The sequence below is a fragment of the Lepisma saccharinum genome, chromosome 2, assembly GCF_977018435.1.
Source record: "Lepisma saccharinum chromosome 2, izLepSacc3.1, whole genome shotgun sequence".
In the NCBI taxonomy this organism is placed as follows: domain Eukaryota; kingdom Metazoa; phylum Arthropoda; class Insecta; order Zygentoma; family Lepismatidae; genus Lepisma; species Lepisma saccharinum.
In genome coordinates, this window is record NC_139230.1 from 193,487,328 (window position 1) to 193,559,416 (window position 72,089).

Below are 72,089 nucleotides of genomic sequence, written 5' to 3' on the forward strand. Positions count from 1 at the left end.
GTGTTGAACTACAGTTGCAGGAGTGGCACGCTCTTCAGGAATTGTTTCCAGTAATCGACAATTACATCGCTATTCCAGGTGAGCAGCCTCGTGTTTCCTACCCACTAAGTGAGCAACATGAATTGCTGATAACCACGCTGTACAATCGTCGTCAGATCATTATAAGGAAAAAACCAGCTTACGGTTCCCTGGAGATAGTGTTCATCGCAGAAAGTTCGTGGCGGAACTTTATGAAGATATTTGTGTGCATCGAGCATGCGAAAGTTATGTGTGAAACAGTGTCGCCGTATCTGAAATCATATTTTGGAAACTGTGTGGAATCTTGCATTCTCGACCTTCGCGAACAATGTTTCGGTTGCACAGATATTTCCCCTGTCCATGCATGTAATAAGGAGAAGTTTGTGCTTTCCCATCTACATGGATGTACAAAACCTGAGCCTTTGTCTATACAAAACATCGACGGAAAAAGACTTTCCAAAGAAGTGTTTCTTTTTTGCGAGAACATGCTTGTGGAAAAAATAGTCAAACATTTTAATTCAGTGGTTGCAGCAGAAAATGGATATGATAGTGACACAATTCCTTATGTGGGTGAGTGAACAAACTTGAAGAATAAAAACTTGTTAAATAACATGCTGATAAACTGGTGACACAATATAAACATTTTACGTATGTATGTGTGTGTGTGCGGCTCTTTTGAATTTTGTAAATATTGGTAATAAACAGGGATAAAATATATGTCTTGGCTTTTTTTTTCACTTATCACCCCTTTAAAAATCCTCATGGTTTATATTTTTACTGGTAACAATCGTTAATAACAACATTAATAATTAACTATATAATGAAAAAATGTGTATTGTGGACTTGTCGAAGATAAAGCATAAGAGCTTTTCTTCACACTGGTAAAAATCGGTGTTAATAACAACATTAATAATTAACTATATAATGAAAAAGTGTGTATTGTGGACTTGTCGGAGATAAAGCATGAGAGCTTTTTTTCACACTGGTAAGAATCTGTGTTAATAACAACATTAATAATTAACTATACAATAAAAAAAATGTGTATTGTGGACTTGTCGGAGATAAAGCATGAGAGCTTTTCTGCACAGCGCTGGACACGCAAAGGCAGTATCTTTATTTTCATTCTATTTCTGACAGTGATTCGCTATTTTTTCTTGTCACTATAAAAAAACTAATTCAATTTTTCTTTTATCACATCTGTCGCCATTTTGTTTGTTTTTGTTTAATTCCTCTTTATGCATTGAGGTTAATCGAAACATAACTTTAGACTTTTACATGGAATTGAAACATAGAATGTTGCCTCCTTTGATTGAATCGAACCTGTGACTCCTCTCTGATCACAAAACAATAGTGACGGTCATCTTGCTTATTTTACCTACTCTTTATGCATTTAACCTAATCGTTACTGGGGGCCCCACACGGCAAAACAACAGATTCTAATTTATTCACACTTCTTTTTTTTTTTATTTTAAAAACAACATCATTATCAGCCAATTTGACATTGTGAATCGAACCCGGGACCTTTTCATTACAGCATAAACATCCTATTTCCAATTAGTTCATTTTCTCTTTGTGCACAAAAAAGCTAATCGGAACTTTTAAACAAATACAATTGAATATCCAATTTTCACCAACATTGGGAATCGAACCCTCAACCATTTGGTTAAAACATCTCGCTTAATAAAAAACACCCCCCGCGCCGCGCCGCCCCCGCGCCGCCGCTAAACACAAAACGCGGCCGCCATTTTGATTTTATTCAAATACTATTTATGCACAGATGGACTAATCGGGACCTATAATGGCGGGACAAAACAATTGGCCTCATTTAACTACCTAGAAAATTGAACCCGCGACCTCTTCATTACCAGGCGACAACAATAACCACTACCCCAAGGCCGCCATATTGATTTTATTCAAACACTATTTATGCACAGATGGACTAATCGGGGACCTATAATGGCGGGACTAAACAATTGGCCTAATTTAACTACCTAGAGAATCGAACCCGCGACCTCTTCATTGCCAGGTGACAACATTAACCACTAACCCAACTCGATTTTCGAACTCAACCATTTTGTTGCCTTTATTTACACACAGGCTAATCGAGACCATTCAATATTGACATCGTCGCCTTGTAATCAAAGGGTCCCAGGTTCGATACTCGGTGGAGGCACATAGTGGTCCGAATCACCACTTTTCAATTGTAGGTCCAATCCTGATTAGTTTTACGGTGCATAAAACGGACTTAAAAAAACTAACTCAATCTATCAATCAATCAATATTGACTCTACCAGGAATCGAACCCTCGACGCCTCTTGTTTTACTGAGCAATAACCTTAGCCGCTAAACTTTCGGGGGTACAGCACCTTCGGCGCCATCTTTAAATCATTTCTTCATGTCTTTCCATCATACGCAATGGTTGCGCGCGCATTTCCTCCACACACACACACACACACAAACATATGCACGTGTTAGGTTAGCATACATCAAGAAACAACGTAACAAATCCATTGACCCCCTCCCACCACCGCTTCCGATGTCTTCAATGTGATCAGACACGTTCTGCTGACTCAACAATAAAACCGCTCGTGGCCCGCTACGACCGGATGTAACATAACACCAGCCGCATCAAATTTTTGCTGACGCGTAGGAATGAAGTGCTGTCATTCTACTGGTTCATATTTAAAATTTTAGCCTAACTTATGTTACAATATGCAAATAGTGCATAATGTTATTACAATAGGTAAAATAATATTAGTTTTAACAATAATTAATAACAATAACTGATGGTCGACGTCCGTGGCGGAGTGGTTAGCACAGCACTCTACGACGCCAGGGACAATGTAATTGTGTTTGTCCTGAATGAGAAACTAGTAAAACTGAACAAAGATAGAGAATGGCAGAGAAACTACAGCTTAGAAGTTTTCCTTTGTAGTAATAACGCCGTCGCTTTTTTTATCACAATGTGTCGGGTTCGATACCTAGTGGAGGTAGAGAGTTTTTCGGTTGCCACTCTAGAATCTAGGTCAAGATCACATTAACCTTCTCGTGTATAAAGTAAACTAATAAAAATAAACAAAAATCGAAACATGCAAAACGAATGACAAAAATTAGAGTTTCCTCGTGACCACGTTATATAGGAAACAATGCTATTTTAAGCCGCGAGAAAGATGTTCGGTCTGCAATATGGCTATCGCGAGTAATATGACGTCATTCATCCTCAAGGGGGACTAGCGCAAGTAGGCGTGTTTCGTTCTACAGAGTCACTGTAGAGACTAAATCTTGCAGCTTCTGTTACGATTCCTTGCGCAATTAATACTTCACTTGTATGTAGAAATTTCAGTTTTCACCCTCTGAAGTGAATTTACTAAATGTATGATGACATACTTGTAACAGTTTTTAAACTAGCCTATCTAGTAAATAAGAAGTAGTAAATATTAAATAAAGGCATGAGAGCTCTGTCATGAGAAGATTTTAATTCATGCTTCTCTCTTACGGGAATTTGTGTAACATGCTGACGACATTGCGAAAGATACAATCATCGTGTTCTTACCAGCGCGGTCTCCCGATAGCGTAGTGGTAAGGTCGTCGCATTGTATCCGAGGGTACCGGGTTCGATATCCTGTTAAGTCATATAGTGGCTCTGCTTCCACTTTAAACTGTAGGTCCAGTCGCGATTTGCTTGGAAGTTAATCCACTATTTCTAAAGGACGGTATTTCAATGTGCGGATAAGTTCGGTTTCTGTTGGAACTAAACCCAGCTTAGCAGAACTATTTATTCATGAGAATTGGCTTCTTTATGACTTTATAACTCCCCAACTACGACGCCAAAGGTGTCGCATTCGAATTCTGGCCTTAGCATGGATGTGTGTGTGTGTTCATTCATCAATTTCATCATATCATCACTCATCCCCATCTTCGCAAATTAGTCAAAAGTGTCACAAAAGGCGAAGAAAAATCAACCAATCTTTTCCCTCCCAGTGCAGAACTTGCGTCTATGCTCAACGTGGATTAATGACGTCATGCCGCCATCTCATAGGAACTTAGTGCTCCATTCTAGAACAGGCAATATAACGATAAATAAGCCTCAAAGTGCGTGCAAGAGACTTGGATCGCTTTCCAAATGAACTGTAGCTTATACATTTCTTTTCTCCACTTTGTCACACACAAAAATGGAACCAAAAAAGTTATTAGCGGAAGTGCAAACCCAGCGTACTTCCGGTGAAAATCTCGTATAGTTGGTCGGATTCGTCACAGACAGAGAAATCCATTCTGCAAGTGGCAATATATCAATAAACAAGCTTCTTTTCACCCTTTCCTTGAAAGAAAAAAAAACGGGAAAGGAGAGAAAATCAAAGTGGGTTCAAATGGCTTTGATCGCTTTTCAAGTGAACTGTATCGTTCACAGAACTCGTCTCCGCTCTCTCGCACACAAAACACCTAAATGGGAGACAATAAGGTGATTAGCGGAAGTGCAAACCTAGCGAACTTCCGGTGTAGATGTCATAATTATCGTTGGTCGGATTCGTCATCGACGGTACTGCCATCTATCGCCGCTCCGTGATTTCTTTCTTTCATTCTTCTTCTTGCAGCCGAAATATGAAGATATGACTTTGTTCCAGTCAACTACCAGTGCATTAATTGTATCTATGCTCAACGTGGTGTAATGACGTCATCCCGTCATCTCATAGGAACTTAGTGCTCTATTCTAGAACAGGCAATATAACGATAAATAAGCCTCAAAGTGAGTGTAAGATACTTTGATCGTCTTCCAAATGAACTGCATCGTTCACATTTCTCATCTCGGCTCTCTCGCACACCAAACACCTAAACTACAGCACAAAGAGTGATTAACGGAGGTGCAACCAACCATAGAGAACTTCTGGTGCTGCACACACTCGTTACAACAGCTCGCATGAGCATGCCTCCGAAGCGCAGCAGCGTGCATCTGGCCGGAGGCCCTGCAGTGTTTATTTGTTTATTAATGCTTCGCCTCCTGGTCCTGCAGCGAGGGTTATAAAGTAATTTGTCATCTGGCGCATGGATATTTCTAGTACTTCTCACGGCATCGTGCACTTCGTTGACGGTTTGTGAAACCTGTTCATCGGGGAAAATGAAGCCAAAGAAGAGCGAAAAGAAGAACGACAAGCAATCAGATAGTGCTGAAAAGCATAGAGATCAACCGGGACAAGAATGCCTGGAACAAACAACTCCTCCTCCGCTCGACGAGGCATCGAAAGCTGCTGCATCGACGGAAGTCGAGATGAGGGATGCACCGCCGGCGTCGCTGAAGAGAGCCATGGAAGTCGTGAGTAGCGATTTTACCTCAGACACCGACGATGACATTATCCCTCCCACTGACGGATTTCAAATACCTAAGAAATTCTCTAGACGTAAGAAATTACCTCCCCCTACTAACTGGGCAGACGACAACGACTTCTGTCACATTGACACTGACGACAACGACATGTCTCGTAGTCAGAATTACAATGCAGGTAGTGTAGCTATCCAACCAAACCCACCACATGTAGCAGATAGTGCAAAACCCACCTGTACCCGCCCTACAAAAAATAACCCGCCGCGCCCACCAAGTGCTGCGAGCAGTGGAAGGTACCCGCCGCGCCCGCCAAGTGATCCGCCGCGCCCACCAGGAACCATCAGGCCGGCGGTAGCTTTTCTGTACGACGTACAAAACAAGTACGCCACGATTGCCAACCTTGTTCAACATCTAAAGGAGAAGCCGATCGTGAAGCACACTGCCTCCTGCATAAAGATACAGTGTAGAAGCCAGCAAGATCTTGAAGTAGTGAAGTCCTTCTGCGAGGAACAACACATTGACATGGCCTTCGGACTGACCAGGCAAGAACGTCCCATCAAGGCAGTTATCAGGGGTCTGTCTACATGCACACCCATCCCAGATCTACAAGCAGAGCTCACAAACATGGGCTTTGCGATTAAAATAATTAATATCCTCACGAAACGAGGGAGAGGGCAAAACAAAGGGAAGAGAATTCCTATCCCTTTGTTTCTAGTAGTGCTCGCTAAAGAAGGAAGGTGGAAGGAGTTCTCCACGTTAGAATACATAGGATACTACAGTATCTCGATTGAACTGTACAGAACCAGAGTGCTCCTCCAGTGCTACAGATGCCAGAGGCTGGGGCATTCTTCAGAGACTTGTAGAGCCACACCGCGCTGCGTCAAGTGTGCAGAGAAACACCTGTAAACGGACTGTCAAAAGAAAGGAACTGATCACCCTGCAGTATGTGCGCTTTGTGAAGGGGAACATCCAGCCAGCTACCAAGGATGTCCAGTGATTAAAGCCATGAAGGCTGCAAGGAACAACAACTCAAATGCACAGCCAGGAAATAGGCCAAAACCCGCACCAAACAACACTGCCCGTCCCTTCTCCCAGAGAGCCCGGATACCTTTCAACGCGACAAAGATGCCTCAGCTTCCGCAGAGGGAACATGCCATGTTACAAGGATGCTCAAGGAAGGAGCAGGGGAATGCGGACGCCACGCCTGCAGGACAAACTCCATCTGGCTCTTCACCAGCTAGGAACAAACGGCAGTTCTCGTCTGTGGTGCAAGAACATAGACAACCTCCAGGCTTTCAAACAGCTAGAAGCCCCGCTCAAAGGGAAGAGATGGTGCACAGGCGAAAAGAGGGCACTTCTGCGAGACCAGTGCAAAAGTCAGCCATGTCGGACGACATCACTTCTCTCATCAACGTCGTCAAGAGCGACTTTATTCAGCAATATGTCCCAATCATCAGGGAAGGCCTCAGGAAGGTGGCTGCAGCACCTGACGGGCCGGGAAAGCTTACTGCCGCTGTGGAGGTATTACTGGAAATGTTGCTTCATGGCCAGAAATGACTCCTCGACGCTACTCAGACGACAAATAACCATGGCAACATGGAACGCGGACGGTCTCTGGGAACAAAGAGTGCTCCTCAGGCTCTTTCTTCAAGAACACCAGATAGATGTAATGTTAATTTGCGAAACTCATTTGACAAACAAACTGCAGACAAACTTTCCGAACACACCCAGTACAGGCAGGACAGGGCAACAGGCGTGAAAGGAGGACTGCTAATCCTTGTGAAATCAGATGTACCTTCCACGTAAATAGCCATAAATAACCTTCAGGCACTGGAAGCAATCTGTGTGGAAATATATGCTCCCGGCTCAAGATTCATTGCGGCAGTCGGATATATTAAACCGCCAGCGAGAATAATAGACGCTGACTTCAGGGAAATTTACCAACTTGGCGATAAAGTTCTTCTAGCCGGTGATCTTAACGCCAAACACGGACACTGGAACTCCCGGCACACCAATGTTGCAGTAACCCAGCTCTTGAGACTTTTGGGAACTTTAAATTTCCGAATTCAAGCACCTACAGAATCGACACATTTCCAGAAGAATGGCGGTCTTCCCGATGTCTTGGACGTCATCCTCACCAAGGGCTTACAGCTCTCGACAGCTCCTTTTGTTGTTAGCGCACTGAACTCGGACCACCAACACAATCTCCAGCAACGCATCCCTCAACCTAGAAGGGAATATGTCTGCAACTGGGACATCTACAGACAGCAATTGAATGCTAGGATAGATCTGCACGATAAGATCGAAACTGTGGCAGACATTGAGAAGGCGGTCCACACCATCACTGTGAACATCTCAGAGGCAAAGAGAGCTGCCACCACCATGAGCACCATCGAGGCACCGGCTGCAAGGGAAGATCTATATCTACGGCTTCTCATCAGAGTAAAGAGATGGGCCCGGCATAAATTCCAAAACACGAGAAACCCGTTCCACAAACACTTATGGAACAAATCCCAGCGACAGATCCGACGGCACCTGCTAAGGGAAACGGTACATAAGTGGGACAGCATCCTGCAGGATATAGAGGAAAGACCCAACAAGTTCTGGGGCCTGGCTAAATCCTTGCAAGGAAAGAAGAAGATTCAAAGAACACCAGTCCTGCACACAGCAGCTGGGCTTTCATTTCACCCAGAACAGCAGGTTGAGGAATTTGCGATATTATACGAACAACAGATGTCCCCCAATGCATGGCCATACGATGACGACATCATTGAGCAAGTCGAAAACTGGGCTGAAGACTTCTTCACGGAGCATCCACCGCTCATAGTTCCCATGCTTATCACACCACGGCATGTGGCGGAGGTATTTTCGAAGATGAAGATACGAAGGGCAGCCGGAATTGACAAGATCAAACCTGAGGATCTGCGACATGGCACAAGGAAACTCTTAGTGTACACGACCAGAATCTTTAACGCCATGATACGTCACAGCTACTTCCCGCAACAATGGAAAGTGGCTGAAGTAGTTCCCATCTTGAAAGCAGGGAAAAGTCCAATCTTCCCGGTTAATCACAGGCCAATCAGCCTTCTCAGTAACTTGGGAAAAGCTTTCAAGCGCCTCTTCCTGCAGAGACTGCAAAACTACACCCAAGAACATCGGTTGCTGCCGGATTTTCAACATGGCTTCAGACCAGGGCACAGTACTGAGACTCAGCTTCTGAGAGTTGTGGACTTATTGACTGTCAATTTCAACCGGAAGGCATCTACCCTAGGAGTCTTTCTCGACATTGAGAAGGCTTTTGACCGGGTTTGGATCGAGGGTTTACTATACAAGCTTCACCGCCTCGGTTTTCCGGACTCCGACATACGGTTACTCCACTCATTCTTCAACAACCGTCAACTGATTGTAAGGTTCAATGGAGCAAAATCCACTGCGAGGCCAATTACAGCAGGTGTGCCCCAGGGCTCTTTGCTATCGCCATTACTATATGCCCTTTATACTCACGATATGACAGCTCCGCCATCAGTGATGGTAGCGGTCCATGCTGATGACACGTCAATCTTCGCGTCAAGTATAAGAGCGCAATATGCTGAAAGATATATGCAGCGCTACCTCCGGCTCTACGAAGAATGGACCACTAAGTGGAGGATCAAGGTAAACCCGGAGAAGAGTTCGGCCGTCCTTTTCACCAAGAAATTCGAGAGATTCCACCCACAATTACGCCTTCACCGGAGAAACATTCCACTACAAAGTTCAGCGAAATATTTAGGTGTTCTTCTGGATAAAGGCCTTACCTTTCGCCAACACATCCTGGACACAGCAAACGGAACGAGTTTACAATACCGGACCACTCTCCAATTTCTATGAAATTTCGCCTACTCACTAATTGTGAACTCCTAATCACGAATCTGCATGTAATAATTGGCGGTCAAGTATGGAAATCGAGAAAAAAAATTGAAATAAACTATGTTTTCTTAACGTAACGTAACCCTACCATAAGAACAATAGCTCCACGGAAGACGCCATTTTCCCAACATGAAGAAATCAAAAGGCAAGATAAGGTATAGTTCTCTTAGCTAAACTATTAATTTTTCTTTGTATTTATGCTAATGGAACCTAACCTAACAGGCCTAACCTAACCTCGTAGGTATTCCTCGTCTGTCGTCAACAAGATTGTTGTGCGTAAAGGAAGACCATTAGCTAATTAATTGCGAAAGAAAGATGGTTCCGAATTGCTGTGTATGGACAATCACCGTCGTAAATCGCAAGGTTATTTTACAAGTTGTACACGTAAATGTACAATTTTAACAAGTGACCGCCAAATATGAACTACAGATACGTCATCAGGACACCGAAATTAGTAAGTAGGGGAAATTTTATAGAAATTGGAGAGTGGTCCGGTATTGTAAACTCATGCCCAGCAAACAAAGGGTCTCAAAGAATAGGTAACCTTTTCAGCCTATTCAGAAGCCAGGTGTTACCATTAGCCACCAGAATTTCCATATACAAAATTGTGATCCGCTCTATGCTGACATACGCGTGTGCAGTTTGGGGCCACGCAGCTGCAAGCAACCTACGCAGACTCTATAGTGTGCAAAATAGAGCTCTAAGAGTAATAGCTGGAGTAGACAGATACACGACGAATGTACAACTCCATGATGACCTGGATATGGAAAGACTGTTCGAGTTCATGCAACGCATGAGAACTAAAGTCTGGGCCTCGCTTCCACACCATTTCAACCCAACCATCCATCTCATAGGCCAGGTTCAACCAGCTAGACGAGTACACAAAATGCCCAGGTTACAATAAAATCCGGAAAGTTGAAAATGCCCTCCGGCATCACCACCATAACATTTGAAAATGCCCTCCGGCATCACCACCAAAATCCTTGACATTCATCACTATCTTGCAAATCACCACCGACTCACCACATTTCATCCCCTTATCGGCAACATGTTCTAATCTACATCTTATTTTCTACCACACCAAAGGAGCTCTACGACAGTTGTAGAGCATGACTTTATGACATTAGACAATTACAATTTAAACAGACATGCAAAAGAAGAGACAAAAAACAAAATGACATATACTGAGGCATAGTCCTACAAGACTGAGACTCAATAAAATACAAAACCGCCAAGATACGACCGACCGACCGACCGACCGGCGCATGCGTCGTGCCTCATTGCGCATTACCATTGAATGTATACAGTGGGATCCATGAGTATTACCATACAAATTGTCCATCACCAAGTTCGTGCACTTAATTTGACCCAATAAGAGCTTCAAGAAAGAATTAAAGGAAAACTCAAAACAAGCTGTTGACAACTTCTGCACCAACATATATAAAAACACATAGGATATAAGAAAAAAAATATATTGAGATAGTCATGGACAATTTGCGAGGTAATACTCATGGATTCTACTGGAATGGCAGAAAAGGCGTGGTCAATTAGAGATTTGTTGCAGAAACCATTTGATTAACGCACTTTCAGTGAGAAACGTGATATTATAAATGTAGAGAGGCCTGAGTCAGCACTTCCAAACTTGATTGTTTTTGCGGAAATAAAACAAAGGAATACTTTTACTATGATAATGATCATCAATATGAAAATACTGATTTTAGCAGATACACACTATTCCATATATCTCTGGAGCAGGTGAATGAAAACAAGTCTCTGCGCAAGTAATGACTCGAGACGGCTCCACCAATGAACACGTGAGAGAAACGGGAATGTGTGGAGGGGGAAAGCGACTGCCCTTTCCAGGCTTTGCAGCAGCGTGTACTTCTTCCCTGTGCCAACCCGTTATCCCCCCCTTTCTCTGCCGCTATGCACGACCTTGCTCCAGGAATACCCGAGACAGGGTATAATAACAAATGACAAGGAATGTAACTAACCTATTGGTTATTTGGAATAATAAACATAGGATAGATCATTTCCTTTTAACAGCACAAAAAATACTTCATTAATCTGCAACCAATCGCAAAATACTGGACCAGTAGATATCGAACGTCTAAAACTTTCGAAACTGTATCTAATTCGCATAGCACAAAATATCCAATGTGCTGTTATTGCTATTGATGCATGGTCCATTATCTGTAGTTACTTTTTGAATTCAGGTGAACGATTGTTGTGATGACTTTAATACTAGGACACCTGGATATGCCTATGGACTTTAATTTCCTTCGTTTACACTTATTTTTATTAGGAACCTCTCCAAGGCTCCTATTCAAAAATTCAACAGAGGCAATCTCCATGAACCCTATGGATTTGTTTTCTCTTTCTCAACTTCTACAGCTTTTATAAAATAACTTGCAATTTGACTTACACCGATCTTGTTAATGCTGGACTCTTTTTACGAGTTGCTTGTTGTTTACGAAATACATATACGTTAATTGAGTAATGCATTTTGTTGTTGATAATTGACAAACATAAGTTGTAGTTTTACCTTACCTAGAATCTATAGTAAGTAAGTCAATATATATATAAAATACACGTTACGAGGCAATTGTAATTTGAAGTCAAAAGTACCATTTTGATAATCGTATACATATACGATAAGGAGGGTGAATAAGATACGGATTTACGAGGACAAACTAACGCAATGAAGAAGGCACGGCGTGTTATTCATTGCTGGACCCTTTGACTTTACATGTACATTTACATATATTTGCGTGTGCATTTTCTTACAGGGCTTGTCTCGCGCTTCTCGTCGATTTTGCCTGTTGACTCCTGCATTGTCGTGCGAGAAGTGCGACACAAATTGTAATTTGCGATATATTCAATTTTATCGTGAAGTTGCGATTGCCGCGCAGCCGCTTCCAGATTAAATATCGCGTGCAATCACAACTTGACACCACTATACCATCACAGTTGGTCAGTGTCAAACAGTGGCGTACTGAAATGGAGTAGATGGAGCTCTGCCTAGAGGCAATTCACAAAATGTTTGCATTTTCGTTAGTCTTTGGCGTGGAATTCAACTTTACTTCCGGTAGAACATGTGATCTGGAACGAATGGTTATTCCCAAACATCCACGTATCATTTGCCGACAGATTCGATACGGAAAAATCAGTGGATTCAGGTAGTAAAACGAAAAGATTCGAAAGCAACACGAGGGATTAGGGCTGCAGTCGGCGCTTCATCACCGCTAAGTAGACCCAATTAAAATATTTTACGAGTCTTAAAATTATAATTGTTTAAATTACAGAACAAGAAAAAATGTAATTACATATGGTGACTATAAATTTCAGATGTAACTGTTTGCCACCATGCATGCCATTAGCCGTGATGGAACGAACACACTTGGTTGTAGCATAGGAATTATACTTAAGGGCTCAAAGCTATAAAATTAAGGTGGTTATATTGGAGGGCACAACATCACAACATCTGGTGTGATCGTAGTATTTCAAAGTTTATAATTAATCTCATATCATGTCAAAATGCAGAATCCTCAAACCACCTGCATCAGTGGAAAATCCTTTTTTTGCCTTTTTCCTGAAATTACAAATCAGCTATCATACATACAAATATACCTTTAGAAATGCAGAAATGCTAACGCCTTGGAACTTGACATCAAGAAAATCTGCCTGAAATATCCATAATTTGAAAATAAAATACAACTTCTCGTACTCGCTCCCAAGTTTTTTATATTAATTAGCATTTTTATCTGATGGAAATCATAAATTACGGACATATTTGCTCTGAAACCTTATGATCCCATGCGTACAATTAATGAGTTCATGGAAATGCAGAGTAGGTAGAAATGGATCTTGTAATGATTGAATCTCATGGTCAGTTCAAGGAGATGCATATATGGTCTGACTTCCAAATAATAGATTATTTTCACAAGACGTATGGCCGCGGTGGCTCAGTCGGTAACGCGTTTGACTACCATGCTAAAGGTCCCGGGTTCGAATACGGGAACTTTTCTAACGTTGGAAGCGACCCTGGCGCTCACCCAGCGTCGAATAACATGGGTACCTGGGGGAAACCCTGGGGGGGGGGGGGTAAAGGCTATGACAATCAGTTTTTGTCACCTACTTTTTTTATCCTAGGTTTTCGTTATTTTATATTTTTCTGTAACTTTGTATCCGCTTGAAGCTTCGGTAGAAAAACACCACGTTTCTGAACCTTTTGTGTTTCTCTGCTTTTGTTGACTTTTCCCCCTTTCGGTCGTAGGAGCTCGGGACCAACGGTGTGCTGTGATAAATCTTTCACTATTTTTGAGCGACTTTTGTGCATTTGGCGACAGGAAAAGTCAACGTGGGAGGCCAATTACTGGAGTAACATGTTACGTACCGGATGAGGGTAGAACTATTCTTTTCACCCCATTTTAAGGCAACACGTGTGCTTGAAGAAGCTGGATCAGGCAAAAAATGGACGCTTGACCACCAACGTCGTAACTTCAGATTCCCGCGCCTAAAAGTCAGTCCGTTGTATTCGAAGTTTCAAGCTGTCTTTATATAGTGGCAGAACGAACAAACACGTACAGTCTACCGCCAGTTTTCGAACCGACAACACCTCTGCGACAGTCGGAGTAAAGATTCGGGACTTTGTCTTTTTTCTACCGCGCCGTGTATTTTATCCTGCGTGAGTGAGTGACAGTGACTAGTTGTACGAATACGCAGTGTTAATTAGTGACCTGTGCACTGGATTCGCGTTATTCGTTTTGTGACGAGGAACATTAATACCACTATGGCGGGCTAATCACGAGAGAAGGAGGGCCATGGGTCTTCCTAGCCTGCACGAAGCCGACAACGCAGCAGATCATCGCTCAGCGTCGCGACGCCACACCACTAAAACGCCGTCACAAACACCACATCGCCACAAATGACGCTCACAGCCCGATTAGAAGCCATGAAATGATACCGCCGAAAGCCGCCAGTCGAAACAGCATTCCTAGAGTACTTCGACGCCGACACCGACGCCCGACGAGAATTCTACGGAGAGAGAGAGAGAGAAATTGGAAGATGAAGCGACACCAGCCCACACTTAGATCTACCGTCTAGAAGAGAAGATTGAGATAATGAAGCGACACCTACTGCGTTTTGAGACGACGCCGACGTCCCGCGTGAGATTAGCAGCGAGAATCCACGAGTATCCCCGGTAAGGAAACTTCGCCCGTTTTTTCGCCGTCCCCCCAGAAAGAGAGAGAGAGACGATGGGAAGCAATTAATCGCTCCATTACGAGGCCGACAAGATGATCGCCGTGATGTTGAAGCGTAAAGGAAGGTGTGTCCCAGAAGATTGCGAAGTGCCGCTACAAAGAAGTAGCGTGGGGAAGTGTTAGTGTCGCAAAGAGGACCGCGCATTGACGTCACGCAGCCGTTTAGAGGACTACGGTAAACGTCGCTGGAACGTCTAGAACGTCGAGATGGTATAGTATCCTACTGTTAATTTTCTATATGTGTGAGTGATCATCTACCCAAGCCTCCAAAGATCGGCCGTCGGACGAAAAGATACCAGTATTTAAAATTAAAAGTCGCGAAGGTATTGATTATAATTATTTCTCGCCAGCATCATCTAAATTTCACGACAATTGCTAATTCGGAAGAGATATTCACAGCATACTGTTGTTTTTCCACGCTCTGCGCCGAACTGTTGAGTAATAATGTTTATTTATGTCACCTTATATGCTTTACTCGGTAAATATTTGATTAAAAACAGCATAAATCGTGTATCTCTTGCAGAGATCACCTCTCAAGTTTGCTAAGTGAGGAAGTAAATTAACTTCGTGCTATTTTTAATATATATTCATACACAAGTGTCTTCATTTTTTTTGTAAACATGTATGCCTGGCAGTTGATATCTATGTTGCACGAGTTGCGTGCCCTGCCTAATGTTACTGAAGTTCCAAGGCGCATTAGTAATAATTTAAACAATAATTATTTAAATGTTTTGGTAAATTGCAAGAATAAAAAGTTTACGTGTCATGCCCGTTGGCAGAATGTAATGAGCACGCGCAGATGAAAGTTTAGTATCTTTAATTCTAAGCAAATTAACGTCTTCGGGCGCAGTTTAATATTCATAAGAAAAAAACTAAATATTGCGTCGTGTCTAAAAATGGCCAATGTACTTATCTTAATGTAATTATTCCCCTGCGGTATGAGAGAGTGTGTGAATGCTTGAATGATAGTGAGGGGTTGTGTAATGTGTCTATTTTTTGTGTGTTATATAATATACATTATTGTTATATATGATTTGACTATGATTTGTGTTTAAACATATAGTATACTTATCCTCATAACTGGTGGTATTTATATTTTAGTTCAACGTTAAGCCAGCAAAGCATTTCTGCTGGCTAACATCAATTATTATTATTATCTACGTAATTATTATTATTATTATTATTATTCAACGTCACTTTATGCACGAGTCGGCTATTCGTCGGGGGTAAAAACCGATCCGGTCACACGTACCCTGGAATCAAAACCGTTAGCTGGGCCCGGCACCTAGGAAGGGGACTTCGGTCTCCGGACTAAGTGCCAAACATAGGTCATGTACTTAAAAGGTCCCTGGGTGAGAATTTGGCATCCCGATCAGGGACCGGTCTATCTTTTACCCTCGTCGAGGGAAGTACATTTTCATTTTTTTAATTGATAGACAGCGTGAGGATTTTTTCATTGCTTTGGTTAAACTTTTATTGGGTATTTTGTGTTTACGTGTATTCTTGTGGCGTTTTTATTATTTTTTTTGTGTCATTTAGTATTTTAAGTTTGCGTTATTCATTCTTGGCGCGTATTTGATTAACGTAAAGGGCAATTAAGTAGGCGAATATCGGCAAGGGCGAATTTTCTAGGAATTATTTCATGCAAATTTAGTGGCGACTTTCTTTTGTGTGTGTGCGCGTAGGCTTTTTTGTAGGTAGCAGAAAAGGGGACCCGTCGTGCCCTCCTCTCTGCATTTTGATAGGTAATTGTTTGTATTGTTTTTTCTGTAGTGCGTTATATATTTTTGAAGTGCACATTTATTTTCTGACGACCTCAGGTCATAGTGAGTGTTTTTAGATATCTGATGCAATTGAGAAGTGAGAAAATTATTTATGGAAAGATGAGCGAAGCACGGAAGTGTGTAGTTTGCGGGATTGAAATCCCATTAAGTGAAATGGACCCATCGAACGAAGCGCAGCCGCGCTGTAGTACTTGTGTTATTTCGTCAAGAACTTCAGGACACGGGGGCTTAGTTGTAAATACTGAATCCACGCCACCTTTTGAAGACCTGAATCAGCTGACCCCTTCCACCCCGGAAGAAGTCGCTCCGATGGGAAAAACAGATGATGCATTGAAGAATGGCGCCGGCACCAACGACAGGATGTTCGAGATGATAAGACAGCTGATCCGGGCGGAGCATGCAGACACACAAAAGCGAATCGAACAACTTGAGACCCGATTCCAGGAAGTGGTGCGTATTTCGGTGGAACAAATAACTGATCGTCTTTCCACGCGCTTGCAAGACAGTGAGGAGAAACTCACCGCGGAAATCGCTCGCTTGGATTCCCGTGTTGATGACCAGGACCAGCAGTTGGCAACGCTGTCGCGACGGACAGATCAGACGGACCAGGATTTGGCAGTATTGAGGAAATCCTCGGCACAGCTTGAGGCTACCTGTCACCAAAACTCCGAATGTTTGAGAGAGCGCGTGGCGAAAACAATAGGCGAGGTTGATGACCATTCCCAAAGGATACAGGCTTTGGAAAAAAGAATGGACAGTTTGGACCTTTCTCACCCTCAGAGACGAGAAACGCCCACGGCTACGAGGACAAACCCAGGTACTTCGGCCACCAGCAATAATGAGGGCCCTTCCTCTGAACTGACGAGTGTCAATGAGCCAGCTGTAAATGAGAGTTTCCCCGGTTTACCCACTCGACCAGCGACCACCAGCTGCGAAGGTCATTATTCGCCACCCACAATTGCGAGGCGATCTATTTTCCCTCTTGAATATAAAACCCATTTCAAAAGATTCAACGGGGCTGATCGAGTTTTACCGTCTGCATTTTTAGAACGGTTCGAAACTACCTCAGAGGAGCTGTCCTTGGGGAATAATGAAAAGATCCTGGTTTTGCGAGGTTTAATGGAAGATCGGGCCAAAAATTGGTTTGAAACGAATGAAGGGCATTTCACATCTTATGAAGCTTTCCGGGAGATGTTCCTAGGACACTTTCAGAAGCCGATCCAAGTAGAACGGATGCTAATGGAACTACGCAACGAAAGGTACAGCCGAAACGCGGGAGTTACGTACGCCCAATATTTCTGGAAAAAATATAATGAATTCAAGGCACTGCAGCCTCAAATGACGGCTCCAGAAATAATCGCGGCGCTGATATATCATTTTCCTCAAAATGTCCGGCGTCACCTTAATGGCAGTTGTGTGTTCGACCCCGACTCGATGTCGCTGACGCTGGAGAACCTGTACCAGTGCTCAGAAGAAGAAGAACGCGACAGGTCAGAGCGCTGGAATAAGCGTCCCAGACGAGAAGATGATCGTCACGGCCGAAACCGACGCCAGCGAGTTCAGATGGTTCAGCGAGGACAGCACCACGATCCACGCGCCAATGATCAGAACTTTCATCCCTTACCACCTTCGCCACAGAGAGAACAGCGGCAGTACCAGAGAGGCAGACGTGGAGGAGGAAATATGCGTCGACCGCCGCACGGCACAGTGCAGGGCAACCGCGACGATAAGTTTCAACTAGGTCAGGTACGTGATGGGTATTACCGACCCCACAGTCGATCAAGGAGCCCGCAGTCAGACCGAGGGACAGTAGAGCGAAATCAGGTGCAAACAAGAGGTGACTCTCCAACACCTGGCGTCTCCGGACTTCAGCGTTCGGGAGACCGCTCTTAGAGATTTGAAGTTTATGTTAATGGACTAGTTATATTTTTATATTTTACTCTTGTGTCATTATTGATTTTTATATGCGTATATTCCAATGTATTATCTTTTTACGTCCTTTAAGGATTGTTTTATTGTGTATTTACTCATAAAAGCATTTTTCAAGTATAGATTCGATTCATATACAGGGTGTTTCGAAAAAAGTATTCATATACAGAGTGTTTTAAAAAAATATGTAACCTTCAAAAATCTCCCCAGCCGAGAGCGATTTTCAAGCCTACAATTTTTTTTGAAGTTAGGGGGGGCGAGATATGACAATCAGTTTTTGTCACCTACTTTTTTTATCCTAGGTTTTCGTTATTTTATATTTTTCTGTAACTTTGTATCCGCTTGAAGCTTCGGTAGAAAAACACCACGTTTCTGAACCTTTTGTGTTTCTCTGCTTTTGTTGACTTTTCCCCCTTTCGGTCGTAGGAGCTCGGGACCAACGGTGTGCTGTGATAAATCTTTCACTATTTTTGAGCGACTTTTGTGCATTTGGCGACAGGAAAAGTCAACGTGGGAGGCCAATTACTGGAGTAACATGTTACGTACCGGATGAGGGTAGAACTATTCTTTTCACCCCATTTTAAGGCAACACGTGTGCTTGAAGAAGCTGGATCAGGCAAAAAATGGACGCTTGACCACCAACGTCGTAACTTCAGATTCCCGCGCCTAAAAGTCAGTCCGTTGTATTCGAAGTTTCAAGCTGTCTTTATATAGTGGCAGAACGAACAAACACGTACAGTCTACCGCCAGTTTTCGAACCGACAACACCTCTGCGACAGTCGGAGTAAAGATTCGGGACTTTGTCTTTTTTCTACCGCGCCGTGTATTTTATCCTGCGTGAGTGAGTGACAGTGACTAGTTGTACGAATACGCAGTGTTAATTAGTGACCTGTGCACTGGATTCGCGTTATTCGTTTTGTGACGAGGAACATTAATACCACTATGGCGGGCTAATCACGAGAGAAGGAGGGCCATGGGTCTTCCTAGCCTGCACGAAGCCGACAACGCAGCAGATCATCGCTCAGCGTCGCGACGCCACACCACTAAAACGCCGTCACAAACACCACATCGCCACAAATGACGCTCACAGCCCGATTAGAAGCCATGAAATGATACCGCCGAAAGCCGCCAGTCGAAACAGCATTCCTAGAGTACTTCGACGCCGACACCGACGCCCGACGAGAATTCTACGGAGAGAGAGAGAGAGAAATTGGAAGATGAAGCGACACCAGCCCACACTTAGATCTACCGTCTAGAAGAGAAGATTGAGATAATGAAGCGACACCTACTGCGTCTTGAGACGACGCCGACGTCCCGCGTGAGATTAGCAGCGAGAATCCACGAGTACCCCCGGTAAGGAAACTTCGCCCGTTTTTTCGCCGTCCCCCCAGAAAGAGAGAGAGAGACGATGCGAAGCAATTAATCGCTCCATTACGAGGCCGACAAGATGATCGCCGTGATGTTGAAGCGTAAAGGAAGGTGTGTCCCAGAAGATTGCGAAGTGCCGCTACAAAGAAGTAGCGTGGGGAAGTGTTAGTGTCGCAAAGAGGACCGCGCATTGACGTCACGCAGCCGTTTAGAGGACTACGGTAAACGTCGCTGGAACGTCTAGAACGTCGAGATGGTATAGTATCCTACTGTTAATTTTCTATATGTGTGAGTGATCATCTACCCAAGCCTCCAAAGATCGGCCGTCGGACGAAAAGATACCAGTATTTAAAATTAAAAGTCGCGAAGGTATTGATTATAATTATTTCTCGCCAGCATTATCTAAATTACACGACAATTGCTAATTCGGAAGAGATATTCACAGCATACTGTTGTTTTTCCACGCTCTGCGCCGAACTGTTGAGTAATAATGTTTATTTATGTCACCTTATATGCTTTACTCGGTAAATATTTGATTAAAAACAGCATAAATCGTGTATCTCTTGCAGAGATCACCTCTCAAGTTTGCTAAGTGAGGAAGTAAATTAACTTCGTGCTATTTTTAATATATATTCATACACAAGTGTCTTCATTTTTTTTGTAAACATGTATGCCTGGCAGTTGATATCTATGTTGCACGAGTTGCGTGCCCTGCCTAATGTTACTGAAGTTCCAAGGCGCATTAGTAATAATTTAAACAATAATTATTTAAATGTTTTGGTAAATTGCAAGAATAAAAAGTTTACGTGTCATGCCCGTTGGCAGAATGTAATGAGCACGCGCAGATGAAAGTTTAGTATCTTTAATTCTAAGCAAATTAACGTCTTCGGGCGCAGTTTAATATTCATAAGAAAAAAACTAAATATTGCGTCGTGTCTAAAAATGGCCAATGTACTTATCTTAATGTAATTATTCCCCTGCGGTATGAGAGAGTGTGTGAATGCTTGAATGATAGTGAGGGGTTGTGTAATGTGTCTATTTTTTGTGTGTTATATAATATACATTATTGTTATATATGATTTGACTATGATTTGTGTTTAAACATATAGTATACTTATCCTCATAACTGGTGGTATTTATATTTTAGTTCAACGTTAAGTCAGCAAAGCATTTCTGCTGGCTAACATCAATTATTATTATTATCTACGTAATTATTATTATTATTATTATTATTCAACGTCACTTTATGCACGAGTCGGCTATTCGTCGGGGGTAAAAACCGATCCGGTCACACGTACCCTGGAATCAAAACCGTTAGCTGGGCCCGGCACCTAGGAAGGGGACTTCGGTCTCCGGACTAAGTGCCAAACATAGGTCATGTACTTAAAAGGTCCCTGGGTGAGAAGGCGGTCAGGGGCGTGATGCTGATCACATCACCCCCACTCACGACCGGATCAAGAAAGTGTGGGGCGTTACCCCCCCACCGCCTATACGCCTTCATGGCGTGGTGCTATGCACAGGAGAACACTTTACTTTTTTTTACGTATGGGAGCACAAGAAGAGTATGAAGATACATGTTGAATCTTGATAATATCACGTAAAATTACCTGATTATAACATTATTCAACCCTGACACCGCTTCTGTTGAACTTCTTGGAGATATAACACCCGAGCCTCGGGGCGAAATCAACAATTGCACTCAATCAGCAATAGAACCTAATGCAAAGAAGTTGGAAGTAAACGAAATAACAACCGGCAATGTGAACTTGGAAGATAATAGATTATGGGCAAGAGAACAACAGAAGGACCCATATTTGTCTTTATTAATTGCGTGCCTTAAGGAAAGGGAAGTTCAATTGGATGAGAAATTGAACATGAAAGTTTTCGATTTTCATCTGAGCACTTCTTACCTGGATGAAGATGGGATTCTCTACAGAAACATAGAAGAAGGGAAGGGCATGTTTCCCGAGTTTGGAGAAGCAGCAAAAGATTTGGACACCGGATTCGTTGAAGCCGGAAGTGCTGCGAATATCCCATGACGAAGTTCACGCCGCTCACCCAGGGGCAGCTAAGACTCTGTTCAAGATTTTGGAACAGTTTACGTGGGAAAATGTTTTCTCTGGTGTTACAGATTACTGCAGATCATGCCTCACCTGTTTGAGATACAATCCAGATTCTTCTAAAAATATAGGATTCATGAGAAGTCGCAATCAATCACGCCCAGGAGTGATATTGTATGAAGATTTGTTTGAAGCATTTCCGACCAGTTCTAGGGGGCGTTATCGCTACGTATTTCTCATTGAAGATACTTTCACAAGACACATATTTTTGGCACCTTTGACTACAGTGACAGGTAGGACCATTTCCAACGTTTTATTGAAATATTGTCACCTTTACGGCTTTCCATCGATGTTTACCAGTGACAATCAAAGTGTGTTTCGTAGGCGTCTTTTTCGTCAAGTACTGAAAACCATTAACTGCAAACCCGTGTACATTACTCCATACCGCCCACAAGCAGATCTCGCAGAAGCATCAAATTAAGACAGTAAAGAGAGCGATAGCCAAGTTTTGCACGGAACACAGTAAGTGGACAGAAAACTTAGATTCGATCGCATTCGCAGTGAACAACAGGGTGAATTCATCAACAGGAATGAAGCCGAGTCGTCTGTTTTTCGGTCGTGAATTGCAAGGACCAATGGATCCCCGGAAGATGTCCTTCAAAGGAAAAGAGGGAGAGAGGGACGCCACGAAAGAAGACAGGACGCAGTATGTAATTGATCTTCATGAGACATTTGAGAAAGCAATTGAATTGGCACAAGATAATCAATTGAAGAATCGTCAAAAATTGGCCAAATATTACAATAGAAAAAGGAAACCAGTTTCATTAAGGGAGGGGGAGCATGTTCTTTTGCGGTCCCACAAACAGTCTGCAGCACCAAACAGACTTTCAGAAGCACTTTTTCCAAAATAGAGTTATCCGTTATTAATTCATAACTTCACAACAGAGACAAACATGATTCTTCTTGACGAGAAAACTGAGCGACAGATTCTTGCAAACGTTGACCAGGTCAAAAGATGACCGAAGCGTGACGTAAGGTTTCAGGTAGAAACGACAGGCGCCGGCAAGAATGGTCAGCTGACCCAGAGACACCCCATGGAGCTTCGGGGAGAACAGCTGGGTAGACCATAACAAACCAGTTAGAAAATAGTTTCTTTAAAGAGACAGTTCTAATTGAAATCTCCATTAGTTAAAAGTTTCTTTTTATTCGGAGACACATATTTACTCGCGAGTGTTTGCACTTTCTGTAGTAATTAAGCAGAGAAGTGCCGTGAATTCACGTGCTGGATATTATTCCTACCCTAGGAGTGGATGGGAAGAGGTTCGATCCCAGTACCTCACAAGAAGGAAGCAGCCTGGAAGACGACGTCCTTGCCATGGATGTCAAACCGCCCACACCTGGAAATTGACTTCACGACGATTAATTAGGATGTCACTTGTTCCAGAGATCACAGGATGCAGTGAGGAACATTCGGACAGACATATTCCGGAAAGTGTCAAGTGAGTGAAGTGAAGTGGACTTTTTAGTGGTTTTTTTTCTTTCAGGTAAACCTCACCAGGACATTGGACACACAGACTTACCTGGGGTAAGCCCTTTTTTTCGTTGAGGGGAGTATAATACTGTTACAAACAGTATTTGTTTTATTGTTTCTTTTTTGTGTTTGTGTATGATTCTGTATGCTTCGGTTTCTTCCATGGTTCTGTGTAGCTTAAAAGAGCCAATAAGATTTGAACTTTCAGCCCTCTCCCATGCGACGAGGGAGGAAGTATAAATATGACCTCTGATACAGGACAGGACAGAGAGTGTTTATAAACTGGATAGCAGAAGGGAGAGCGATCTTCGGTCTCCAGTGGCTTCCCATGAGAAAAAGCATACCGAGGCAGTTCTGCCGATGCTTAGCTTCCACTTAGCAGTTCTACCGTGGGTCTCAAGTTAGAGAAATGTAAATTGTAAATTAGAGAATTATTGGAAGAATCCGACCCTTGTTTTGTTGAATTGTAAATAAATGTATAAAGCCCATTTCTGCGAGTTTTCAGCAATCACCGTGCAACATTAAGTCAGTAAGTTCTTGCCTGTGATTGTTTATTGCGTTCCGAGCGCTCTATCGAGGAACGGGATGGGACCCCAGGACTAACGAGCCTATTTAGTTGTTTATTTGGGTTTTTCCTGCCAGAAGCAGCCCGGTAAGGATGGACTCTACAGCCGCAACAATTAGACGCTGTAGCTCAATAAGAATTTGCAGGTAGAGGTGGGAAGTAAACAGTGTATTTCCACACCACGATAGATAAAAGACGCAGGGGTTTATGTCGGGAGACCTGAGCGACCGCCAGAGATGCACAAGTTCACGGTGCCCACCTCTTCCAATCCAACATCCCGGAACGTAGAAGAACATCCCTTTGGAAGTCGGCACATTGCATTCACCACCGTACGGGATAAAATGTAAATTCTTCCTGGGTTATGAAAACTTTGATTTTTACTTTCTGCGGTGACAAATGGCACATGTTTGTATTTTTTACACGTGTTCAAGATAACCCTGTACTTATCAAGTCGTCTGGTAGCAGTGTCATCTATAAGTACTTTTTGTTTTACATTATAGGAAATAAAGCAGAGTCGGCTAAGTGGTCTACTTTCGATCCAGCAATCCAAGTACCCGGGATCAAATCCCGGCTTGAGCATGGATGTTATCTGTGATTGCCCCTTCATCAATTTCATCTAATCATCACTCATCCTCATCGTCATGATTACTCAAAGGGTGATGAGAAGCAACGCAATACAATACAAATATCTCATCTTGGTAAAGGTAACGGTAGCTATGAGTTACTTTATTTCAAATGAGTAACTGTAACATATGTATTTTGGGGTGAGGTATATTTGACACTTGGTTACTCGTACAGAGAAACTTTCCAAACACTATAATTTCTCTTAACCAACGAAACTACAGACTACATTTAGAAATATAATTTCTATTAAAGTTCATTCTTTCCTGATGAATCGATATAATAATGTGATAACCGGCCGAAAATTGTCATCCTTGGAACACACACACACACATTATTTATATAAACGTGTGTGTGTGTGTGTGTGTGTGTATGCATTGTTTTCATTTGTATTATTATGAAGGGGCCATTTGGTCCCTTTCCCAAAAATATCCAATTGTTCATGATTATTATCCCTGAAAAGGAAATCTTATTAGTAGTCATGCAACATTTCCTGAGCTGTTTGTTATAGCACCCTCTCAATTTTTTTACAGTGAGAAACTTATTTAAGTTTAACTTTTTCATTGTTTTGGAAACTTAATTCATTGGTAATGTGTAAGAGTATTTTTCCTTACTATTTGGAAATAAATGTCACCGAAAATTGTTTGAATTTCAAAACTAGAGATGGAGAAAGTGCATTATATTACAACAATATTCAGCGCCATCTCTCATCAGAATATGTAAACATTCATTTCAATGGTTTTACGAGACCTGTAGCTCTCTGAATTTTGTGTAATGTGTGCAGTGGCGTCACCACAGAGGGGGCATGGGGTTTTGTATTCCCGACCTTCGACGAAAACCAATTCTAGTGGGGGGAAAGGGGGGTAAACATTGAAGGGGCACAAAGGGGCAATTGCACCCCCCATCGATTTCAAATTTTATGCAAGAAAAATACGTTTCATAAAATGTTGTTTCTCGCTTCGTTCGCAATACCTGCTTTTCTTACAGCCTCCAACCAACTAAACGTCACGGCTCGGCAAGTGGTACATGAACAACTGTCCGTGTCGAATGAGGCCAACTACATATACGACCTTTGCGCCGAAGTTCTCTGGGTTCCGTTATCACTTTTTTTGGCTCTAATTTAGGTGTTTTGTGTGTGACGGAACAGAGATGAGAAATGTGAACGATTGAGTTCATTTGGAAAGCGACCAAACACTTTTGCACGCACGTTGAAGCTTCTTCATCGTTATATTGCCTGTTGTAGAATGGAGTGCTACGTTCCTGTGAGAGATGAATGGATGGCGTCATTACTCCACATTGAGCATGGACACAAGTATTGCACTTGGAGTTAACTGGGACAAAGTCATTTGTTCCTATTTCGGCTCCAGGAACAAGAATGCGAAGGCTGTCGAGCCATGGGTTATTATTATTAATAATAATGTAAGTATGAAGAAGGGAAGAGGGGAACCCCCGAAGTAGCCCATCCTTCACCCGCCCATTCAATTCAGGGGTATGCCCTTAGTGTACTGAGCCTTTAAAATAAACCAGGGCGTCATATTCGCGGAATCTTACTGTTCGCCCGTTTTCTCTTTTTTATTATTTCATAATTCAGTATAATACAGTATAATGATACCACAAAACAATACACTTTACTGGATCGGATATTCGAGTAACCAGAACAATATACTGACTATTGTTAGTAGTTGAGTTGATAGTGGATAAGAGAAGTACGAAATGAGGGTATAGCAAATGTCGGATAGTGATCAAGGAGAAAAAGAGGATTAAATAATTCCAGTTAGCTAATGAAAGAAGTAAGAAAGTGTAGTAACTACTGGATTCCAGCAAAACAGAAAAAGAGAAGAAAGAAAATAATAATAAGTAAATTTTAAAAAAATAATAAAATGAAACTAATCCCACTGGGAATAATCATTACTAGGTATACAGGGTGTTTCGTAAGTTTGTTTACAACGCTTGGGAGGTGATTGTACGAGTGAAAATAAGGTGGAAAGTTCATGTAACGAAATTCCGGAAACGGCTTTGTTGCCGAGTTATTGATGTTTAAAAACGTGGGGAAATGATTTTTCGAAGTGAATAATGGCAAAACGGGTGGACAGAGGAGTCGTCGGTGTTGAACGGTCCACTAAGAAATTGGGTACGCTCTTGTCAAAAAATCACGCGGCAATGTTGTGCAATGTCGGCGCAAGGGATTCCCCAAAGGACGCGAACGAAGATGTTGACGGGAGTGGGGTGGGTGTGCGTTCTGCGTGATCTGGTATCGACGAAAATTGTCATGTGTTGAATGGCACAAAAAACCAAAGAACATTTCCTGAGCGAAGGGCACCATGACGTAAAAACGAAAAAAATGAACTGTCATAGGTTGCATACCCTGAAGGGCACGCTGTATGCTTAATGAAGATGTGAAGGGAACCTCATCACAGACTGTTCGGTGAACAATGCATATAATTAGTGTTTTTATCTTGTTTTCCATTTTTGTGTATATATGTGAGTTATTCATGTGAAGTGTGTGGGAGTAAGAAACTGCGGAACCTCCCGCATACTTGATTTCGGGAACTTACACACCCACAAGTAAATTCGGGAACGTCCCGAGAGGTGGTAAAATCGGGAACGTCCCGAGAGGTGAGCCAGGCTCTTTGCTTGGTCGTTGCCACGAGAAAAGAACAGTCGTCATGAGAGAGTCGTCGTGAGAAGAACCGTGTCACACGCGCGCGGTCACAAGTGCACTGTAGAGACATTCTACAGCCAAACAGACAGTCCTTCGTGTATATTGTTTAGTTATTGTATAGTCCTTCGTATATGTGTATTATAGACATTAAATGTATGTATATATCGTCTTTGTGCGTCTGTTACTTAACCAGACCCCGTGCGGGAACCGACGCATTTAGGATAATTCGGGCCAGGGTGGAGTTCAGCCAGTTAGCCAATGTAGTGCGGGGCTTTCTGGAAACTGACACTCAACAAATGGTCCTCCGGGCCGGATGCGTCGCAATTGTAGTATTTGTGCCGTATTCCGGTAGTTTGTCGTCGGGAAATCAACGAGCCAGAAGAAGAGTCAACGTGCCACACCCTCGGTCCGCCATATGCGTTTAGCGTCTCTTGTACGACGAGTCAACATGGAGCAGTTACAGGCGTCAAAGACAGTCCTCAAGCGGGAAGTTACTCGGATTGAAAACAAGTCAGCTTCACCAACGCTGGAAGGTGCGACACTTCAAGTCTACATAGACAAGGTCCTTCAACTAAGTGCAGACTGTAGTGCATTACTTGTGAATCTCGCTAAACAGTGCGAAGAAACATTGTTCTCTGAGTACTACGATGAACTGAGTGCGGTGCAAGACCGATTAGAGTTCTTGTTGGGCTCCCTGTACCAAAAACAGAAGGAAGCCGTTTCTCCCGTTGTCGCGGTCGCGGTGAACAGTGATGCGAAAAGTGACGTTCGGTTACCAAAACTGACATTACCAGAATTCAGTGGTGACATACATCAATGGTTGTCATTTCGGGACTTATTCGTGGCATCGGTTCATGACAACAAACACCTCAGTGGCGCTCAGAAGTTGCAGTACTTGAATTCGGCATTAAAGGGTGAACCGTCATTATTAATCCAGTCCATCGCAATAACGGATGCAAACTACGAGGAGGCGTGGAATCTGCTAGTTTCGCGGTACCAAAACAAAAGAGAGATAGTGAACAGCACGATTAATCGCTTGGTTAATCAACCTTGTGTGCCATCACGCTCGGCTACAGGGTTACGCAAGCTCATTGACGTCACTTCTGAGTGTGTGCGTGTGCTGAAGGTTTTGGACATCCCTGTAGAGGCTTGGGATGCAATTTTAGTCTTTCACACCACCGACAAGTTGGATGCAGAATCTAGGCAACAGTGGGAACTTTCCCTGAAGAATGCAGAAGTGCCCAAGTTCGAGGACCTGACTACGTTCCTGGATGTGCGTGCCAGAGCTCTTGCAGCGTCTACGGTGACCTCCAGCCTCCCAATGTCCAGCAAACCCCCTCCCAGGTCTACTGATCGTCAAGTAAAGAAGAATGTGAATTCGTATCACACAGGTGCTGAAACTGTGTGTCCTAAATGCCGCGGACACCACAGGTTGCATACTTGTCAGAAGTATCAACAAATGTCGGTGATAGAACGGTACTATTTTGTGAAAACCCATGATCGGTGCTACAACTGTTTAAAATCGAATTGTAACGTCGGAAAGTGTACTTCGCGCACGTGTATGGTGTGCTTTAGAAAACACCACACATCCCTTCACTTCTCTCCTAGTGAAAATCCCAGTTCTACGCGGCAAGTAACGTCCCACATCGCCAGCAAGAAGAAAGCCATTCCGTTGCAGGAAGTTCTCTTGTCTACAGCCACCGTGGGCGTGAGGGATAGACATAACAACGTTCGGCATTTTCGTGCACTCTTAGATACGGGCTCCGAGTGTACATTTGTCACGGAAGACTGTAGTCAGCAATTAGGCCTTCGAAAGAAACACATCAGTGTTGCCATATCCGGTATTTCAGCAACCGGTATCGGTACTTCTCGTTCCATGGTGGACCTACAGTTTAGGTCAAAAGCGGGCAACGAAACGTACACCACCAAAGCCATCGTTGTGAAGAAGATTACAAATAATTTGCCCAAGCAGCAATTCACTTTTGATCAACAGTGGACTCACCTACATAACCTTGATCTTGCCGACCCGTCCTTCAACAAACCAGGGAAGATAGACATTTTATTTGGTGCAGATATTGTTCCCTTACTTTTAAGACCTGAGAAAGTCGCAGGTCCAGTAGGTACACCAACGGCCATAAGTACTTCACTTGGGTGGATTCTTATGGGCAGAATTAACGTTCCGCGTAATAAACGCGCAGTGTCATCACATCATGCGTCATGTAGTGATCTGGACGCTACCCTACAGCGCTTCTGGGAAATAGAGACTGTGCCATCGGTAAAACTGTACAACGAAGAAGAAAACTTTTGTGAACAACATTTTCGAAACACACACGCACGTGACATCGACGGTCGTTATGTTGTGAGATTGCCCTTCCGAGAACAAAGCGGTGTTCTGGGAGCCTCACGTCCCCTAGCGGTGCAGCGTCTCAAACAAGTGGACAGACAACTCGTCAAGAATCCACAACGTCAACAAAAGTATGCTGAGTGTATGCAGGAATACATAGACTTGGGTCATATGAGCGTTATTCCGAATTCAGAATTACCTGTGTCCCAAGGAAGCAGTTGCTACCTCCCACACCATAGTGTCATCAAAAAGGACAGTTCCACAACGGCTTTACGGATCGTGTACGACGCCAATGCGAAGACGACGACAGGAGTTTCCCTCAACGATAAGTTGCTTGTAGGACCTAAGATACAAGACGACATAATGCCTTTGTTGCTACTCTTTCGTACGTATCAAATAGCCCTTACTTCGGACGTTGTCAAAATGTTTCGAGAGGTGAAATTACACCCAGATGATGCAGAATATCATCGCATTGTGTGGAGGAAGTCACCGAAAGGAAAGATACGAGACTTCAGATTAGAGAGACTGACGTTTGGTACGGCTAGTGCTCCTTTCTTAGCCACCAGGTGTTTACAACAGCTGGCCCGCGACGAAGAGGCAGACTTTCCTGAAGCAGCGGCGATTACATTGAGAGACTTCTTTGTAGACAATCTAGTGACTGGCAGTGATACAGTAACGCAAGCTATCGCGTTACAAAAACAAATAAGTGAACTTCTACAAAGAGGTGGTTTCGAATTGCGGAAATGGTGCTCGAACAATTCTGAAGTATTGAATGAAATCCCTGTACATTTGCGAGAAACGAACTTTGCATTGGATGTGAGCATAAATGAACATATAAAAGCACTCGGGATCGAATGGCATCCAGCGAGTGACGAATTGGCGATATCAGTGACGCAACCCGCAATTCGTGAGCAATTGACCAAGCGCATTTTGTTATCAGACATCGCGAAAATATTTGACCCCTTAGGGTGGATATCTCCAGTAACTGTCAAAGCAAAGATCTTCATGCAAACACTTTGGCAAGTTAAACTTGATTGGGACGATGTACTTCCACCAGAAATAGAAATTGCATGGCGAAGTTTTCGGGCGGAGTTGCATACGTTGCAGGATGTTAAGGTGCCTAGGCGCATCGTGTCTTCAAAACCGCTAACGTGCAAACTGATAGGCTTTTGTGACAGTTCCGAGCGGGCCTATGCGGCCACTGCCTATTTACGTTCTACATACAGCGACGGCAGTGTTGAAGTGCATCTTGTAGCAAGCAAAACGAGAGTCGGGCCTCTGAAGAAAGTGACTCTCCCGAGACTCGAACTCTGTGCTGCAGTGTTACTCATACGTTTGCTGCAGACAATAAAGGAAGCTCTTCATTTGAACATTAGAGATATCCGTGCATTTACTGACTCTACAATAGTGTTGTGTTGGATAAACTCTTCTCCTTCTAATTGGCGTACATTTATTGCCAACAGAGTTGCTAAAATACACGACGTTCTCCCTGCAGAGAATTGGTTCCACGTGTGCAGTGAAGAGAATCCAGCTGATTTGGCGACAAGAGGAATTTCTCCCTCAACCCTGTTCGAACGTGATATTTGGTTCTTCGGCCCACAGTGGTTACGTAATCAGTCCTTCAATCCTACACGCACGGTCAACGCAGCAGCAACAGCTGAGGTTGAGAGAGAGAGAAAAAAGGGTCTTCTCGTATTACAGTCTTCGGTCGAGGTGGAGGAGTTATTAGTAAACAAGTATTCAAACTTATCAAAGCTCCAACGAGTAGCGGCTTGGTGCTTCAGATTTATGCATAACACCAAGCGAAGTGCTAATGAACGTCAGTTTGGACCCCTATCAGCACGCGAACTTAATCACACGTTGCGTGTGTTAGTGAAACAAGCACAAATTACAGCATTCCCTACAGAAATAAAGCATTTGAAAAAAGGGAATCCTTTGCCTTCGAACAACCCATTACTCAATTTGACTCCTTTCCTGGACCAGGAGGGAATTCTGAGAGTAGGTGGACGTTTACACAATGCACAAATGACAATGATAAGAAACATCCCATTCTGTTACCTCGAGAACATAAACTTACAGAGCTCATCGTGAAACATGAACATTTTAAACATTTGCATGCGGGACCACAATTACTTCTCGCTGTCCTACAGCAAGGTTTTTGGATTATACGAGGGAGGGACTTAATTCGAAAAATTGTGTTTAAGTGCAAAGAATGTTTTAAGGAAAAACAGTTGACAGCAACTCAACTCATGGGTAGTTTGCCAGCCCCTCGCGTCAATCCAGGCCGAGTATTTGCAAATACAGGTGTAGATTACTGCGGCCCATTTTCAATAAAGAGTTGCCAACTCAGGTCTTCAAAAATCACCAAAGGATACGTCGCTCTTTTCGTGTGTCTTGCAACCAAAGCAATTCACTTGGAAGCGGTAAATGATGCATCAACGCCTACATTCATTGCCGCATTTCGTAGGTTTGTGGCCAGGCGTGGTAAACCTAACCAGATCTTCAGCGATTGCGGAACGAACTTCGTAGGGGCAAACAGAGAATTGAAAAAGCTACTTCAATTCATGCGACAAAAAGAGCACGTCCAATCGGTGTCAGATGTTACGGCCTCGCAAGGCATACAATGGAATTTCAATCCACCGGGAGCAGCTCATTGGGGTGGTGTATGGGAAATTTCAGTGAAGGCAGTGAAATATCACTTGAAAAGAGTTATGGGCTCAACATTACTCACTTATGAGCAATTCATCACGTTATTGACACAAATAGAGGCGTGTCTTAACTCGAGCCCATTAACGGAGTTGAGTAGTGATCCAAATGACCTAACGGCACTCACGCCAGGACACTTCTTAACCGGTGATTCGTTACTGGCTGTACCTCAAGCAGACTTTACAACATCCACGTCGAATTGTTTGTCTAAGTGGTATTTGATCCAAAAAATGACGCAACATTTTTGGAAACGGTGGGCAACAGAGTACTTGTCCAGACTCCAGCAGCGGCCCAAGTGGATGGAGAAGAAGGAAAATCTACAGATAGGAGATCTGATGTTGTTGAAAGAATCTACCCCTCCACAGCAATGTAAGCTAGGAAGAGTAGTGAAAGTTCATGCAGGACCAGACAAGTTAGTACGATCAGTGACAGTGCGAACAACTGATGGGCAATACAGACGTCCAATTGTGAAACTTGCTCCTCTCCCCTATTCTAAGGAGACATAAGTGTACTGCATTGAAATTATTGATTGTGGTTGAAATTAATATTTCAACGGGGGGGAGTGTGTTCGGTGAACAATGCATATAATTAGTGTTTTTATCTTGTTTTCCATTTTTGTGTATATATGTGAGTTATTCATGTGAAGTGTGTGGGAGTAAGAAACTGCGGAACCTCCCGCATACTTGATTTCGGGAACTTACACACCCACAAGTAAATTCGGGAACGTCCCGAGAGGTGGTAAAATCGGAAACGTCCCGAGAGGTGAGCCAGGCTCTTTGCTTGGTCGTTGCCACGAGAAAAGAACAGTCGTCATGAGAGAGTCGTCGTGAGAAGAACCGTGTCACACGCGCGCGGTCACAAGTGCGCTGTAGAGAGATTCTACAGCCAAACAGACAGTCCTTCGTGTATATTGTTTAGTTATTGTATAGTCCTTCGTATATGTGTATTATAGACATTAAATGTATGTATATATCGTCTTTGTGCGTCTGTTACTTGTAACGTGTAGCAGTGTTCACGTTACAAGGATTATATAAACTTAATATTTTCCTTTGTTTGGTATTTATAATTTTTGGGTGTTAATGGTTAATTACCAAGAAAAGTGGAACCACCTCGTATATAGACTATACATCCAGATGTTAAATAAAAGTTCAAAGATTTTGTTTCTTTCTGCCAGCAAGCTGAGCTGGGATTTTTTTTTTATCGGTGACAACAATGCGAGAAAACAATCGCTATTGGGTAGAAGCCAGGCAGACTCAACTTTAAGTAAACGTTGAAAACGGGGAAAAGACGAAAGATTAGGCTGTCTTCCCCACGCTATATCTGTCGTGTCCCTTGGCGGACAATAAGTTAACTAATATCATATTAATCCCTGATTCTTTTACTGCAAGACGGTGTAATCAGAATTTAGTTATGTTAAGGTAAACGAAAGTTATGCCCGCGCAAGACAAAACCTGTATTTAAAGAAATTTTGCTTAACACTTTAACGTTGTAAACTTTCTTTCTTTTCTTTGTTGTCTTTTCGCGTGGCCGTTGCAGGGAGAGAGGGGAGTTGGAAGAAGCAATACTCCCTAGTCAAGTTAAATGCTGAGTGTAACAATTAAAATTATCTTGCATATTTAATATTCACAAAAGGCTAAAAATAGTAATTTCTGTATGTAGCTAATTATGTTCCTCTTTGATATTTTATTAATATGTATTTTATTGTAATGTAAAATTGAGGTAAAGATAAAAGTTGGTAAATCCTTCACGGCACCGAGAAATCCTATATAAGCAGCGAAGCTCGGTGGCTAGGTCACCACCGATAGTCAAGCCAATCGACACAACAAACACGTATCAAACGTTCTCAGACCACGATTAAGAGACAATTGAGCGACTGACAGCCAAGTTACCAGCAGTCTACATCTACAACGCAGATAGAAGCCATCAATTTGTCACTTCGGTGACAAAGGTAATAGATGACAAACAAGCCACGATCCGAATTCTACATGATGGAATGAAGATACAAGCCAACACCAGATCAGCATATAACAAGCTCATTAACCACTGCAAAGAGCACTCGCTCAGCTACGCCACCGATAAACCACGCCGAGAGAGGCCTGTCAAAGTAGTACTCCGACATCTGCCAATCGACCTACCAACAAAAGAAATACAGACAGAGCTAGCAGCGCAGCACTACCAAGTAGAACAAGTCCAACAGATGAAGAGAAGAGACCCGAAAACCTTCATCAAAACACCGATGCCACTGTACTTAGTTACATTGAAGAAAGGCGAGACAACAAGAAATATCTACAGCCAAGATCACCTTCTGAACTATGAGATGAAAGTGGAACCATACCGCTCTCCAGGTATACTGCAATGCCATAAATGCCAGAGGATAGGGCATTCCCAGAGCCAATGCATGGCTCAACCAAGATGTGTGAAATGTGCAAACAATCATTTCACAGCAGAATGCCAAAAGAAAGACCGAAAACTCCCTGCAAGATGCTGCAACTGTGGAGGAAACCATCCGGCCAACTACAGGGGCTGTAAAATGTTCCAATCAGTACATCAGATGAAACCAAAACCCAAGCCAGATGATGGGAAGGAACAACAGAAACAACTACCATTCAGCTTACCACAAGAGAAGCCACCAGCGCAGACTACACCACCGACTTCCATGAACTATAGCCAGACACTTCAGGTTCCAACCGAAGAGCAAAAAGAGACAAATGAACTCATCAAATGGATACTGGCAAAACTGCAAGACCAGAAAATAAGAACGCTCATCAGAACGGCGAAAGACAAGATAGAAACGACGAAGAGCGAATCAGATAGAACCGTCGCAGCCCTCCAGGCACTCGTCGAGTTCGTCACAGAAATATTCTAAACAGACAACCAACAATAACTCAGATATAACACGAAATGTCATAGCAAAACGGCCCTTTGAGGACCACTAACTAATGATAGGCCCTTTTGAGGACCAAAATTCTGTCGGCCCTTCTAAGGACCACAACACTCAGTTCGTACCTGAACTGCCATCACAGACCGAACCTCGAGCGACAGTTGCAGAGGTAACAGAAACCAATTCATCGCACTACGCCACTACCACAACTATAAAACAGATGGGAGTCAAGGAAACGATGCTTCTACAGAAAAACTTCAAGAAAATGCAACGGTGCAACGGTGGCCCGTGGCCTTTTGTATTCGAACTCCAGATAAATACGAAACTCGTATTACCGTCTTTTCTTTTCACACCCGTATTTCTGCGCTTACTTCCACGTCGCTACTAGGAATTAGTTTATTCTGGATTATCGTTAGGACAATTACTTAGCTCTTCTGGTCAGAAGGCTTATGTTCTCTCGGTTCTATGCTTCTGGTCAGGAGATATAATTGAGAGGATTGTGATTGTCGTAGGATACACCAGAATTCGGGATCGGTCGATAGACTGTTAGTAGTCAACGTTTGTGTCCCTGGTCAGGGAACACCTTTTCTTATTCTGTGGTCACGGATTAATTTTCAGTTCTCTGGTCAGAGGCTGAAAAGAGAAAAGGAAGTTGGGTGCTTAACTGAATATCGACAGAACCTAGTGGGAAAAAGGATTGTCGATTGCTTATAGAATCTTGGTCAAGATCTATAAGTACATTGAGAACCTTTGACCTAGAATTACGAGGGACCTTACATCGAGGATTGAAGAAGCCGGAATAACCCGAACCTTGAGCCGAGGAGACTCAAGCCCCGAAGCGATACTGAGTGTGAAGCCGAGGCACTATAGACCCATCGAACCAAGTACGATCCAGGGCGGATCCTTACAAGTGGCGCTGCAACGTTTGGGGCTCGAAGTATATATCCGGTGGTTCTTCTGAAATTACCAAACATCGAGATGGCAACAAGAAAGTCTAAACGCAATTCATTGCCGACGATTGTAGAGGAAGACGGAAATTTGCACTTTGATTGTTGCTCCGATCAAGATGAAGATAAGGGGGCATTTCGGTGCATTTCCTGCAGCCAGTGGAAGCATTTCGTTTGTGAATTTGAGGCTGAATCCGTGGAAGGGCAAAATTTAGATGCCGTCCGGTGTAAAGGTTGCCAGGGCGATGACGATGAGAATAAGGAACCTGCTATTGAACTTCCTCCGTGGTTGACAGTTTGGTCCGAAATGGAAGAAAAGAAAAGAAGGAAAGAAAAAGCCGCAGAAGAAAGAAAGCGACGTGAAGAGAAAGCAGAAGAGAAAGCAGAAGAAGAAAGAAAGCGACGTGAAGAGAAAGTCGAAGAAGAAAGGAAACGTCAAATAGAAAAGGCTGCAGAGGTGAAAGCTCGGAAGGCGGAAGAGAAAGCTAAAAAAATCGCTGAAGAGAACAGGTGGCAACAGTTCTGGAGTATATTAAGAGAAGAGAAAGCAGAAGAAGAAAGAAAGCGGCAAGAAGAGAAAGCGAAGAAGAAAGAAAGCGGCAAGAAGAGAAAGCCGAAGAAGAAAGAAAGCGGCAAGAAGAGAAAGCCGAAGAAGAAAGAAAGCGACAAGAAGAGAAAGCAGAAGAAGAAAGAAAGCGACAAGAAGAGAAAGCAGAAGAAGAAAGAAAGCGACAAGAAGAGAAAGCAGTAGAAGAAAGAAAGCGACAAGAAGAGAAAGCAGAAGAAGAAAGAAAGCAACAAGAAGAGAAAGCAGAAGAAGAAAGAAAGCGGCAAGAAGAGAAAGCCGAAGAAGAAAGAAAGCGGCAAGAAGAGAAAGCCGAAGAAGAAAGAAAGCGACAAGAAGAGAAAGCAGAAGAAGAAAGAAAACGACAAGAAGAGAAAGCAGAAGAAGAAAGAAAGCGACAAGAAGAGAAAGCCGAAGAAGACAGAAAGCGGCAAGAAGAGAAAGCCGAAGAAGAAAGAAAGCGGCAAGAAGAGAAAGCCGAAGAAGAAAGAAAGCGACAAGAAGAGAAAGCAGAAGAAGAAAGAAAGCGACAAGAAGAGAAAGCAGAAGAAGAAAGAAAGCGACAAGAAGAGAAAGCAGAAGAAGAAAGAAAGCGACAAGAAGAGAAAGCAGTAGAAGAAAGAAAGCGACAAGAAGAGAAAGCAGAAGAAGAAAGAAAGCAACAAGAAGAGAAAGCAGAAGAAGAAAGAAAGCGACAAGAAGAGAAAGCAGAAGAAGAAAGAAAGCGACAAGAGGAGAAAGTCGAAGAAGAAAGAAAGCGACAAGGAGAGAAAGCAGAAGAAGAAAGGAAGCGACATGCTGATAAATCGGAAAATGAAGAACGGTGGAAACAGCTGCACGAAACTCTAAGCAAGGAACTGTCCCAAAATAATGAGAAGTGGGAGGTACTCCACACAACGCTTACAGTTGAGCGAGAGCGTGAAATGGAAGGAATTACTCGTTCCATGGAAACTCTGGGAGTGAGTGTAACCGAGATTAAGGAACAGATGACTGCTTATCTAGGGAAAAATGAGGAAGTAAGTTCTAAGGTTGCTGAATGCTTCGAGAGGTTAGAGAATTTTGGTGAAGAACTACGTCAAGGAGAAAGTAAGGTTTCCTCTTTTTGCGAAGAGATAAATACTAGTATTTCCAGCTTCCGTGAAGAAGTAACCCACAATATAACCAGCGTTCGTGAAGAAGTGGATAACATTGCAAAGAATAACACTTGTGTGGCCACCGAGTTACGTCACTTGAAATTAAACATGCAACAAAACATAAGCTCCTTGAGAGACAGACTTCAAGGACTTCGCGTAGATTCAACTGAACAGGAAACCGCTGTTAAGTCACCTTATGGCTTTGATAACCATCAGTCAGCTGGAGAGACGTCAGATTACGTTGCGAGTGAGGGTGCACGTGGACCTCTGAGAAAGAGAAAGATCTCAAGGAAGAATAATGATAGGCCTACAGTGGAAGATCAAATTGTTCGAGGTATGGAAGAAAGAATTAAGCACAGTAAAGTTGTGACCTCCATTGGAAACTCTGATGCTGGAAGGTTTGGAAAAACTTCGAAGACAGAAATAAACCGGAAGAGACCTTCTTGTGATTCATCTTCGGAGGACGAAAGACCACCGGGAAGGATTCGTCGGAAGAGGCGGAAACCTGGAAGGAACTCAACTCCATCTTCAGATTCGGAATTAGATAAAAAAATCGGAGGACGATATGTCAAATTACCTCGAATATCTGACTTAAATCAACTCCCTAAGTTCAGTGGTAATATTGAAGCTCAAAGTGCACAGAAGTACTTGAAGGAACTAAATGTTAACTTTGAGCTTATGCAAGTTCCAGAGAAATATCGTCTCCAGTTACTATCCAGATTGTTTACCGGACAAGCCGAGCATTGGTTCCAGGCCCATTATGAAGAGTTTAGGGACTACAATGGATTTTGTAAAAAGTTTACTGCTACATTTGCTTCAGAGGAAGCAAAACAAAGACAATTGGACGTCTTGAGAAATAGAAAGTACACTAAAGGCTCCAATCAAACCATGGAAGAGTATGCGTGGGGAATCTATGCTGGGTTTAAGAATCTTTCGCCAGTACTCATAGAAAGTGAGGTCTTGAATTTGATAATTAAACAGATGTCTTATAAAGTCAGACAACTTTGCCTCGTTAACCCACCAAAGACAATGGAAGAGTTAGCAGCGTTCCTGAAAAGATATGAAGTGAATGAGGAGGCCGAAAGCTGGAGAGCAGATTGGTTCAAGAGAAGTGAAGCTGGGAACAGTAATAATGGAAGGTTTAGAAATCAGCAACCAATACAGAGAAATACAGCAGTGAGACAAGTCGTCCGAGAAAACCACGGACCTGCGGGAAGAAATATTAACAACAACGTCCGTAACCATGAAGAACCAAGGACAGGTAATAATGGTTACCGTCAAACTAGGGAGTTTAGAGGAAGGACGTGGTATAGAAGTCGACCTAATAGACAAGAACCCAGATCTGATCCCGAGACGAGAGCACCAGAAGGAGGTTACGTCGAGAGAAGAAGAAACTCTGCATCTCCTCCTCGAAGAAGAGTCTACAATTCTCCTAACCGGCAATTCGTGACTTCAGGATCTCAGACATATGAATCCGAGTTACCGAGGACCTTTGAACAACAACAAGCTGTTGATCAGACTCGTCAGTTCTATTGGAGCGCTCCAGTGGTTCCCACTAACCAAGGTTTAAATGGGAATCTTGCTTAAGTTCCGTTCCGCTTGGGCAAGGAAGTAGTAAGGAACGATTAGTATCCAATGGCGAAACTTTTAACAGGGCTTACGAAATCCATTACAGCTACTCCTTAACCAAAGTAGAAGAGAAAGCTGTGGAAGAAGGGATTAAGAGATCTGTTGAATTAACTACTTTCCATAGTACGCCCAAAGTTAAAGCTCAAGTTGCAGACATTCCTGTCGTTTGCTTACTCGACACTGGGAGCGAGGCTTCGTTGTTAAATTTCGACATTTGGATGGAACTACTTGAGAAGTACAGGGGAATGAAACTACAGAAGGATCCAGAAATTCGAATAGTTGGAGTAACCGGTTCGAATCGGATAAGGATTTGTGGGAGAAGGAATATTAGCATTAAATTTAAAGACCAAGAATTAAACACTGAAGTATTTGTGATAAAGAAGTTAGGTGTTGATGTTTTACTGGACATGCCGTTTCTTAAGCCCTATGGAGCCAATATCTGTTTGTTGGAGAACGAGTTGACACTGCAAAGTAGCTGCACCCCGCTCACTGTTAATATAGATTACGACGGAGGCAAGGAAGCCAGAGTAAACGTCGCTGTGTTGGATAAGTGGAGTGCCAGTGAAGATAAAATTAGGGAAAAGGTTGAAGAAAGTCAGTTCTTGTCCAAGAGTGAACAGGATAGTTTGTTCCATTTGCTTATGAAATATCACCATGTATTTTCAGAAAGACCTGGCTGTGCTAGAGACGTTCAGTGTGAGATATGGTTGAAGGATTTAGAGCCATTGTTTAGGAAGCCTTATCCGATCCCTGTTGCCAAGCGTGAAGCTTTAGAAAAGGAACTAAATCTATGGAAGGAATGGGGAGTCATTCAACCTTCGAATTCTGCCTATTTGAATCCTTTAATTGTAGTGGATAAACCTCAAGGACAAATACGCCCGTGCATTGATTTTCGCCAGCTCAACAACAAAATGATAGTTCCAAGAAGTTCCGTCGAACCCATCCATGAGTCTTTGCAACGTTTCCGAGGATCCAGGTACTTTTCCAGCTTGGATCTCGCGTCTGGCTACCTTCAGGTAAAAATACACCCTAGCCACAGAAAATACACCGCTTTTTCTTATCGAGGTCGCTTATATGAATTTACTCGGATGCCTTTTGGACTTTCGAATGCGGTCAGCACTTTTGTCTCAGTCATGCACAAATATTTTGGTCCAGAGAGTGAGGAGTATCTGACCGTGTATCTGGATGATTTACTTGTTCACTCCAAGACGCTTCTAGAGCATTTACAGCATTTACAATTGGTCATAGAACGACTGAGAGAATGTGGAATGACCATTAAATTAAGGAAATGTGAATTTGTCAAAAAGGAGATTCGCTTTTTAGGGCATATAGTATCAGGAGAGGAAGTAAAACCTGACCCCGCTGGAAATGAAGCCATTTTGAGATTTCCTCGACCGACTTGTAGGAAGGACCTCCGGAAGTTCTTAGGTCTTGCTAATTGGAGAAGAAAATTTTACCCTGGATTAGCACAGGATGTAGAACCCTTAAGTCACCTCCTAAGGAAGGATGTTAAGTGGAGCTGGGGTGAAGAGGAAGAACAGGCGTTCCAGAAAATGAAGATTACGTTAGTTACCACTGGTGCATTGTCTCAGCCAGACTTTAATTTAAGCTTTTGTCTACAGTGCGACGCCTCTGCTAAAGGGTTAGGCTGCATATTGTTCCAAGAACCAGAAGGTGGCGAGAAAATTGTAAATGTTATCCAATATGCAAGTCGAAAGTTGAGAAACAATGAGAGACCTATTCCATCCATGAACTGGAGTGTCTGAGCATCATTTTTGGTGTAGAGAAAGTTTCGGTTTATTTAAAAGGCCAATCATTTAAAATATACTCAGACCACAAGGGACTCGTCTGGTTAAAAAACTCTCAGGATCTTAATAGCAGGTTAACTAGATGGGCTTTGAAACTACAGGCTTACCAATTCCAGATTATTTACGTCAGAGGAAAGGATAATGAGATAGCTGACACTCTTTCCCGGTATCCTGTGTCCGATTCACCAGAAGGAGATATTCCGAAGACACTTTTTAAGGTGAACTATATTTGGCAAGAACGGGAAGAAACTGAGGAACTGGAGAAGTGGATTGAAGCTCAGAGGGAGGACTTGTTTTGTCAAAGCATCTTGAACATCTTGGAAGCTCCAGAATAGACTGATACCATTACTCAAGGTAGAACTAGGAAGAATTATTGTCTACATGGAGGTTTATTGTTCAGAAGAGTTCAGGGTGAATCCATTATTTGGAAGCTTTGTGTGCCGGCAATATTTGTTTCCCAGCTACTTAGAGAAAATCACGATAACCTAGGACACTTTGGCATTACAAAAACCAAAGCTAAAATAAAATATAGATATTTTTGGCCCAAACTATCCGGAGATGTTATTCGGTATGTGAAGGACTGTGAGATGTGTGCCAAAACAAAAATGGATAAGATAGGAATCCTGAGAGAGAAGCTTCACATTTCACCCAAGGATCCTCATGAGATGCTGTCTATTGATATTATAGGCCAGCTACCAACTTCCCATGGGTTCTCCTACATTTTTACCGCCGTTGACATTGGCACGAAATTCGTTTCGGCCTATCCTCTGAGGAGAGCTACATCTCAGGAGATCGTGAACTTATTGGAGAAGACGTATTTTGCTCACTATCCTCGAGTAAAAGTCATCCTCTCAGACCGAGGTACCCAGTTCACTTCGACAACCTGGAGCGAGTATATGAGAAGGAAGGGCATTACTCATGTCTGCACTACAGCCTATCATCCCAGCAGTAATGTGGTAGAGAGAATTAACCAAGAAGTCGTCCGTCTTTTGCGGCTGTTTTGCTACAGAGAGCATACTCGTTGGGCCACCTTCATCAATGATGTGGTTTGGTTATTGAACAATTCCGTCTCATCTGTTACGGGATATGCTCCTTCTGAACTTTTCTTCAATAGAGCCATCCCGGAGGAACCTCATGAAAGGTTTTATTGGCCTGTACCACAGGATGAGAAGACGACTTGGGCCTTTAAATTATATCAAGCTCAAGGGAGAGAAAAAGCCCAACAGAAGAAGAGATGAGTGAAGAATCAAGGACAAGCATTGATCTTGAAGGAAGGAGATCTGGTCCTAGTGAAGAACCGTAAGCTGAGCTCCAGTCGTCTCCAAACCATCTCCAAACTCTTCGAGGTGTACGTCGGTCCATACATCGCTACCCAGATGAGGGACAACTCCGCACTTCTCCTGCAGCCGTCTACAAAGGAGCCTGTAGATCGGGTTAACTACCAGAACCTAAAGAAGTTCACCTGCTCCCAGGAACGACGGAGAGAAATACTCGGAGAAAGCCAGATTTCTTGTGACTAGTGTGGAACGTCAAGAGTTGTCAGTGAATTGTTTATGAACATTAAGTGAAGTTTTGAAAATTTTCACAATTTTTCTGTGAAAGAGAAAATTGTTCAAATTTTCTCTTAAGAGGCGGGGCAATTGTAACGTGTAGCAGTGTTCACGTTACAAGGATTATATAAACTTAATATTTTCCTTTGTTTGGTATTTATAATTTTTGGGTGTTAATGGTTAATTACCAAGAAAAGTGGAACCACCTCGTATATAGACTATACATCCAGATGTTAAATAAAAGTTCAAAGATTTTGTTTCTTTCTGCCAGCAAGCTGAGCTGGGATTTTTTTTATCGGTGACAACAATGCGAGAAAACAATCGCTATTGTGTAGAAGCCAGGCAGACTCAACTTTAAGTAAACGTTGAAACCGGGGAAAAGACGAAAGATTAGGCTGTCTTCCCCACGCTATATCTGTCGTGTCCCTTGGCGGACAATAAGTTAACTAATATCATATTAATCCCTGATTCTTTTACTGCAAGACGGTGTAATCAGAATTTAGTTATGTTAAGGTAAACGAAAGTTATGCCCGCGCAAGACAAAACCTGTATTTAAAGAAATTTTGCTTAACACTTTAACGTTGTAAACTTTCTTTCTTTTCTTTGTTGTCTTTTCGCGTGGCCGTTGCAGGGAGAGAGGGGAGTTGGAAGAAGCAATACTCCCTAGTCAAGTTAAATGCTGAGTGTAACAATTAAAATTATCTTGCATATTTAATATTCACAAAAGGCTAAAAATAGTAATTTCTGTATGTAGCTAATTATGTTCCTCTTTGATATTTTATTAATATGTATTTTATTGTAATGTAAAATTGAGGTAAAGATAAAAGTTGGTAAATCCTTCACGGCACCGAGAAATCCTATATAAGCAGCGAAGCTCGGTGGCCCGTGGCCTTTTGTATTCGAACTCCAGATAAATACGAAACTCGTATTACCGTCTTTTCTTTTCACACCCGTATTTCTGCGCTTACTTCCACGTCGCTACTAGGAATTAGTTTATTCTAGATTATCGTTAGGACAATTACTTAGCTCTTCTGGTCAGAAGGCTTATGTTCTCTCGGTTCTATGCTTCTGGTCAGGAGATATAATTGAGAGGATTGTGATTGTCGTAGGATACACCAGAATTCGGGATCGGTCGATAGACTGTTAGTAGTCAACGTTTGTGTCCCTGGTCAGGGAACACCTTTTCTTATTCTGTGGTCACGGATTAATTTTCAGTTCTCTGGTCAGAGGCTGAAAAGAGAAAAGGAAGTTGGGTGCTTAACTGAATATCGACAGAACCTAGTGGGAAAAAGGATTGTCGATTGCTTATAGAATCTTGGTCAAGATCTATAAGTACATTGAGAACCTTTGACCTAGAATTACGAGGGACCTTACATCGAGGATTGAAGAAGCCGGAATAACCCGAACCTTGAGCCGAGGAGACTCAAGCCCCGAAGCGATACTGAGTGTGAAGCCGAGGCACTATAGACCCATCGAACCAAGTACGATCCAGGGCGGATCCTTACATACTTAACCAGACCCCGTGCGGGAACCGACGCATTTAGGATAATTCGGGCCAGGGTGGAGTTCAGCCAGTTAGCCAATGTAGTGCGGGGCTTTCTGGAAACTGACACTCAACACAGACGGTTTTCAAAGCGTCCACCATGTACTTCCAAGGAGAGGCGACAACGGCGAATCAAGGATTGTCTAGTGCGACCCAATAACCCCGGCGTTTCTGCTATCGATGCTGCAGCTACATTGATACGGGCAACGAGGTCCTCGCCTGACACGACAGATGTTTCGTAAACGAGGCGTTTCATCTCTCCCCAGAGGAAGAAATCCAGGGGCGTAATTTCAGTCGATCGAGGTGGCCATGGCACAGGCCCTCCCCTGCCAATGCACTGGTTGTGGAATACGGTATTGAGGAAATGGCGCACATTCCGATCGAAATGTGGGGGTGCACCGTCATGTTGAAACCACAGTCTTTGTCTCAGTGCCAAGGGCACGTCCTCTAGTAGTTCAGGCAAAACCTCAGTGAGAAATGCTTGATAAGTGGGTCCACATAGGCGAACAGGGAGAATGTACGGTCCAATCAAATGGTCATGCAATATCCCGCACCACACATTCACAGCAAATCTGTGCTGATGATGTGCCACTAGCAGTGCATGTGGATTTTCATGTTCCCACACATGACTGTTTTTACTATTGAACACACCAGTTTTCGTGAAGATTGCCTCATCAGTCCATACTACCGTATTCTGAAAATTGGGGATAGTTTCAATTTGATGAACAAACTATTGGCAAAAGTCCTCACGTGGGCCAAAGTTCCGAGGTAAAAGGTCTTGCACTTCCTTCAATTTGTACGGGTGCATCCCCTCTTCTGCCAGGACTCGCCACACATTCACATGGGAGGTGTTTCGTTCGTGGGCTAGTGCGCGCGTACTGGTGCCTGGATGATCCATCACTGCAGTTACCACATCTTTCACAAACCGTCGTGTTCGCACACTTCTCGGTCGTCCAACTTCTCCATGAGGTTGCAACACTGATCCTTTTTCCCGAAGTCGAGTGTCTACAGTTTGAAATAAGGTGTGCGATGGTAACACCCTATTTGGAAAACGTGCCCCATACAGACGCCTTGCAGCACGGCTATTACCTCCAGCCTCCCCATAAATAAAATTCATGTCCGCCACTCTTGGGACGTGTATGCAGCCAGCCCTTACACCGGGCTACAAGTGTTTATGGGGCCTTAACACTAGTACATTTCACATAATCACCTCCCAAGCGTTGTAAACGAACTTACGAAACACCCTGTATATATATATATATATATATATATATATATATATATATATATATGTATATATATATATATATATATATCAGTGGCGATTTCTCTGGGTGTGTAAGTCGTGTGTCAACGGCCAAAGGAAAATGAAATAAAGAAGAAAGTATCTGTACTTTTATAAATTACGATTTTGACCGTTTTTCTTCAATTGTCAGTCTCGAGCGCCCGGTAGTTTTCGAACGCGGCGCAACGCGCAGTGGTTGTCAGGCAGGCAGATCGGTCCGTGACGGGCAGGGCGTTGCGAGGAAATCCAACGTCTTACCACTGCCAAAATATAGATGACCGCGCATGCGCACCCTGCCACCCACCACCATGGTTAGCTTCTCAAGGCGTTGTATTTGTTCCCAACGATTTGGCTTTCATTCGCCCCGCGTTCCGCGTTGTTTTGCTCGTGATTGTTGTGCATTATTTTTTAAACGTGTGGTGTGAAGTGATGTGATTATTTTAAGATGGAGAATAGTGAAAGTGTTGTGCAAAAGCATTTAAATAATTTATTTTCTTCGCTTTCGTATTCAGAGAAGAAACAAGTGATTGACAATAGTCGACCATGTTCGAATCTCACGATGTCAACATGTGTTAACCCTAGAACACTACCGTACGTAAAATTTACGTATGCTTGGCGCTCAATTCCCTCCCCTGCCTCCCACATAGCACCCACCTACCCCTCCGCCTATGGTATTCCTCGGGCATTCTGTCAGGTGCGTGGCAGCACTGTGGTGAGGAGGGCGGAAGCAGTGAACGTCTTTAGTTTGTGCGTTATGTGGGACTCTGTACGTCAAAAAAAAAAACGTAGCGATAGTAACAGAAGAAAAATCTTGCACGTAAGATTGACGTGCATGTAGTAATAACGCCATTTGTATTCACGTAAGATTTGCGTGATTTTTTCTATAATATCTCATTTTTCTATAATATGATCAACATCGCAGCGATCAATGGATACATTATTCACACTCACAACTTCTACAACAATCAGGGCAACTCAGAAAAGAGACCATTCTCACGAATTCAGTTCATGCTTCACCTCCATGAGAACTTGACCAAGATCTGGCTAATAAATCCGGGACTGTCACAGGAGTTAAGAAAGTTAATTTTGAAGGTACTGGGGAAGGAAGAGACAAGTACAGTAGCAGCCACGTCGCAAGGGAACCGAAAGTATTGCAGTTTCTGCAACTACAAGAAAAGGAGGATGATAACTACGTATTGCTCGGGCAATTACATGGAATTTCTTATTGCAAGTTCCGAGTTTGATCCCTCATTAAAATAACATTTATTAAATTCTAGTTTTTCGCGGTACTTCGGCAGGCATTCAAAATGATTTAATAAATTCAGTTTCGGATGTTCTGAGAGATGAAATCTACAATGAAATTCAAACTACAGACTTTGTGGCTATCGTGGTCGATGAAACATCAGACATTAGCAAAAAATCTCAGGTGTCAACAGTGTTTCGTTTTTTCTCACAGAAAAAAAGTCATTGAAAGATTTCTTGGATTTCATGACATGAGCGCCGATAAAACTGCAGGAGCTCTTTTTAGTCACGTGACTGAAATAATGGATAAATATAAGTGTGGGGATAAATTAATTGCCCAGACATACGATGGGTATTCTTTAATGAGTGGTCATTTGAATGGCCTTCAAAGTAAAGTTTTGGAAAATTATCCGAAAGCTTTTTATACGCATTGTTATATTCATGTAATGAACTTGGTGCTGCAACAATCGTTAGAATGTAACAAAGAGCTTAAGGTGTTCTTTTGTGGTCTTAAATCACTTAAATCTCATTCTCCAAAGAGGTTACACGAACTTTCTGCTTTCATGTCCAGAAAGCTCCCGTTATTAGCTCCTACCAGATGAAATTTTATCTCTAGGTTAGTGTGGACAGTCAATGACAACAGAGAAGCACTGCTTATGTTTTTTGAACATGTTAGTGAAAGTGGAGACTTCGATCATTTGACTGCAATGACTCCAGAGGATTTTCTAGCTTCTTGATGGACTTCGAAAATATATTTTTAAAAAAGGATTTATCCAACTTGCTTGCCTTTTCAGACGTATTATTCAGTATATTGCAGTCTAAAAATGTTGATATTTTGTATTGCAGTAATAAAATAACTGAATTTCAACAACAGCTGAAAAAGGAAAGTGAGAATTTCGAAACACTATGGAATTCTATAACTGGTGCAGTAGAAGAGGAAGAGATTGTTGAAATGAAAAGGAGACGACTGAACAACGAATCACAGAAAGACCACTGCCGGAGGCTTTACTTTGAAATCATTGATAATATCAGCAACCAGATAACAATTAGATTCGCATCATTTGAAAAATTGCAATATTTTGATTTACTAAATCCCACAAAACTTGAATAAAACTTGAATAAAAGAGAAAACTTTCCTCACCATCTCGTACATAAATTGTAGGAAATTTATGGCAGTGTGTTTAATTTAACCAAACTGCAGAAGAATGAACTTTATGTTTGGTATGCTTCCACTGAAGGATCAGAGAAAACACCAATTGAGATTGTAAATTATCACGAATCTAGTGGGTGAGTTTACATAAATATATAAATTAGCAGTGTTGATCGCAACAATTCCTTCCACGACGTCATCTGTCGAGAGATCGTTCTCAACCTCAGAACCGGATGACGAATTTAAGTCTTATCTCCATCCAGAAAGAATTACTTTCTAAGCTGCGAGAATGGGATAAATCCAAATTTTATGAGGCGGTGATCAGCGCATTTCTCTCTAAAGAAAGAAGAATAGACTGGAATTCAAGTAACCAAGTAATGAGCAGTTGATTTTTCAAATTTTACTTCTTGGAAGGATAAATGAAGGGTAAGGGGAAAAACCGAGAATGTGCATTTTAGCGATTTTTCAATGAACGGTCATTCTTATGTCCACGGTGTTTTTTTATGGGTGATATGTAGGAGTTCCACCAACCCCTCTGGTTGCAAACTCTTGCTTTAAAAATTAATTGTATGGCAAAGTATTGAACATATTAAATGTCTCCTTACCCTTCAAATATATTAATACTTTAAATGAAGTATTTACTTCATTTAAAATAATTTATGTAATTTAATGTTTTTCTAAATATTTATAAATTTACACCAAAAAGGTACGGAGAAAATTTGTAATATTGGTTCACAGAAATGAGAGGGGGAGGGGTTAACATTCCTTCTTTGCCAACGCCTGAAGTTCAGGGTCAGGAGACGCCACTGATATATATATATATATATATGGTCAGCATATAAAGGCGTCGGTGAAGGTTGTATATAACATTGAAATCAAGTAAGAGTTGCCACATTGGGCCAATTTGAGTATTGTGAAAGTACAAATTGCTTTACCGAACTTGACAATTCGAGCTGCATTACTTACACGAAACAACAAGGACACATACAATTTGTGGGCGTCTTCGTGCTGAGTTGGTCAGTGTCAAGCACTGGCGTACTTAAATGGAGTTGATGGGGCTCAGCCTAGAGGCTATTCACCGAATGTTTGCATTTTCTTTAGTTTTTGGCGTGAGATTCAACTTTACTTCCGGTGGAACATGTGATCGGGAACGAATAATTATTCTAACATTCACGTATCGTTTGCCGACAGATTCTATACGGAAATATCAGTGGGTACAAGCAGTAAAGCGAGACTACTGGGAAACAACACGAAGGATTAGGCGCTGCAGTCGGCAGTAAGTGAACAAAACTAAGACATTTTACGCGTTTTAAAATTATAATTGTTTAACGAAAAGAACAAGAATAAATTGCAACTTCATATGTTCACATAACAAATTTCAAATGTAACTGTTTACGAGCATGAATGTTATTTGTCGTGATGGAACACACATGGTTGTGGGTTGGTGATTGTACTTAAACACTCTGTGTTCTAATTTCGAATTAAAAGGTAATTATTGCATAAAATTTGTAATTTTTAGGCTTAGAAAAGTACACAGTTAAATTACAAATACAAGGCGAAGATATAGTATCCCAGTCTAGCATAAATTGCCTAACCAACTATTGTAAATATTTTTGATTGAAAATTGAAAATTCTCGGTATTTGTGCCGTATACAGGCCTAAGCGTATTCCATATACACATTTGTCAATTTTAGAAGATATATTGACCGAAATGTATCCCTTAGTTAATGACCTTGTTATAGCTGGAGATTTCAACATTAATTTCTTACATCCAGACTGTGCTGACGTCGTTTACATTCAAAATTTGTTTAATCAATTTCAATTAACGCAAATAATCAATAAACCGACCAGAATAACCTCCACGACTAAGTCATTAATTGATCTGACGTTTGTCAGCAACATGCAAAATATAATCCAACATGGTGTCGGTGAGCCAGTCAGCAATAGCGATCATAGAATGACCCACGTTGTACTTGCGTATACCAAACCAGAAAGCGTGAACAGAATTATATACCACAGAAAATACGGTGATATTGATTATGATAAATTCGTGAAGGATGCAGAAAAAATTAACTGGGGAAAAATATATAACACCGATAACTTGGATATGAAAGTAGAGTATTTCAATGTCAACTTACTTGATCTCTTTGACAAGCACGCGCCAGTTCGTAAAAGACGAGTTCGTAACAAACGTATGCCGTGGATTACATCGAATGTGAAGCTGTTGATGAAACTAAGGGACAATGCGTTTCGTAAATTCAAGCGAATCGGAACTGAATCTGCATGGAAAGAATACAAAGAATTGAGAAATTTCACGACATCCGTTATTCGGCAAGAAAAAAAGTGTTATTTTGAGCATAACATCAATAAAACACCAAGACAACCAAAGCATTCATGGAAGCAGCTGAAATCTGTAGGCATTGGCTCAAATAAAAATGATCTCCCCTCCACGTTGGACAATGCGAACGAGATAAATGAACACTTTATTAATTCAATTGATAGTCTAAATATTGACCAACGTCTGATATCTCAAGAATGTTTAAAATTTAGTAACCAAAAGTTTAATAATATGCTTCCCGAGTTTGCTTTTAAAAAAGTGGATGGCTATACTGTAAGAAAATGTTTGTACGAAATCAAGTCTACTGCTATTGGTGCAGATGGAATATCAACTACAATGCAGAAGTTATCGCTACCTTTTATTTTGCCTATTATCACACATATTATTAACTTTTCGCTCGAGAAATCCGTATTTCCCAGGAAATGAAAAGAAGCTTTGATAACACCACTCCCTAAGACGACCCGACCAACTAATGTAAACGACCTTGGACCTATTAGTGTTCTGCCTGTGTGTTCAAAACTACTAGAAAAAATAATCTATAAACAGACATTTAGCTTCATTGCCCAAAACAATATTCTTCCACCCTCACAGTCAGGATTTCGGCCGGCACACAGCACTGCTACGGCTTTGCTGAAAGTCACAAATGACATCCTCCAGGCTATGGATAAGAAATTCCTCACTGCATTAATATTATTGGACCTGTCCAAAGCATTTGATACGGTACAACATAAATTACTGCTCAGTAAACTGAAATATTACAGTTTCTCACAATCTACCCTTAACTGGTATTTTTCATATCTAAGTAACCGAAATCAAAGTGTAAAACTGTCGCCTACTTTATTATCTAATAATGTATATATTTCATCTGGTGTTCCACAAGGATCTATACTAGGTCCCTTATTGTTTACGATTTATATTGCAGACCTACCCTCAGTTGTCAAATACTGTAACGTACATTCATATGCTGATGACACTCAACTAACCAAATCATTCAATCCAACAGAAATTGCCATAAGTATTGAATACATAAGTAATGATTTGGGTGCGATAAAAACATGGTGTGATGCAAATGGCCTTAAAATTAATGCTAATAAGTCATGTTATACATTTATTGGAACTCGAAATGCTATTGGTTCGGTCGAGCACACTAATACAACAATTACAATAAATGATGATGTCATACCTAGAGCTCAAGTAGTTAAAAGTCTTGGACTGATATTTGACAGTCGTCTATCATGGAATGAGCATATTAGCCGCCAAATCAATAAATCATTTGGAACACTTAGATTCTTGTTTAAATTTAACAAACTATTATCTTCAGAAATCAAGCAGCGATTAGTTGAAACACTTATATATCCATTTCTCGACTATTGTGACGTAGTGTACTCTGGTAGAATAAATAAAACTTTACAAGCAAAGATTCAAAAATGCCAAAATGCGTGCATGCGGTTCATATTTTGCATCCCGAGACGTGAACATATTTTACCTTCCATAAATAATAAGAATATCCTCAATATGTACCGTAGGCGGCAACTGCATACATATTGCCTTATACATAAAATTATTACATCTGGCAAGCCGTCGTATCTGGCAGACATGTTGATCCCTCGCACCAGTATTCACAGCCACCATACAAGAAATAATTTCAAATTTAACCTTCCACTCTGCAACACACAGGCATATCAGTCGTTGTTTTCATATTTTGCTGCAAAAATATGGAGTGCCCTACCTAAGACCATGTCGAGCATATCTAAAATAGAATCTTTCCGAAATGAAGTATAGAATTTTCTTTTGGCAGAGCAGAGATTGTGTTCAAATACTATGATGTAACTTGTATGTTTATGTTATGTATTTTGTCTACATGTTTTTATTTTTATTTATTTTTCATTCATTTTATTTTATTTTTATGTAGTTGTCTTTTCACAATTTTTGTATAATTTTATTCATACATTTATTACAATTATTTTATCAATAGATTTTGTAACTAAATCATACAGTTTATTGCACACTGTATTAATACTGTAATAACGTATGTATAAGAAATGTAAATTTAAATGTAATCGATGACACGGGTTAGGTGGCAGAACAGCCTCAGGCTGAACCTCGCCCTCGTAAATAAAGAATTTGAATTTGAATCATTTTGAACACGGTCCAATTTTGAACATGAAGTGGCACTGAACATGTTGAACCTTGACAATGTCACGTAAAATTATGTGATTATAATAATATTCGTGTTAACTTAGCTTACCATGTGACTGGTTGTAGTTCATGCACTGAAATTGAGGACTAAAAGTGGTAAACGTTGTAAGTGCCAATAGCAAAAGTGTTGGGAAATAGCATCGTTCAGCACATCAGCCCGTAAGACCATTCACACTAGTGACCTCTTTACACGTCCTTTGAACTACTTAGAAGGCTACCAGCCACAAGTCACGCTTACCACATTATAAAGCATGCCACATTTCACAGTTTAACGTAGAAAACCGTGTTTGAATTATTGTGGAAATTACAGCGTTTACCAATTTTAGTCTTCAATTATGAAATATTTGAACTTCTCTGAAAATGATTGTTATTTTGATTTATTTTTATTTGTAAACAAAACTGAAAGAAACGAACACATGTATCTTACCATAAATCATCTGTTTACCTTAAAGGGCGACTTTCGGATGACCCACAGCAACAGATTGAATACCATCCAGCTTCCCACAAATCACTAAGACTCCAGAGCAAGAACATGCTTGCCTGCATGAAAGGCAACAGCAACAGGTAAGTAGTAACCATGAACAATGTTTTCCGTATTAGTACAAACTGTTACAAAATAGTAAACGTAATGGCAGATATAGTAGTAAACAGTGTTCATAAATATTTTTCCAGTTATTTCTTGTTTATTTTAAGGAATGAAATTGCATTGATGTTGGGGCATTACTTGTCCTATGTTAATTTCTTTTTCTTTCGTTTTCAACCTTGCGTTGTTCAAAATGAAATAAATTAAAATCATGATCAGCAAGTGGTCCAATATTATCTTTGCTGCTGGGTGTACAATCGTCCTGAGTTAATATTTGTTGCTAAGGAATAGAAAATCACTTTTAATTACAAATTATTGTGTGATATTTGAAAAGTAAATATGTGCATATGTTATTTGTGTATACATGTTAGTGTGCAACCATTTTCTTGAGTATACTATAAAAATTAGACCTATTGGGGCTATTTTGAAGTAGCGTAAAATGCTGATTAGCACCTATCCTTGCCTTTCTTAGACTAAGAGTCTTTAACATTATTATGTTCCCTTGGTCAGTTTTTCTCCATGTAGCTAGAATCTGTATCATTGTAAGGCTGCTGTGTCCCCTCCTCCCTCATGCACAATGTAGTAGTCACCGCCCGAGATTCTCTTCACACCTGTCTAAATGCTAGTAACAATTGATCTACGCTAGCATGCAATGTTATACCTGCGCCCAGATAATTGCCGGCCAATGGCTTATTTAGGGAAGGGGAGCCTCCAGAGAGACTAACCAATTACAAAATTTAATAAGCAAAGGACGTGTTGCTGTTGTATTATACGAAGTTGATTGATTTTCACAGAAGCAAGGATTGGATTGTGGATTTACAGCTTTCTGTGAACAGCACCTGTGAAAATTATTACGTACCTAACAACCTTTTCGTTATTTAATGCCATTTAAAAAATTGACATTAATTTTTTTGGTAAGGCAGCCATTCTTATCCAAATGTTAGTGATCTTAACTACACACAGAAACAGATAATGAGTACATGCTTCTTTTTCTCTGGTCATTCAATAATAATAAATAATTTACCTGTTGTTATGTTATTATTAAATCCGAGGCACTGGGGCGGATAACCCCAAAATATATATTCTGTCTATGGAATCTGAGAAGAAAGGCCGCGCAGCATGGCTGGCATGTCACTGTGATTGTTCTTTAATCGATTTCATCAATTCATTATTTATTATCGTCGACGCGATTAATTAATATAAATAAGAAATTGCGAGAAACTTAATTAAATGTAGAGAATAATATATTATATTAGAAGGATGGACAGTACACACACATTAAATGTGAGTATAAAATTTTGCTTTCGTGCTTGTGTGACGTCGTCGCCTATTAATCAAGTGGTCCTGGGTTCATTACCCGCTAGAGGGACATTGCACAGTCGTTCGCATCCCACCCACTGTAGATGCAGTCCTGATTAGCCTATTTTGCACGAAGCGAACTTAACAATTCAAACAAACAATTCAAGCATGTATAACCTTTAATATTGAGAACATTGATATAAATTAGTTATGTAATTAAACAATGGATGGCACAATATAATATTATTTAATTGTAATTTACGTTCTCCATCCCTAGCTGAAAGGTTCAAAATATTTTCAATTTCTTTTTTTGGATTAAGAAGGAAAGAGACTTTTTATCTTTGATCTCTTATTATTTTTCCAAAATCGAAAAAACAGTCATTGTACAGTATATCCACATTCTCAGTGTTAAAAAATTGAGGGTTAATTATAATAAAGAGCCCCAAGAAAATTTAAAGCATAATAACTAATAGCTCTTTATTTTCTCCTTTAGATATAAAGATCCTGTTGCTGTTAATCTTTTTGGAGAAGGAATCACATATTTCTTTCATAATAATAATAATAATAATAATAATAAGTATTAAACCTATGCAGTTAATTAATGCAAAATATTCAAAAGATGTTTATCGTCTTCGAGATCAAATTAGTATACGGATGTATCGGCACATGCAAATAATTTTAATAGAAACGTCTTTTCAATTTGTGACTTGTAGTTTGATTCAAAAATTTTATCGTTATGCTATATTGTTTGCAGATTATACAATCAGAATTAATGTGTGCATTCCGTTCTATACGTATATCTTTGATAAGAGGGAATTTATCTTGCCTGAAATACAATCCGTTCGTTCATTAAGGATTCGAATGTCACTGAGTGAGTGAGTTGGTGTTTAAGAGTCCACTTTATGCACAGTAAGGCTAATTGGAACTTGACCTACAGTTTGAAGTGGGATCCGAACCACTAAGTGCCTCCACCGGGAATTGAAACCCGGGACCCCTAGTTTACAAGGCAACAATGATACCACTCGCCATCGAGGAGGCTCGAATGTCACTGAGGGTTAGCATGAAACCAGTGACATTTTCTACGTATGTATTTTACCAGTATTAAAACCCAACAACATATGTATACATTTTCTGTACAAATATTATGCACTCATACCCACATAAGAAGAGGGTAGGCAGGGACAGACAGAAGCAGGTGGTGGGAAGGGCGTCACTGTTCATGTAAAAGGCAGGGTGGAAGTTAAGGGGGTGCAAGTTAGGAGATTCCCCTTTTCTATGTTTTCTTCCATTGTCCTGAATTTCTTTCTATTGGCCTGAATTACAAACCCTCGAACACTAAGTCTCAGTCTCTCCTCGATTTCCAAAGGTCTGTCGAAGTTCCTGTTCTCGTGTCGTCTCGATTATTGCAATAATTGTTGGGGGGATGATGCTTCTGTGGTTAACGTGGTTAAAACGAGAGACAGGCGAGGTCATAAGACGTAACTTGGAGGCAAGGAGGGCACTCGCCCTTCCCTCCAAATTTCCAGTTTTATTAAGATTTCTGAGTTAAGTGTTACATAGTGCGTTGATTGACAACCAGTGATTTTGTTCTCGGACAAGCCCAGATCTTCACTGGAGAGTGACTGACGGCGTGTGACCATATGAAGGACACGTGGAAGGAAATACGAGAATCAAATAATAACATTTACTGCTGGTATCCTTGTGAGGGCTGGCATTATACTGAGCTCTTGTACATCTTTCTCTCCCTGTCTTCGCTAGGGGTTTTGTGACTGGACAGATATACCGGGATGTGATTACCCAACAATACGTCCGTCTCTTGAGGGCTGCAATAGAATCTGCTTTCCTGTTTATGGGTGACAATATACGTCAATATATACTTGTCAATGGTCTTTGGAATCGGAGGATATCTGGCGAAGAGAGTGGCCTGCGAGGTCCCCCGATCGCAATCCAATAGAACATGCGCGGGATATGCTCGGGCGACGTATTGCAGGGCGTATCGTCCCCCTCCAGAGCTGCGTACACAATTGTTGCAGGAGTGGGACACCATTTCTCAGGAACAGCTGAGTACTCTTATCCACAGCATGCCACATCGTAGTAAGGCATGCATTTCTGTCAGGGGACATCACATGCCTTAGTGCCATTTCTGTGAAGCATTCAAATTTGCTTCTGTGCGAAGACGTGCCAATCACTGTGCGGCTCTACATTTGTTTTTTGACAATTTTGACCATTAGTTTAAGGCACAATTGTTGTTTTTTGTGTTTTGTTAACGTTTTCGGATGTACCACACATATGTAAACAACATTTTGTATATTAAATATCTGTATGCTTCTGACATCCGAAGTCCTTAATTTATGGACAAGAGTGTGTGTGTGTCTGTGTGTGTTTGTTTATGAATATATACATACCCAATGAGAATGAATAATGAATTGATGAAATCGATTAAAGAACAATCACAGTGACATGCCTACCATGCTGTACCACGATTCGAACCCATACTCTGTCACAACTAACTGTGGAGCAGGCAAACGAAATCAAGTCTCTGCGCAAGTAGTGACGGCAGACGGCTTCACCAATGAACACGTGAGAGGAACGGAATTGCGTGGCGTGGGGTGGGGTGGCGTGGGGAAGAGCGACTGCCTTCCCAGCAGCGTGTACTTATTCGCTCTGGCTACTCAATTTCCCTCGCTTCTGTGACGCTATGCGCAGCCTTGCTCCATAATTAGCTGGGACAGGGTTATATAACCCCTGGCTTTGTATCCCTACACGCAAACCGCCATTATAGCCACTCGCGAGACCAGGGTTCGATCCCGGGTGTGGATAATCGAAGCACGACATGGACAATAAGTAGACCGTTCAGTGCCAACACCTGACAAGCGGCTTTTTGCACGGTGATGCGTGATCAGCCATCGTGTCCCATCGCCGTTGTTTTCTGACTTCTGAGACGGGATTATTCCAAAGATACCAAAAATGTCCAGAAAAGTCAATTTTATTGTCATTTGTGCCTTAAATATACTCTTAGGTCCCTATTATAAAACTTTATGGGAAATTTCTGGATAGCCTTCTCATTTAAGTGTCTCGCCGCCCCTTATTTGGTGGAACTTTGTTCGCGCCAACGGAATGTGTCACGTGGCTATGTTGAATCCAAAGGAAATACTCTAAGAGCCGCGCACAGTTAGTATTATCACAGATGAGCGTATTATAAAGAGCTTATCTGTGGTTGTACCTTGGGATATTCAAAATCTTACTCTACTTCCTTTTATGAGCAATACAAGCAGCATTTCGAATTTATTATTGGACATTAAACGAAGGCAACGTTCACGTCCCAGCATCGACGCTTTTACATTTAGAATTGAATGAGTTGGTGTTTTGTTTTAAGTCCACTTTACATACAGTAGTATGGATAATCGGGACTGGACCTACAGCTTAAAGTGGGATCCGAACCACTATGTGCCTCCAGCGGGTATCGAACATGGGACTCCTTGATTACGCCCTCACATCTAGGAGAAATCATTTCCAAATAGTCGCATTGAGTTTAAACAGCCAGTAAGTTGCAACCATTTTTCCACCCTCAGAATCAGTATAATCAGTTTAGTCATTTTTAGAGCTCTCTCTACATTTTCTAAATACCAATATATAATCTAATTGTCAAGTGTTCGAGTCCTCTAAGAAACAGTCATGATTAGGGAATAACATCTCTATATTATTTCAGAAATTTCAGTGAACTTACCTATGTATTTACTTCGTAAGAAAATTCCAATTGAATTCTGATATGCCCTGCCATCTAGAGAGCAAATTAGTAAAATTTTGTTTTGGAAATGGAAACTGGGTTGACTTTGTTGTTTGTTTGCTTCTACTTTATTATTGGACATTAAACGAAGGAAACCGTTAGTACCTAGTATCGAGGCTTTCACATTTAGGAAAAATAATTTCCAAATACTTGCATTGAGTTTAAATCAGTTCTAATCGGTTATTCCATTGAGTTCAAGCAGCCAGTCAGTTGCATCCAATTTAACACCCTCAGAATTAGCATAATCAATTTGGTCATTCTTAGCGCTCTCTATGTATTTTCGAAATACCAACATATAATCTACCTATCACGTGTTAGAACCCTCTAAGAAACCGTCGCAATTCGGAAGAGACATGTAGAAATTATATCAGAAATTTCAAGGGACTTACTTATGTATTTACTGTGTAAGAAAATTCCACTTGAATTCTGATATGCCCTGCCATCTAGAGAGCAAATCAGTAATTTGTTGTTTTGGAAATGGGAACTGTTTTACATGCGTACTGACGCTGTTCCTCATTTTCTAGTTGGTATTATGTTCCTCTGCCATTCTTCAGAAGGTATTAATCGCCCCTACGATGAATATAAACGTAATAGTTTTAAGATATCCAAACTATAATAAAAGACTCGCAATGTTGTAGGAACGACCGTACCATCAGTGTCACACCCAGAGAAGATTGATTTAGGTAATTCGCTTTCTCGGTGGTGCAATAATAAATATATCTGCTGATAATACACTAATATGGTAGGGAAAATCTACAACAAGCTTTTGCAGAATCTTGTCTTGGTACTTAAAAGTTAAATATTATTCGTCATACGACTGACAACATATTCCTCAGAAACCATTAGAATATGTTCTTTTTACAGCAGCACCTTGCGTCATTTAAATTATTTGGGGGATGGAAGGTGAACAACATGGTTCTGCCGATTAAGGAGTGTACTGTACGTACCATGTGAGGCATGTGGGCGGTCTTCATCTCCCAGTGACAACCAAATTGCAGTCGGTACACTATCTTTACACAATCTGTGATGTTTTTACATTGCAATTTTGGAGTGCATTCGTCAGAAACGTAACAGAAAGTGTTAGGGTGATATACACAGCTAAGGAGTTCTTTCAGTGGACTTAGTTTATCACAGCACAGTCCACTGTGTCACTGCAGAAATCAAACTCTGTAAACTGCATGTTTATTTATTACGATATACTATAATAATATATTTTATTGTAGCAAACAGGGTTACTATAAACCTCACACACCAACACGTAAGACACGACTGAAGGTATACATGATGATTTGACACGCAAACAGTTAGCCAGATTACACGAAAAGCAGAATTCAGTGGAGCATACATTGATATAGCTACTAAATATGACGTCACGCATATCTCGAAAAATCGTACGTGATGGAGAAAATGAGTAGCAAATCCTAAATCAGCATACCGAAATTAGTTAAGAACACCTATTCTGCTGCTCCCTAGTGTAATCACCATCATCATAATATTTTGTAATATGTATTGTATTCTTGCATTCAGTGGTGTAGTCGTGCTAAAGCTCACCAAGGCACCGTCCTGGTTGATGACAATTACAATAATAATTGTATTAATAATTGAGGACTCAAAGCAGTAAACGTTGTAAGTGGCAAAAGCGAAAGTGTTGGGAAATCGCATCGTTCCGCACATCTGACCGTAAGAACGTGCACACTAGTGACCTTTTACACGCCCTTTGAACTATTCAGTTGGCTACCAGCTACATTTCACGTTTACTACATTATAAAGCATGGCTCATTTCACAGTTTAACGTGGAAAACGGTGTTAGAATTATTGTGGCACTTACAGCGTGTACCAATTTTAGCCTTCAATTATAATAAAAAATACAATTTTAACTACCAATCCAGCGCGATAAGAAACCCAACAGCCTGCAGAACGAGATGCGCGAAGTACCTCCTCCTGCAAAGTCGTACCTCTCGACGCTAGCGCTGTTGGTCTGCGGCGTATTCCTTGCTCACAACTTCCCTTGACAGCATCTTAGGCCGCCCACCGTAAGACTAGACAAGAGCTATAGTGTTTTGTCATTGTGATGCAATTTGCAAGGCACTATTTATTTTACGACTACGCCACTGATTATATTTATTATTATTATTATTTTTTATTCATTAATATGAAGGAACCATTTGGTCCTTTCTCCAAAAAGTTAAGAACAGATTGGAATGCACCTAACAGAGAAATATAAAAGGCATTAGTTAGCATACCGTAAGATTTCTTTGGTCTCTGTATCATAAGACAGTCTCTAATTTCTATAGCGAGAAACTTATGATAAATGGATTTTCTGTGTTTTTAAAAAAAATAATAAGGTAGAAATCTTTAAAAGTGTTAATGCTTTCTATTTTGAGTATAAATTTTTCAAAATATTTTCAAATTAACGGCCACAGATTTAGAAGTTTGTTCTAATTAAATAATGCTGTACAGCGCCATATCTTATCGTAATATATAATGAATTTACACCAACATTCTCTGTTAAAACTAATGTACTTACACTTGAATCCAAACTTCTATACTCATATGTAATGTGTGTCTGGGATGTCCATCATTCTAATATATTATGCATAGGCGTTCGCACGGGTGGGCAGTTGCCCCCCTAATTATTTCACTTAGAAACTTAGTGTAGAGAAATCTTATCGTCGTTATCAAACAATATTAAACTTTTAGAAAATGTACGTATTCTCGTATGAAATTGAACAATCCGTAAACGTCCAATAGGGTGGGGCAAGTGGGCCAAGCCTCCCTGTAAAATGAAATGTTGAAATAATTTCCGTATCTCGCACATCAAATTTCATTTCAGTTCCAGTAATATGTTAATTAATGCAAGGGCATTGCAGGAACATGGCAACTTCAGATTGAAGCTATTTTTTGAAGGGACACTAATATTATGGGGAAAATATGTATATATAGTACACTAATTGGATTTTCTGTGGGTCCGGTAACTTACTACATACGTCCCTTGCATACCGATCTATACAATAAAACGGTGTCTCATTAAGGTTTTGACCCCTTAATCAGAGGGTCTGCGCACTCACATGATATTATCCTGTAATTTTTATTCTTGTTTCCTAATTTCGATTGTTTCTCTTTCCTTCTTTGACATGACTGAACTAGTTTCGAAAGCCGTAACATGATTCTAAACATCTTCCGTTCAGGTTCTCGACTGACATTTACTTACAGCAAAGAACTCAAGCAAGTCCAGAGTATCGCGTTTACAACAGGTCTCTGCCAATAGATCCAGAGATATTTATTACAAAGAAAACCGCAACAGCAAACCAGGAAGATTGTTTTCCAAAGCAGCGAGAGAGCGCTACAGATGCAATGTTGATGTTCCGTAGTTCATCTGTCATACATTGTTTGGTGCTTTCATTACAATGGAATGATGCTGCCATGTCTACCCACGCTTCCGAACGTACCCACATGGAAACTGAAGATGCAGGTTTGGAAGTTCGCAAAGCGAGTCCTTCCAAGTAAATTTGATATGGCAGAATTTAATAATTTTATTGAACACATTAAACACGTACCGATATTTTCGAGGGAGAAGGAATACTATAATTAACGTTGTCATATTAATCTCTTCGTTCTTGAATCGTTTCTAATACACGCAAATACAAATGTATAATGAATATTACCTTGCTGCGAAAAGTATTCTCTACTAATTAACCTAATAGGAGTCGTCCTGGATTCCATCAACGTAGCGTGAAACATTATTCTGTGCAATCTATTAGCAAGCGTATAGCCTACACCTCGTTGCCGAGTGTGTTCAGTGGTACAATGGGGTCCATGAGTATTACTGTGGAAATTGTCCATCACCATTTCGTGCACTCTTTGACCCAATAAGAGCTTCAAGAATTAAAAGAAAACTCAAAACAAGCTGCTGACAACTTCTGCACCAGCATACATAAAAATCCATCGCTTAAAAACATTGGATGCGAGAGAAAAATTACGTAATGAAAATAGTTTTGGACAATTTGCACGGTAATACTCAAGGATCCCACTGTACATACATAGACGACCTAGTTGCCGAAGGATCCGAGTTCGATACCCTGTCTAGGGAGCAATCGTCAACCTCTTCCTTGTAGTAAGTACACCTCTTAGCATTTTGCAGACTAACGAGGCTTTGGTGCCTACACCAACAAGCAGTATAATCCTCCATGGGGTTGGATATTGTCCTATTTGGCCGGTGTGCCGAGTTCCCCTTTACAGCCTCTGCATTTAACTAGGTGTGAAGTCGGCACATTGCATTCACCACCGCACAGGATCAAATGGAAATTCTACGTGGGTTATGAAAACTTTGATCTTTTCTTTTTCCGGTGACGAATAGCACATGTTATCATCTTTTACACGTGTTCAAGACAAGGATTTGTACTCTGCTCCTGCTTTTTGAATAACCCTGTACTTATCAAGTCGTCTGGTAGCAGTGTCATCTATAAGTACTTTTTGTTTTACATTATAGGAAATACAGTAGAGTCGGCTAAGTGGTCTACTTTCGATCCAGCAATCCAAGAACCCGGGATCAAATCCCGGCTTGAGCATGGATGTAATCTGTCATTCTCCCTTCATCAATTTCATTTACTCATCACTCATCCTCATCGTCACCATTAGTCAAAGGGTGATGAAAAGCAACGCGAAACAATACAAATATAGTATCATCTTGGTAAAAGTAACGTAATTACTTTTTAAAGTAATGAGTTACTTTTTCAAATGAGTAACTGTAACCGATATACAGTATTTTGGGATGAGGTATATCTGACACTCAGTTACTCTTAAATGGTAACTTTCCAAACACTATCATTTCTCTTAACCAACGGAACTACAGACTACATTTAGAAATATAATTTCTATTGCTAAAGTTATTTGCATGTTTCCTGATGAATCGATATAATAATATGATATCCGGCCGATAATCGTCATCCTTGGAACACACACATATACAGGGTGTTACTAATGTTCGTTTCCAACGTTTAGGAGGTGACTCTTCAAGTGAAAATAAACACAAAAAAAATCATGTAACGAAATGCCTAAAACTGCACCCATTCGGAGTTATTGAAGTGGGAAAAAGTGGGAAAATTATGTTTACAAGGAAATAGTTGCACAACGGCCAACCATATGACCGCGGCGAAGGGCGTTCCACAAAGAAAGGCGCCATGCTCTATTCAAAAAAGCATATGGCAGATGTGTAAAGCTGATGAGCAAGGTATTCCCCAAAGGAAGCGAATGGGTCTGTTGAAGTCATGGGGCTAGTGAGATGTGTTATCCACGGAAGGTGAAATGTGGAGACTGACAACTAAGAAGAAAGCGAATATCCGTAGTGGACATCACCATTACGTAGAGAAACAAAAATGGTGGTGGTGCTGCGCTAGGTTGCATATGTGTCGACATATTCACTGTGTGCAGAGTGGAGGTGCCGAGGGGACCACATCAGACACTTTTCAAACTGTCTGCAATTAACTTCCACGCAGAGATGACAACGCCGAATCAAGGAATGTCTAGTGCGAGCAAACAACCCCCCCCCCCCCCCGTCTGATATCGTATCTGCGAAGACATTAATGCGTGCAACGAGATCCTCGGCTGACACGACAGGTGTTTTGTCATCTCTGCGTTCCTTTGTACTGCTTACTTACCGTCTTATCATAGAACGAAAAATAATAATATATATATATATTCACAATTGCAGAAAAGGTTAAATTAAAAAAAATTAAATATAATTAATATCAAAAAGGGACGAACCGACAAAGTGCCCAGCACCCTAACATGAGACCGAAATTCATTTGTGTGTGTATACAAGTGGCCAATGAAGAACACTGGATACTCTGCCTGTTCGCCCCCTTTACACAGTAACTTTCATATCGGGCTTATATATTACACATTGCCTGCAATGTGATACCATTAAGAAGGCAGATTCAAACCAGTCCTACAATTTGTCTAATTGATAAACTGTAAATGTTATTATTTTTTATGTCTCAGGATATTAATTGCAATTAAATTGATACTCCATAATTCGTTTTGTAATAGTCATGTTATGTGTAAAACCATAAGAATCTATCGTAATGTTAAATTATATATAATGATATAATCGTATTTTTTTGTTAACTAATATTTTAACTGTTGTTAATTCTTATAATTTAATGTGATTAGTGGAAATATTTGATTTAGTAACATACACAAAAGTGGAAATAGCATGAAACAACAGTTTTAAACTAATTTAATGTTGATGACTCGAGACTGACGTAAGCAGTATTACATTCGGCTGGGCAGCCAATCAGAAGCCGTGAACAGAGCATGAGAGTGCATGTGTTTTATCAGCTGTTAGTCGAAGCCGCCATTTTGTGGATACATTTCGACAACGATAAGATTTCTGCACAGGAATTTCGCTGGGGTTGCACTTCCGCTAATCACTTTTGTGTGTGTGTGTGTCTTGTGTGTGTGTGTGTGTGACAAAGTGGAGAAGAGAAATGTATAAGAAAAGGTAATTTGGAAAGCGATCAATGTTAATTGCTCACACTTTGAGGCTTATTTATCGTTATATTGACTGTTGTAGAATGGAGCACTAAGTGCCTATTAGATGAAGGGATGACGTCATTACTTCACGATGAGCATGAACACAAGTAATGCACTGGGAGTTGACTGGAACAAAGTCATATATTCATATTTCGGCTGCAAGAAGAAGAATGAGAGATAATATCGCGGAGCAGCGATAGATGGCAGAACCGTCCATGACGAATCAGACCAACGGTAATTATGACTTCTACACCGGAAGTTCGCTAGGTTTGCACTTCCGCTAATCTCTTTCTTGGTACCTGTTTTGTGTGTGACATAGTGGAGAAGAGAAATTTATAAGCTACAGTTCAATTGGAAAGCGATCCGTATTTTGCTCACACTTTGAGGCTTATTTATCGTTATATTGCCTGTAGTAGAATGGAGCACTAAGTACCTATGAGATGACGGGATGACGTCATCACTCCACGTTGAGCATGGACACAAGTAATGCACTGGGAGCAGAGATGTGCGTCTACCCGTAAACAATGATTGCCTACATTCTACGTGTAGGCAACGTAGACTATGTAAACTATTTAATCTACGTAATCAACGTAGACAACATGGCTCTCAGCGTTCTCCGTGCAAGGCACGCGCATCGTTCTAGAAGCAGCAACCAGCATCAGCAGGTGGGCATAGAGAGCGTGAAGTATTCCACTGGCCATAAATAAGTGTTTTAAGTATTTATTTACGTTCAACCAATTCATTACGTATTAATTGAACTGCAAAATAAATTTGTCGCAAAATAAACCCAAAAATGCTATGTTCGTAGAATGACAAGACTTGTTTAACATCAATTTTCACCATTTCAAACGTGGAAAAATCTGCTTTAAAGACACATGCACTTTCCTATGCAGAAATAAGACAAAAAAAACTATTTTTAGACTTCGTTTTTGTCAGTGTAAAAAATAATGTCAGTTTTCACTGTGGCTGTCATTTGTTTTTCTTCCGGTAGTCCCTTTTCCACTTTTTCGATAACTTTGATAACGTCGGATGGTCTTAAGTTGGTTATAGGCCCAGATTATCGACATGTTTGAAGAAAAAAATACTTTCTCTTTCAAAGACCTTTGGGATTTCCTTCTTCCCTGTTGTTTGCATTGTCTACAGTAGACTAAATAAACGCGGAAATAACGCATGTAGACGTAAACTTATAGTCTACGGTACATCACTGACTGGGCGTTAACTGGAACAAGTCATATGTTCCTATTTCTGCTGCAAGAACAAGAATGCAATTACAGAAAACAGAGATATTTGGGACAGAATATAGCTGATGTAACAGTTCTTTCAGAGTTGCAATATTCGCTAATGAAGAGTCTCTCTTGTGAAATTGCATTCCTGATGTATCTTTTCATCCGTTTGAGGCATGAAAAGCTTCTTTCCATGGACGTTTAAAATTCACATTGTAGCACTTAACGGATTTCTCTATTTCTTTACTAGCACTGATTGCTTGTGATTCGATATGGCGCTCACAATGTAAAACATTCTTCTTATCCGCATCTTTCCAACGAAAATATGGGGTTTCTAACAAGACACACACTAAACTATAAACAGGATTCATATCTCTTTTTGAAATGGACGAAAGGAACCGACACGGGTAACAATACGCACTCAGTTTCAACTCCTCAAAGGCGAAGTGGAGAAGACTAATTTGACCCCGTTAGCTCTTAAGTTGCGGAGTCCTAGCCCAAGAGAGATATCACTGTTGTCATGGTTACCAAAGTAACACAGCTAATTTGGTGTGCAGGGATATGGCTTTTCCAGCTAGAGCTCTGCACTTGGGGGATGGTTCTCTGCAGCAAAGTGCTGTTGTTGGGTGCGCGCGCCGGTCAACAGACTGTAAGGCACAGATACGTTTATACGTGAAAAGGATAAATCAATAAAAACACTTCCTACATTCACTTGAATATCCGCCACTCCTGCACGTCCAGGCGCCAGAACATCGTTAGTCTGCAACAATGGAGTTCAGTATGTACTACGTGGCTGTGAGATTGACATTTGGATGTTTTTAGAAAGGGTTACCCCTTACACCCCTGTCACGCGGAAGACCCGTGTTCGATTCAGTTGAGTATTTTTCAAGATAATGGGTACTCGGGTGCAACACTGAGCGGTAAAGGCGGTGGGAGCGTGGCACTGATCACATTACCTCTTCAAATTGCTGATTGCGTGTGTGTACACCCTGGCAGGTTTCAATGTGCAGAAAATAAAAAAAATAATGCATTTACCTAAGCTATCCTCATAGGGACGGTCACTAGGCAATCAAGGAGACTCGTGTGAATGATTAATAACAATAATAATAATAATCCTTCCTAAATATGGATTTCAATTTTTTGCTTACGTAAATAAATTCAACCTGAATATCGGAGAAATAATATTAATTATGACTTTCTGTTTACAAGAAACCAATATACAGGGTTATTCAAAAAGAAGGAGCAGATTACAGATCTGTATTGTGGATCACCATAAAAGATACAAAGGTGTGCCATGCATCACCAGAGAGAGTAAGAATCAACGTTTTATGCACTCAATATGATCATCGTGAGTCATGCGACAAACGTCGCAAGAATAATTTATTCAGTTTCACACGACTGCTCAACTTTTCTACCATCGTGGACTTTACAGCCGCAACAATTAGACGCTGTAGCTCAATGAGAATTTGCAGGTAGAGGTGGGAAGTAAACAGTGTATTTCCATACCACGATAGATAAGTGACGCAGGGGTTTATGTCGGGAGACCTGAGCGGCCGCCAGAGATGCAATCCAACATCCCGGAACGTAGAAGGGCATCTCCTTGGAAGTCAGCACATCGAATTCACGACCGTACGGGATCAAATGTAAATTCTACCTGGGTTATGAAAACTTTGATTTTTACTTTCTCCTGTGTGACAAATAACACATGTTTGTATTTTTTACACGTGTTCAAGATAAGGATTTGTACTCTGCTCCTGCTTTCTTAATAACCCTGTACTTATCAAGTCGTCTGGTAGCAGTGTCATCTATAAGTACTTTTTGTTTTACATTATAGGAAATAAAGCCGAGTCTGTTAAGTTGTCTACTTTCCATCCAGCAATCCAAGTACCCGGGATCAAATCCCGGCTTGCCCCTTCATCAATTTCATCTAATCATCACTCATTCTCATCGTCATGATTAGTCAAAGGGTGATGAAAAGCATCGCGAAACAATACAAATATCTTATCTTGGTCAAAGTAATGGTAGCTATGAGTTACTTCCTTTCAAATGAGTAACTGTAACCTATATATTTTGGGGTGAGGTATTTTTTACACTCAGTTATTCGTACATAGAAACTTTCCAAACACTATCATTTCTCTTAACCAACGAACTTTAGACTACATTTAGAAATATAATTTATATTAAAGTTTTTTGCATGTTTCCTGATGAATCGATATAATAATATGATATCCGGCCGATAATCGTCATCCTTGGAAGATATATATATATATGGGTATATGCATTATTGTCATTTGTATTATTATGAAGGGACCATTTGGTCCCTTTCCAAAAATTTCCAATTGTTCATGATTATTATCCCTATTAGAGAAAAGGAAATCTTATTAGTACTAATGCAACATTTCTTGAGCTGTTTATTATAGAACCCTCTCAACTTTTTTACAGTGAGAAACTTATTTTAGTTTAACTTTTTCATTTCTCTAGAAACTTAATTCATTGGTAATATATAAGACTATTTTTACTTACTATTTGGAAATAACTCTCACCGAAAATTATTTGAATTTCAAAACCAGAGATGGAGAAAGTGCATTATACATATAGCAATATTCAGCGCCATCTCTCATCAGAAAATGTAAACATTCTTTTCAATGGTTTTTACAAGACATGCAGCTCTCAGATTTCAGTGTAATGTGTGCAGTAGCGTAACCACAGTGGGGGCATGGGGCTTTGGCTTACCGACCTTGGACGAAAACCAATTCTAGATGGGGGAAAGGGCGGGGGAACTTCGATGTAAAGAAAATCAAAGCTAGCAGAATCTAACAGTAGCATGACAAAATTATGCTTAAGATGCAATTAGTTTTCATATATTTCTTGTCTTTTTCTTCCAAACGGCCAATAGCATCTGCAGGGCGGGGGCACAGAAGGGCAATTGCCCTCCCCCATCGATTTCAAATTTTATGCAAGAAAAATACGTTTCATAAAATGTTGTTTCTCGCTTCGTTCACAATACCTGCTTTTCTTACAATCTCCAACCAACTAAACATCAGAGCTCGACAAGTGGTACATGAACAACTGTTCGCGTCGAATGCGGCCAACTACATATACGACCTTTGCGCCGAAGTTCGCTGGGATTGCTCTTCCGTTATCAATTTTTTGGGCTCTAATTTAGGTGTTTTGTGGGTGACGGAACAGAGATGAGAAATGTGAACGATTGAGTTCATTTGGAAAGCGACCAAACTCTTTTACACGCACTTTGAAGCTTCTTTATCGTTATATTGCCTGTTGTAGAATGGAGCGCTGGGTTCCTGTGAGAAATGACTGAATGGCGTCATTACTCCACATTGAGCATGGACACGAGTAATGCACTGGGAGTTAACTGGAACAAAGTTATTTTTCCTATTTAGGCTCCAGGAACAAGAATGCGAGGGCTGTCGAGCCATGGGTTATTATTATTATTAATCATGTAAGTATGAAGAAGGGAAGAGGGGAACCCCCGAAGTAGCCCATCCTCCACCCGCCTACATTCAGGGGTATGCACTTAGTGTCCTGGAGCCTTTAAAATAAACCAGGACGTCATATCCGGGGAATTTTACGGTTCGCCCGTTATCTCCCTTTTATTATTTCATAATTCAGTACAATACAGTACAATGATACCAAAAAACAATACACTGTACTGAATCGGATATTCGGGTAATCAGAATATACTATTGTTAGTAGTTGAGTTGAAAGTGGATAAGAGAAGTACGAAATGAGGGTATAGCATGTATCGGATAGTGATCAAGGAGAAAAAGAGGATTTAAAAAAATCCAGTTAGCTAACGAATGAAATAAGAAAGTGTAGTATCTACTGGAAGCCAGCAAAACAGACAAAGAGAAGATAGAAAATAATAATAAGTAAATTTTAAAAAATAATAATAAATTAAAGTAATCTAACTGGGAATAATCGTTAGTAGGATTATTATGGTTATTATTGGTTATTTTTAGAGGTACATATTTTTCGTACAAAAAAAAAGCAAAATTTCCGTACAAAAACCGAGTCAATTTCGGGTTCAGAAGCGGTAAATAAAATAAAATTTCACTGTTATAGCGGTGAAAATGTGGTATATAAAATTACGTACATCTTGGTTTTGAAAAATGTGAATATAATCCCAAATTTGATTTAAAAACTGGGCTTACTACACAAAATAAACATGTCCCTTATAATATCAGATTTATGTCGTTACCAGAATATTAATTTTATTCCTGTATGAAGGGGTCCATTCTTGCTTCTCAAATATTTACAGCAGAATTAATCATTTTTCCGTAAATTGCATAACTTCACAAGGAGTCGTGTCGGTAAATGAACTCTAAAGTTCGTGTTTATGAGTCTATTTCGCATTTTGCAGTCATTTCGCATTATTTCGTGACAAAACAATGTAGTAAAATGCACCTCACACCTTTCAGAAACATGAAAAATTAACATTACAATGTGTTATTTCACATATCATGTTTTCATCAAAGACGAAATAAGCATGCCTCTATTATTAGATGTTCCTGGATTCTTCAGGATAGAAGTCCTGGGGAGCTTCAGGAAGTTTGGTTAAGTGTTATATCTATTTTCAGTTCTTACGGCGGCCGGTCCTAGTTCTGCCAAGGGAAGTGGGGAGCGGGGATTACGCAACAGACCAACCAGACAACAGCAGTGTCGCCGAGAGACACGACGCGGCCGGAAAAAGCACTACGTGAAACTCGTTCTACTGGAAGCTAAGTTTCTTATCGCGCTGGATTGGTCGCTTCCCCGCTCCCCACTTCCCCTGCCAGCTTCTAGAACTGAAAAGAGCTATAATTCAGTCGTGGAATGTGCAGAGAGTGCATGTGAACAAGTGGTAAAAGATCATCATTTAATCAAATTAGATATATTAGTTGTATGTTACCACATGAGATGTTGGTTATTGTAATTTGCGAAAAGTTAAATGGTATGTTACGTATAGTACTAAGTTAGTAAGAGTAATGAATGATTAGTGTTTAAGATAGAAAATTGATTATCAGTTGAATTCTGTCCAATTATTCCCTGTGACATTCCTCCACTCGTCTTCCTTAGCAGTCTGTTGTCTTCAGGTTGAAGGCACGTATTATTATGTGTTTCAGTTGCCTTTTTCCACTGTCGTAGGCAGCCCAACTAGTTTTGCCTCATAGTTTTGTTATGACGCGTTTCCATACCAGGGTTCCTCATCTCATATTGGTACTTGGGTCAGTCTCCATCCAACCTGCAAGTTTGATTGAAGATCACGGAAACACCCTGTGTATTATTCTTCATTATTATTATTATTACTATTATTGATATGAAGGAACCATTTAGTCCTTAATCCAAAAATACAATGAATGGGATGTTTCTTCAGAGTTCTAAAGGAGAAAACAAAAGGCTATTAATGATTATGCCTCAATATTTCTTAAGGCTCTTTATTATAACACGCCATCACATTTTCAACAGTGAGAAACGTAAGATATGTTGATTCATTCCTCTTTTAGAAAAAAATATTAGGTAGCAACGTTTATAAATTTCTGATTTCAACTTTGAATTAAAAGATTGAAAATAAAATTGAATTTAATAACTCGAGAGAGAGAACACTATTTTATAATTAAATATTACTATATTACGCCATCTCATATTTCAATATGTAATCTAATATATAAAAATGGATATGTATGGGTGTGTGTGTGTGTGTGTGTGTGTGTGTGTGTGTGTGTGTGTGTGTGTGTGTGTGTGTGTGTGTGTGTGTGAATAGCGAATAGCGTCAGTGAAGCGAGGGAAATTGAGTGGATGAGCGAATAAGTACACGCTGCTTTGAAGGCAGTCGCTTCCCACCACCCCACCCCACGCCATACAATTCCGTTCCTCTCACGTGTTCATTGGTGGAGCCGTCTGCCGTCACTACTTCCGCAGAGACTTGATTTCGTTTGCCTGCTCTACAGTTAGCTGGGACAAAGTATGGGTTCGAATCGTGGTACAGCATGGTAGGCATGTAACTGTGATTGTTCTTTAATCGATTTCATCAATTCATTATTCATTCTTATTGGGTATGTACAGGGTGGGCGAAAAGCTCCTTTACATGGTAATAGCATAGTATAGTTAGACATGTAGATAAACATTGTTATGCATACAAAAACAATACCTAAACAGTACATTTTTTACTATTGTTGACCAGATTGACTCTTTATTATCATTTATTATTAACATTATTGTTGTTCTGTTACAGATTGTTGAGATAAGAATTTCCCGCCATAAGCTGAGTGCTGCGCATGTCACGTTCACTTCGGTTAGTGTGGGAAGGACGTGGCAGAA

At 41.0% G+C, this 72,089-nt stretch overlaps 2 protein-coding genes across 2 annotated transcripts; both read left to right on the forward strand.

Moving 5' to 3' along the window:
- The first annotated feature begins 27,473 nt into the window (after positions 1-27,473).
- On the forward strand, positions 27,474-31,460 carry LOC145983814 (uncharacterized). Its single transcript, XM_083116859.1, has one exon. It carries the CDS (start codon positions 27,474-27,476, stop codon positions 31,458-31,460), a length of 3,987 nt encoding a protein of 1,328 aa, XP_082972985.1.
- Positions 31,461-31,618: 158 nt separating this feature from the next.
- LOC145983815 (uncharacterized) lies at positions 31,619-32,581 on the forward strand. Its single transcript, XM_083116860.1, has one exon. It carries the CDS (start codon positions 31,619-31,621, stop codon positions 32,579-32,581), a length of 963 nt encoding a protein of 320 aa, XP_082972986.1.
- Positions 32,582-72,089: the final 39,508 nt, after the last annotated feature.

Excerpts from the sequence above, each read along its gene's own strand:
- LOC145983814 (XM_083116859.1), top strand. The coding sequence starts at position 27,474 with ATGGAGCAGTTACAGGCGTCAAAGACAGTCCTCAAGCGGGAAGTTACT.
- LOC145983815 (XM_083116860.1), top strand. The coding sequence starts at position 31,619 with ATGGGTAGTTTGCCAGCCCCTCGCGTCAATCCAGGCCGAGTATTTGCA.